The sequence below is a fragment of the Mytilus californianus genome, unplaced genomic scaffold, assembly GCF_021869535.1.
Source record: "Mytilus californianus isolate M0D057914Y unplaced genomic scaffold, xbMytCali1.0.p SCAF_8, whole genome shotgun sequence".
In the NCBI taxonomy this organism is placed as follows: domain Eukaryota; kingdom Metazoa; phylum Mollusca; class Bivalvia; order Mytilida; family Mytilidae; genus Mytilus; species Mytilus californianus.
Genome location: NW_026262734.1, coordinates 79796245 through 79868333, shown reverse-complemented (window position 1 = coordinate 79868333; position 72089 = coordinate 79796245). Strand labels below are relative to the sequence as shown.

General features: G+C 32.0%; 2 protein-coding genes across 2 annotated transcripts; both read right to left on the bottom strand.

The window, feature by feature from the left end:
• Positions 1 to 29693: 29693 nt before the first annotated feature.
• On the bottom strand, positions 29694 to 40536 carry LOC127711823 (uncharacterized). Its single transcript, XM_052217975.1, has 3 exons — positions 40339 to 40536; positions 36197 to 36407; positions 29694 to 32749 (listed from the first exon to the last, which is right to left on the bottom strand). Exons 1-3 carry the CDS (start codon positions 40519 to 40521, stop codon positions 30423 to 30425), a joined length of 2721 nt encoding a protein of 906 aa, XP_052073935.1. The 5' UTR covers positions 40522 to 40536; the 3' UTR covers positions 29694 to 30422.
• Positions 40537 to 55517: 14981 nt separating this feature from the next.
• LOC127711593 (uncharacterized) lies at positions 55518 to 63388 on the bottom strand. The gene is made up of 3 exons (XM_052217681.1): positions 62741 to 63388; positions 62310 to 62394; positions 55518 to 57149 (listed from the first exon to the last, which is right to left on the bottom strand). Exons 1-3 carry the CDS (start codon positions 63089 to 63091, stop codon positions 55609 to 55611), a joined length of 1977 nt encoding a protein of 658 aa, XP_052073641.1. The 5' UTR covers positions 63092 to 63388; the 3' UTR covers positions 55518 to 55608.
• Positions 63389 to 72089: the final 8701 nt, after the last annotated feature.

Sequence of the window (72089 nt, the reverse complement as noted above, 5' to 3'; positions counted from 1 at the left end):
ATCAAAATTCGTTTTTTTAAAATAAATAAATAGTTTTGTACTCGCATGCTTTCTTTGAAATTAAATTGCATTATGGTGTAATGTGTAAGGTGTATGGTGCAAAGGTGTAACGTGTATGGTGTAATGGTACAGGGTGTATGGTGTAATGGTGTATGGTGAATGGTGTCAAGGTGTATAGTGTGACGTTTACACCATCTAAGGACTGTACAATGTAAATTTCAATCAGACAACAAAAGCACAGAAAAAGTAACTAGATTTATTAAACAATTGACATTATCCTAAACTATAACCGTGAAAAAGGTTTGAAGATATAGAGGTGTTTCACCAGAGACTAACAAAAATATACCACCGCCAGCATATAATATTCCACCAGCGGCATATTATTTGAAAGACAATAATATATGTCTAACATACAGTAATCAAACAACATGAAAAAAAAAAACAAACAAACAAAAAACGGCAGCTAAAAGTCTCCAACAATCGTCAAGTGTCTAATTAATGTCGGAGTCCAGGAAGGATGCGAGTTTGTTTACCAGGGACTAACATTTACTTCCATCAGCAATATTATTTGTACGAGAATAATGTGAACATATATATATATAATTCGTCTAAACATCAGCCCAACAATGTTAGATCTGTAAGTTTGCTTTCGCAAATTTTTTGTTATTCCCTTGCCGGGATTCGAACCATGCTATTGACATATTGTGGCACCAAATCGCCTGCATTGTATCCGACGCGCTAGACCACTCGACCACCTAGGCTTCACAATCATAAAGCTTTCGGTGGCCGGGTGTTACCTTTTCTCGTCAGTTTTAATCTAGCGTCGTAATACAGTACCTGATATATAAGGCATGAAGATGGAATTGTTACAGATTAGCAAAGTTATCTTTTGTAAAGGATCCTTCAAATTAATACAAGATGCAGTCATAGAAATACATATATAATTATGTAGTAGGATTGCCAATGATACGATTTTCAAAAACCATCCAAAGGACAAAGATGCGACCAATGACAGGTTTCCGTACGACAAGGATGAAACCATATTCTATATGGTAAATTAGAAAAAACTTCGGGATGACAAAATGAAAAATAATTTGTTCTGTAGTTTTATTTTTCTACTATGACATTGTCAATTTTTCGTTGACGAATGAGTATTTAATGTCCCCTCGGTCTCCCCGGTTCTTTGTTAGCCACTAACTATGAGTTACAATTACAAGCAGAAACAAACAGTTCATATGGAACATGCTTTCACAATTTGGATAATACATGTTTCTTATTTTGCAGAATCAAGAACTTTTGACGCCCATAGGTATATATAAAATATTTTGATATTCAACATGTGGACGTGTTTACTCTTGATGTCAGCGTCGGATGATAAATTGTTGGATACTATCAAAATAGATAGTAATTAAAAGATTTAAAAAAAAAACAATATATAAACACAAATTACTACAAATATACGTACAAAGACTTTCCATTATTAAAGTTTGCTTTCAAGTGAAGTTCATAAAAAAAGTAGGCTAAAACAAAAGAAAGTTGGCAGTTATGGACAACAAAGCAAATCAAAGTATTTGAGCATTTCACTATACGAATAATCTTAGTCAGGAATGCTACACACTTAACGGTTAAAATGCCAAAAAGTATTTTAACGCCTAAAACCATTTGAGAAACACGGTTGGACTATATATTATGGATGTTGTCAGGTAAAGTTAAAAATATCTATACTTTAAAATATATCAGAGGAACATTCAAACTCATAAGTCGAAAGTAAACTGACAACGCCATGGCTAAAAAAGAAAAGATCAACAGACAAACATAAGTAACACATTAAAATTGATACTTAAATTCAAAAGATCATTAGTTAAGGAACAAAATAAATAATTTTTGTCAAATGTTACATATTTTTTATTGATAGTGCAAAGTAATATAAAATTAATTAGACATGTTACAATAAAATTACACATCCTCTCGTCCTCCACTGTTTTTTTTTTATATTAGAGATTGATTTTTTAGATCCTTAATACAAGTTTTATCATGTTTGACAAATTTTGAGGGTTTAGAATACCGTCTAAGCATACAATTGTGTATGACGTATTTCTCAATGTCTGCATTACGAACCTATTTGTTTTTTTCTTTTTAGTTCTATCTTGAATTATTAACAGATTTTTAGATCTACCAGGCAGTCCCCCTTTTTACAATATCTTGAATTTTTATTTTAGCCACTGAACATTACACTTTCTCTGAAATCTAAACTGAGAGGGTTAATTTTTTCACGATATCAGACATATTTTTTTTGTTTGTTTAAGATAGTGTTTCTTGTCATTTTTTCTCTCGTCTATTTGTTTCTATAAATATTGTTACAGTGTACCATATCTTGTCAATAGAACACTAACTGATACAAATGATCACAGTGAAATAGCAACTAATGTAGAACGATACGTAGATATTAGCAAGATGAAAATGGGTGAGTGAGAAATTAAAAGTTCTACTTCTAAGGTAAAATACGGTCTTTATCAATTTGCACATCCCATACCGCATAGCCAGCTATAAGAGGACCCGACATGACAAAAAGTTAAACGAAAAATTAATGCCATGGTTTATAACAAAGTAACAAACAAGTATGACAGACAGCATTCAATGCAACCTCTGAATTGGGATGGTAAAATTTAGAATGAGGCGGGTATAAATAAAGATGTATATGATCAATCACCACTGTGTTGTAACATGCTAAGTACAACTATAGATAGAATGAATGCATAAATATTTATAATGACTATTCCAATATCACATTTTGAAATTCATTTAAAAAGTAATAAAAGAGTAGCCAATTTCTATAATATGAAAAAAAACTCCATGTACTAGCATAGCGGGTTGTGTTTGTAACGTCGACAAAGCAGCCAACAATGTGCTTGTGGTATTACGTAAATACTTAAGTTCATAAGAATAACATTATAAGTTATTTTAAGTTTAGGTCCGTTCATTCACGAAATCAAAATAGTTTCAATCATGTTGTAATCATATTCCAGCTTAAGGCCTCCTCTGAACATTTCATGGTAGCAACTATGTATTTGCTACCTTAATGATATGATGAGCCAAGATCTTTTCTGATGATTTGTATAGTTTTTCTTGCGTTTGACTGTTACATCACTGTCCAATGAAAGAACAGTTGGGCGCCCGTATACATGTTGAACCCCGCCACATCATGTTGGCGTTTGTCCCAAGTCAAAGCCCTGTTATATAGGGGTTGTCGGTTGTTGCTGTATATTTTTCGTTTGTTGTTCAGTTCATAAATTAAGCTGTTGGTTTTTCATTTATATTTTCTATAGATGCCGTACTTTCACTAAGTTACAGTTATTAAAGGACCCGACATGACAAAATTAGAAACAATTCATAAACAGCAATAAACGAAAAACAAATTTGATAGAAAACAGCCGACGGCAACCCCTGAAATACAGGCAGTTTACATAAAGAATATGGCGAGGTTAGATAAGTTTTTCATCACTCAATTATCGCCCTGTCAGTGTTGTAACATGCTTTGTTCAATGATGAATTGTATGATGTATAATAAATGTATGAATTTAACTAATGGTTATTGCAATATCAAAAATTAATATGACGTCTAAATTCTAAGCAAATTTATCTAACAAGACAAACACTTCGGGTACTCGCAAAGCGGTTTGTGATAGAAACAGCCAACAAAGCAGCCACCAATGTAGTGTTGGTATAACTTAATACTAAGTGGAAGTTCTTAAGAACGAAATCAAAAATTCTCCTACATTGAGGTCGGTGATCTCTAGAAAAGTTGACAAAAAATAACAATCATATATTAACATTTGATGATCTCTTCTATGTTTTGGCTATCTAAACTACACAACAAAAATAGAGTTGTCAGTTTTAAAGTTTTGAATGTCGCCTTGGTATCCTCCAGCGCTTTTTAGCAAACGCCTATTGATTCCAAGTGCTAAAAAAAATATAGAACATGCATTTACAATTTGGATAATACACGCTTCTTAATTTGTAGAATCAAAACCTCGTAATGACCACAGTTATTTCTAAAACATAATGATATTTACCATGTGCATGTTATAACTCTTGATGGTAGCGTCGTATCATATATTGTTGCAGACAAGTCAAATAATTAGATTAAATAATTAAATAAATGAATGAATAATTAAATAAATACATAAAATTATGTGTTAGCATGTAATTTCCAATTGACTACAAATCATACGATTTTCTTTGATTTATGTAGGTCGTTTGCGTGCAAGCATAAAGTTAATAAAAAAAAAAAATCAGTAAACAAAATAATGTCGGCAGTTAAAAACAAACGAACAAATGAATGTATAAGAACAATTTGACTAAAATAACAACCTAGGTCATGACTGCAACACCGTAACGTTTAACTTGCCAAAAAGTATTAAAACGGCGATAACCATTTTATTGGGATTTTCAAAGTCCGGAGAGTTTTCATGCAAATAAGGTTTTGGTATTTAATTGTGCTATTTTCATTCTTTGATAACCCATTGCTGCTGATAACTGGATTTATGATCATCTTGCAATAAACACAGTTCATTGCCGAACACTCTTGGTCACAAAACATTTTATAGACTAGTGTTTCTTTATGTTTGTTATATAGATATAAGAAGATGTGGTATGAGTGCCAATGAGACAACTCTCCTTCCAAGTCACAATTTGTAAAGGTAAACCATTATAGGTCAAAGTACGGCCTTCAACACGGAGCCTTGGCTCACACCGAACAGCATGCTATAAAGGGTCTAACAAATGAATAGTGTAAAACCATTTAAATAGGAAAATTAACAGTCTAATCTATATAAAAAAACGAGAAACGAGAAACACTTATAAACCTCATCAACAAACGACAACCATTGAACAAAAGGTTTCTGACTTAGAACAGGTGCAAACAAATGCAGCGGGTTTAAAGGAGTATGGCCACGAAGTGCCGATATTGGCCCTGTGAGGTGACAAGAAATAAAAGAGAAATAAGGTGGATCCTTTAAACTAAAACATATCTACGTATATCGTTATTTGTTATTATAGTATAAAATCATATTTTTGTGACGTCATTAATGTGACGTAATACCCGGAATCAAACCGGAACGCTCAAAATGTCTAAATTCTTAAAGAATTTCACAATTCCTGGTTAAATTTCGCATTGGCCACAGGCCTCGACCAAAGTAATTTTACTCTTATTTTGATTGTTTGACACTTTGACTCAGTTTGCAACAATATTTAGCGTGGTCGAGGCCTGTGGCCACATCGAAAATTTAACTTTTGTTAACAAGCAAATCCTGATTCAACGCCGCCATTTCCGAGGTACGATAGATTCTGTGACGAAATAACTGTACCAAGAACTTGTACAAATGCTATAAATAGAATTAATTCTATAATTTATTATTTTCTTATTGATAACAAACAAAAAAGAAGAAAATGGAATAACAAGTCTTTGTTTTTAGCGAAGCTTCATTAAACGCCGATCCGACGAGGTTTTTAAACACGGATAGATACGTCCTCATAACTGTTTTTATTAGAAAACAAGACAAATTGGTGGAAATAAAAATTGTGAATTTGCAAATTATTTTAAAGTTCATTTCCACGTTATTTTGTAATAATTAGCCCGGTCTGTGCTATGCAAACAAAAATATGACAGTTTTAAATTAGAGCCGTAGTTTTTTTCCGTAAAATTCTACATCCAACAGATCGATATGGGTGTCAACATAAAAAAATTAATACAAATTTCCTTTTAGATACACGCATTTTGTTTTTTAAAGACGAAATCGTTGAAATGTAACCTCCGCGGAATGTAATCTCATGTTGACGCTTTGATGAAGTGCTTTCTTTCACGTCCGCATTTTCTATCATGTATGGCATGCCAAGTTAACATTTTAAATAATTACTACGGATGGTGTAAATACATTACAGAACTATGTACAATAACATACATAGAAAATAGTAGGACATAAGAAAAAACCACGTGAGAATTTTGATATCATATTACACAGTGGTTAAATAAGCTTTACAATATTTCTTTAATTAAAATAGAAATTACGACGCCATGAGAGGGCATGGTGTATACTGTCCGTGACATTCAACCAGAACAAATATTTGTTTTCAATGAAAACTGAAATAAAGATGAAACAAAACTATCCGACACAATCATATAGCTTGGGTACAGTAACTTCAAATAAATATCTGATATTCACGCGGGATAGCGTGCATAATTGGTCAGAATGCATACAAGCAGCAATTGTTTATTTTGTCCCTTTTGGTGGTCTCTATTAAATTTGAGTGAGACTATGTTACAAGCGACCAACAAAAATGGCTGCATACTATGAATAAATTATCTATGAGATATCTTTATATTTCTGATTTTTTCGTTTTTTGTGGTGGCCCGAGGTTCGTGTTAAATCTGTAGTTACCTGTTTTTATATTTTTTTATTGCTGTTTTATTTTTTGTCGCCTCTATATGTTCATGGTGTTGTCATTGTTTTTATGATTCTTTATTGCCCACCCCCCCCCCCCCCTTTTTTGGAGAATTTTCTCTAATGTTCAATGACAACACAATGTCATGCAATTTCTTGTTTCCTGTTTGAAATAGATTCTCTAAATTGCTCTCCGTCATAAATATGCATGAAGTATTTGCCAATGGACGTTCGTCAAACAACTATCAATCATATCTCCTCTACAGTACAATAATGACTTTAAACATAATTAAATAAATGATTAAAGATTTTATTATTTCACTTTTTGGGAAAAAAAAAAAAAAGAATATTGAATATCAAAGAAACACACCATTTTACTACATGAGTTGTTTGTCTCATGATGATGGGTGACTGTTTGACGTCCATCGGCAAGTTAGATGCATATTCCGGACGAGAACATGTTAATTTGCGCACATTGCCTCTAAACTCTGGTATCTAGGATATACAAGACATAATCTGAACATCACACATGGGAATACAGAATTGAAGAGCTTCTCTTGAAGATGTAGCATTTATCCCACATGCCATGGACGAAAGTGACAGTGAGCAGAGTGTAGTTGAAGAAAATAATATTAATTTTATCATTGTTAGGTAGCTGTCACATTGACGTTTATCTCAGTATTCCTCTTGCTCATCTTTTTGAAACCTATTTGTTTATATCGTACTTTTTGCAACTAAGCAAACTTTTGAAAACTCTTAAATCATTTTTACAGGTTAATATAACATATCCATAAGAAATAGTTCACATTTCATTTCACTTTAAAGAAAACAAACATTGTGGAAAGTTGTCTCATTGGCAATCATACCATATCTCCTTTTTATATATAGACGAAAATAATTGATCTTGTATATTAATTATAGTTATAGATAATACATTACTTGAATGAACGCAGCTTACATACACTTATATCGTTACAATCAACGCCAAATTAAAAAAACTGATATTCATGGATTTCTATTAGTTTTAAAATGAATCTATGCACGTCATTCGGTATCTGGTTGAAAGTTGTCTTTTTTTCATACGGATTGAGGCATGAATCTGTTTAATTTGACCAAATGATAATAAAAATAATAACAAAATACACTTGAACTTTTTTCGAGATAAGAATGATAGTTGTATGTGGAATACCGGAACACTTTAACCACGAGCAAGACTAGTTAAGATTACAAGATAAAAGCTAATTAAGAATAAATTGACAATTGTGAAAATCTTAAAAAAGAATTTCAGTTTAAAACTTAAAGGGGCATTAGCTGTCAAATTCATGTTCACCGATTTGACACAAATTCTCATATTCGACTTATAACATATTTAAACGTATATCCAAATTAAAAAAAGTATAAAATTAACAATTTACGATGCATAGACTCGATAGTATGTATCAGCATTTCGTGTGTATTTTAGTCTAGACGTCATCTAATTAACCACCGAGGCGACCTTCTGAAGACTGCCGACGGTCATCTTACCCGATATAAACATAAACAAAGATATAAATAGATAGCAAACACGTGCAATTGGATTTTTCTAGGTCTGTTTAATTTGATATTATAGGTTAAATCAATATGTTAATAATCGTTTTTACCTGTATAAGAATGAGTTTGTGTAGATCGAATCAGTCAACCAAAGGGTTTACCCTTGTTTCACTTCTAATGTTGACATTCTTTTTCTTTTAATACCTGAACACGCCTAGTTCATGCGTAACCAGTCTCTAGCTAAGGGGTTCAATTGAACTTCCCATGAATACGGATTTAATGAGGTCGAATTATCCACTTGCAAGTGAATAATTCATTAGCGATGTTTCTTTGCTTATTTTGACAAAACTGAACCAAACTGGCTGCTAAAAGCGAAATATTATTTCACTATTTCACTTTCATTAATGATTGAAAATCTTTTTTTTTCTATATCTCGTAGCTAATGCCCCTTTAACGAGAACACGAATCACAAAATAATAAAAGTATTTGTTCTTTTAAAACGTAATTGATAGAAACATGCAAAAGTCTGATAGATTTAATTTAATATAGCTAAATCACTAAATGAAATCGTCCACAATGCACAACTGAGAATGAGTATTCTGTCAATTTTTGAGTTTTTTAAACTAGGCAGTGGCTATTTGCCGCCGCCGGCAAAATAGAAAGTTTGCTATTTTGTCGTCTTTGATTAAAATACCTTAATTAAAACAAGCAAAATAGCATATTTCGATAGCAATGACTATTTTGCCGCCGCCGGCAATATAGTGAATTTGTTAGTTTGCCGGTTCTTTGTAAAGAGTGAATTTTATTATTTACTTGTGAACAATACTACGAAAATGTGCATTTTCAACATAAAAGAATCAAATTATTATTCGACATATAGTTGAATTAGATAAATGTCACAATATTTGAGATACATATAATCGTTTAAAAACATTTATGAGTCCAAGTGAAAATATGAATTTGTAAAAGAGCTGGCAAAATAGCATATTTTCAATTTTGGCGGCGCCGGCAAAATAGCCACTGCCTTTAAACTATTACTTTGTCTAGTAAAAAAGTTCTGGGAAATTATAAAAAGGATTCATTGAACCATTTCAAAGAATTATATTTCAATTTTTACAGATGACTACATATTTCATGCGCTTTATGTACAATTAGAGATAGCAGTACTATGTAATGTGGTCAGTGACGTATGAAGGGCAGTATTATATGAAACTATTGTTCATTCAAGTGTTTAATTCTGAATGTTGCTTTGATAGTAAGCATGTAATCCTCCGCAATGAGAATGATGTTTATGAGTGCACGTGTGGTTCTGGTGTCTGATGACATTTGTACAATTATAATGTGTTCTATGAATATTGAAGTACATGTAATGCTACATGTATGTACTGTCTATACACAATGTTTATCTTTATCTGTGTTTTCATCTTTTACTTCTTTACTAGAAAATAAACTTTTTTGTGTTTAAGTGAATCACGGTTTTCTTTCCATATACAAATAAGATGATGTGGTGTGATCAACTATCCTCATACTTTTTTACGACTGTACTTCGCTCGCCAAGATATTTTACAGCTTTCAATCTAAATTCCTTCTTCCCAATAAAAGGCATTCATTGCTTATGTTTTAAAATCCTTTATGACTTTTAATTTAATCTATGCTATAGAATTATGTGTGTTTACATAGTCTCTGCAATTTCAATTTCGTGAATATCATTACAGAAAACGAGTATTCGGGCCACTTATACAAAATTTAATTGAAGCGCTTATGTGCAGCTTAAACCTTAATATTAGTAAGTTTCTGTTAATAGAGTTAAAAAAAAAAGATATATGGACGAGATTCAAGAAATATTTTGTAAAATGATTATAAAGTTACTAGAACGTTAATGAAAACAATTTCAACGTTACGCGCAAATGGCTAAAATACCACTGTACCTAGGTCTTTTCTGACGCCCTGGAAAATTATACAAACACAGTTACAAGTCTAATGGTTATCGTTTTATGAACTACACTAGTTAGTGATCCTTCTGCAGTAATTTCGTCAATTTCCGAGACAGGGCCGTTTTTAACCCTTCGTGGCCCTACTCCTTTTTTAACAGGCGCCAACAGTAGTATAAAATTATGAAAGACACACTATAAAATAGCGAGGAAATGGCTTAACTCGATTAAAAAGAAATATCAACAAAACAAGTAAACATACACTGAACAAATAAATTTGATCTGTGACACAATATAAATACAATATGTAAAACAATGTCAAAAAGACAACTATAACCTTGGACAAAATTGTATTAAATAAAATAACGTACACAAGTAATCTTAAATATAATAATTTCGTTGTTAGGAGTACGGAAATATTTTTTACAAAATAATTTTGTTGTAAATAGTACGAGAACAGAAGTGAAAATTTATCGTAATGCTAAACACTTATCAAAGGTGGTACATATAAAAAAAATAATGGGACGAAATTTAACACAAAAACAAGCAAACATTTAATAACAAATGCACTAAATTGTGTGAACAGGTCAAATCAACACGAAAGTACGATTTTGAGAGTACTCGCAGTTACTGAAAGCTAGGTAAAAGCCAAAAACAATCAATAAGAAAAAAATTCATGCATCAGAGACTAAAATCAACTAAAACACATCCCAGGGAATTAGTATTTTATCGCCAAGGACAGTAAAAGAAGACATGACTTGTGCAATGCAAAAAAAAGTATCGCAGGATAGTAAGGATTTAACCTTATAATAAATATCTTTAATGTAATATATAGATAAAGCTCTCTCTTTATAGAAAATTATCGTGGGTGTGTATTTATACATAATAAAAACAAACTTTGGAAAAGAATACTAATTTAGTTATGTTTTAATTTGTTGATGACAAATCGATATATAGTTCATATTCCCGTTCTTCATAGCTTACGAACGTAATCCATATTATTGTAACCATCACCAGACTATACTTTTAAGGTTCCTTGATGATAGGTTGTGTAATATATATAGGAGAAACATCATAGTCTACACGTTTCCTTTGTCTTCTTCCAAACTTTAAGATTACATTAAGGTGGCTCGGCCCTTTAACAGTGCGCATATTTTAACGCATGTTACTAACGACGAGCGCCTTGGAAACGGTCGCTTTGAGGGGTTTTCTCAAAAATAGTTTTGACGACATTAGAACGCGGGCGTGTATGAAAGCACCCTTTCCCGATGTCAACAAACCATGCAAAACGTTCTACAAAAGCCACAAAACAGGAAATACGTACGGTCAGGACTACAGAGTGGTTTGTTCATTTTTCACATAAAAAGAACAGAATTATTATTATACTACATGATATATTAAAGCATAACATTAAAAAAAAGAAAATATAAATATTGACTTGTAGTTGTACGACGGTATCTGGTGCGTTCGCTCCAAAAACACATTCTCACTCTACACGTTCGCCCCTTGGATCCGTTCGCACCCTATTTTCATTTAAATACTGGTTGAATATATCAAAAGATGTCTTTTAGATGTATTAGTATCTATATGAAAATATTTTGCCAATGACGCAATGTTTAACCGTAAACAAAGGATAGCGATGTAAACAACTGCATGTCACCTTTCGACTTTCAAAAACAAGTAAAACCCATAAAGTATGCTATAGTATAAAGGCATCGGGGTTCATCTGCACGCTATAAATAATAAATAAATAAATAAGCTTTATTTAGAGTCGGCAAAATATACAAACAGAGTCAACATAAGCTCTAATGAGCTTTTAACCGTTTTATCCGTTTTGCGTATTATAACATTTTGTTACTGTCATAAATCTCTTTTTTACTTGAACTATCTTCATTTCCAAGTATTGGTAGGATCTTATTCCGGAGTATGTAAAATATTTTAACACTGCAAAATTTTGATAATAGTTAAGTATTTTTTATTTTCCAAAATTTTTTTGGACATTACAATTTTCAAACAAAGACTAAATACTTGACAGTCACACATGAGATTTATATACTTTATCAAATAATGGGCACGAACATATATAACAAATTTTCTCGTATCATGATTCTATGAAATTTGGAACTCTAGTCCTATAACATGAGACCTCGGGGCCAATGTTTTCTATTTATAATATTTTCCTTTTACTTATTTTGCTATTTGTTAATTTTCTATTTTCTGTTGTATCTATCAATATGCCAACAGAGTTCGCATTAAAAAAAAAAGAGGAAATATCAGCGTAAAAACTAAAATAATTGATTTAGAATGAGTTATTATAATAGAATAACGGAACTCGAGCAACACATTTTTTGTTTTACGCAGAAAAAAACCGGACATTTCAATAATTTGCAGTTTTCAACCTGTGATCATGTAGATGAAAATTGGTCAATAGCAACCGGGACCTTACTAGTATTCCGGTCTTATATATCGGTATATGCTATTATCCCCCAATACCACATGCTTTGCGGCGCAAAATATTTGGCTTGACCAAGTCGGGATTTTGCCTAGGACACACATCCGCAGTCTACCGGGCAGTTCAAAACACTACCAGTTAAAGACATTATATATACACAAAATCTATACTACTTACTAGGTTCAGGAAAAGTTGGAATTGTAATTTTAAAACTCCGCCCAGTACACAGGGACGCTATTAAAGTCGGTGATATTGGCAAACTTTAACTTCTGTCTTACTTTTTTTTCAAAAGGGAAGCTTACAAGGCAAGTTTTTGATTTAAAAAAAATAAAATGGAGTGTGTCATTGCGGCAAGAAATATATAAACTTTTTTAATGATGTGTGAACAGTGGTTTGACCTACCTGCTAGCTGCAAAGAAACGTAATTATCGGGCTATGATTATAATATGGAGATGCATTTTTTTTTAATATTGACTTTTAAACTTGAACTTTGGTGGATAGTTGTCTCATTGGCAATCATACCACATCTCCTTATTTTCATATCGTAGGGTATAGAAATATGACTTCCCTAATCTGACAGATAATCCCTTGCTATGACAGGGTGTTCATACTGCTGGATCACGGTATAAATACCTCCGGGGGGAGGGGGGGGGGGGGTAAGAGGGGGCACTTCAATACTTAATTGATAGGGGGTGCCGCTGTGGCCCACCTTTTTCAAAAATTTATACCTTTTCATATAATGCGTAGGTAAAAATGTAACCTTTTCCCTATAATGCTTGGGTTTCATGTAGTGTAATGTAAGACTAGAATACCAAAGTGTTAAAAGAGAAAATTTGGTTGATAAAATCACAACCGGGAACACCAAGAAAGATGACAGACGAAGAAGTTATGGAAACTTTATTGGCCTTATCATATATTTTTGAGTTTTCCCGACCTATTCACATATTTTCAAGCTTGAAAAGGTGACCTATTCCAGCGGCACGTCCCATCACCTTGAATATAGGAAGTGCCCCCCTCCCCACCCCACCCGAGACAAATACGCAGCCTCGTATGGTAAAAAGGAGGAATTTTGTCCATACCAAGCATGCATTGTCCATTTATTTTCTAGCGGCAGTTCATATAATTTTTGTGTTAACAAGAGTGCACAAGCTAAAATGTCTCACCTGCTTTATGTTGATGTTGATATTCCTAAAGATAAAGTTTCACTACAAGTATCAGAAAAAATTAATATTATCAATGATCATGAAAATGATCAGATAAACCAATCCAAGCCAGCCTTACACAGTGGCGGAGCAAGAATTTTTCATGAAAGGGTGGGGGGGGGGGGGGGGGGGCTGACTGCCTAAGAGAGGCCTGCTCCAGTCATGCTTCAGTGATGCCCTATATAATCAACCAATGGGCCCTCCCCCTAAATCCGCCTCTGTTACAATCACCCCATCAACCAAATATTTTAAACATATATATAGTATGCCAGTAACAGACAAAACCATGAACATAAGGTTAAGTTCAGATAGACCCTGCAAGACAGGCATATTTGTTTTTCATTCATTATTTTGTACATAAATCATGCCGTTAGTTTTCTCATTTGAATTGTTTTAAATTGTACATTTGTCATATGCATTTGGAGGCCTTTTATACCCAACTATGCAGTATAGGTTTTACTCATTGTCGAAGGTCGTATGGTGACATTTAGTTGTTTATTTCTGTGTCATGTGGTCTCTTTTGGAGTGTCTCATTTACAATCATATCACATCTTTTTACTTAATATTTCAATATATACATTTAATAATCATACCATACACCAAATATAATAACCCATTGATTACACAATGTAGCATGTTAAGAGGACTTACCATTGACCAATGAACCATGGAAATGTGGTCAATGACAACTGCCAGACAGACATGTACTCCTTACATTTGTGAATCATTGCATACATATAGTTTATCTACTACATGTACTTTAAGTATTAGAAAAAACAGACAAAAACACAAAAACATGACATTGACAAATGACCTATTGCTAACAGTATCTGATAAACAACCCTAATCAGGTAACTTTCACCTTGATCACTGATCCATGAAATATGCTTGAGATCTTTGTAGCAATCTGTATTAATTTGAGTGCATATCTAAATTTACAAAACAATATTAAACTGGATCATTGTGATACTGTAAATTTAGAAATTATTGTGAGGTTATTATTAATGCAAATAATGCGACAGGGTGAATATTGCAATAATAAGAACTTGCATTCTGATAACTGAATTATAGATGTTTATGCAGATTTTTTTTGTAATCGCAATAATTAAACTCGCAATTTAGTCCATTCGTCAAAAATCGCAATAATAAATGAACGTAATAATTTCTGAATTTACAGTAGGTAAAAATGTTGTCAGTTAATAGTGAGACACAAGTTTTCCCAGACAATATATAATTCTTTTGGTTGTTTTGTTTGGTTGCTGTCTCATTGAACAAAACTGTATTTTATTTCTGCTTTTATCCAGAAAATATAACGTTTGAAATAGAAACTGAATAGCATATGGATGGAAAACAAATGCCAAATGATGTAAAATAATTCAAGTGGCCATTTAGGTCAGGGGTTGGTGAGGTAAAAGATGAGGGAAAGGCATGTGCATTTACCACAACTGCCACTTGGTATTATGATTTCCAAAATTTACAAATCTCATAGCTACCTTCTGTATTATAGACAACTGCATATATTGCAGTTTGCATATCATGAATTGTGTTTGCAGCAAAATTCACTACAGACAGCAAAAAAAAAAATTAATTCAGCTCTATTAAAATTCATTTTTTGAAACATTTTTGATTTTTATTCCTAAAATGTCTATGAGATCAAATTTATAAAACATTTATTAGCATTGTAAATTTCAATATACTAGTTATTGTTGACATGTATACATCATGTACATGTATAATCATTAGCTGATCAGCTCTATATTTTCATTATTTTTATATCAATATTCTTCATCAGTGTTTTTTATAAGACTCAATAATCTGTATTCATCATTGGGACAGGTAGGTAAAGTTGGTCCTTTTGATCTTGTATTTTTTTTTATGGATTTTGACAGCACTAAAGCATATAGTTCAAAATTATAGTTGATCTTGGCTTCTTAAGTGGATTCTGACAACACTTTGCATATAGACACCAAGTGTAGATGATCTTGGGTTCTCTCATATGGATTCTGACAGTACTTTGATTATACATGTAGTTCCAAGTATTGTTGATCTTGGCTTCTAATGTTGTTCTTAAGTTTCTGCACTTTACATATAGTTCCCAATTGCAAGACAAGATGATACTGGCTTCTCATGTAAATTCTGTCAGTTCTTTGCCAATAGTTTCCAAGTAAAGTTGAACATTCCAGGATCTTTCACAACAAATCACTCCTTCCTCTTACATGTACTTGAAGCCTGAAATTAAATGTCAGAGTAATTCTGTCAGAAAATCAACCATGATTGACATTTAAAAGCATAATGTAGTTCATATTTTAAATAAATGGGGAATGTGTCAATGGGACACAGATGATGCCCCACTTGCATATAAAGTTATAAAGGAGCATAACTAAAGAACAGTAAGAGTGACACTACCCAAAGTTTTATTTGATCTGAATTTTGTTGTAATAAGTAATGTGTATAAGTTTCATAACATTTGGATGAGGCAAACTAAAGTTAGAGAACGGAAACAAAAAAATCAGCAATTTTTCCATTTGTTAAGGGGCATAACTCTAGAACAGTAAAAGTGACACCACCAAAAAAAAATTCAAACTTGAGCTGAGTTTGTTGGTAATAAGCATTGTGTATAAGTTTCATAACATTTGGTTGAGGTAAACTGAAGTTAGAGAACGGACACCAATTTTGGGACGTACGTACAGACAGACAAGGGTAAAACTTAATGCCCACTCCACTACGGCGTAAAAAAATGAAGAATTTGTGGCAACAATAATGAGCAAACAAAATAAAATTACATGCACAGCAAGTGTAAATAGTGATTTTGTTTTTATATATATGTTGAATACAGACTTCTCGGGGCATGCTGTTTGATGCCAGGGACAAGTTATTTCTATGCCTAAAAATTCTAAAATGCAGCTGAGCTTCATTTGTACTCCTCGTCAACCAAATTATGCTGAGGTGTCTTGTAACCTGTTTGGAATAGGGGATATACAAATTTTTCTGTTAAAAACACTAAGCACAAAACAATAATGAATTTTTCAACTCAAATGTATGTGTTATTTGGTAAACAAGATAAGCACTACGTGTATTATGTTTAAACCTGATACTTGACGTTATGAAATTTTTTATACAAAAGAGACAGGGGGGGGGGGGGGGGGGGGGGGGGTGTTTAATTGGAAACAAATAGTGTTCAAGACAAATCCATCAATAAAATGTATTGCCGCGTACTCTAGTGGTTATAATTTACAAATCAGGCCATTTATATCGAACCCCTTGAGCGGGTTGACAGGGGTAAGGGAACATGGGAATGAGTGACCTGAAAGCGAGAAAAGGGGGTATCATGTGCAGGTCCGTTACCGTTAGTTAACCTGGTCTGAAGTGAAAATAAAAGTAACCAATTTGGTAGAGGTAAATCTTATGAAGATTATAAATAGAAAAAAAAACCCTTTGATCTCGTGTGAGTCACTTTATTTTTAAACAATAAAAATAAACTTAATATATCTTTATTTTATTGTTATAGAACTATACTAACAAAAGCATGATTTAGATAAAAGGAAGGGTACAAACAGACTCAGGGTGGGAATGTAAAAGGGATGAACGTGAATTGGAGCGAACATGATTTTGGGTTAAAGGACAAGAATTCGAAAAGAGGGGGATGAATAATCTGGGAAAAATATTTTGCAATTTTTTTGTCTGGGAGCAAGGAGGATGGAAGTAGAAGTTAGGGGAGAAAATTTTTAGAGAAAAAGGGAAGAGAAATGGGAGTTGGGGATAGGGAGTGGTAATCATGAACCCCTGTCCGAGGGAAGTTATGGGGTACCCCATTTTACAGGTTGGGAACAAACCCTCTATATGGTGTTCAGGGGCGGATCCAGCCATTTATAAAAGGGGGGTTCCTAACCCAGGATAAAGGGGGGGGGGGGGGTTCCAACTATATGTCCCCATTCAAATGCATTGATCGTCAAAAAAAAGGTGGGGGTTTCAACCCTCGGACCCCCCGATCCGCCACTGGTGTTTAAACCTGTATAGAAGAATAATCCTTCTATAGAGGGATAAAATTATTCCTCTATAGAGGGGTATTTTTGTTTAGACTGGATTTAAAGCAAAATAGGGCAGAATGGCATTTTCTACTTATTATGGCAGTAACCTGCTACATTTGATGCACCAATTGATGTACTTAATTTCATTTCACATGCCCAGTTTACTGCTAAACTGACTGAATATACAATCTATTGTACACCATAATTGAAAGCTGTGATGATCAGGTAAATTCCACTCAGTTATGCCTCAGTGAACAGAATTTCTATTGTTAGATTTTACATAAAATTTAAAGGTCAACTGCATGTCCCTTTTGTTGTTGATCAGGTGTTCAGATAGGTATACAATAGATTGCAAGTTCTGTCACTTTAGCAGAAAACTGGGCATCCCAGGCCATTTTTTAGTAAAGAAATACAGAATACAGTAAAGTGCAATAATTGATGCATATATAGTGCTATAGATTATAGCAAATATAACTAGAAAATGCTATTCTGCCCTATTTTGCTTTAAATCCAGTCTAAACAAAAATACCCCTCTATAGAGAAATAATTTTATCCCTCTATAGAAGGATTATTCCTCTATACAGGTATAAACACCATATAGAGGGTTTGTTCCAAACCTGTTTTACTAGTCATTATAGACGATGACGATAAATATTTAACTTCATTTGACCCTAACGTGGCTACGAAATTAAATTTTACGAATGACGATATAAAATCAAGACTCATTTGACGCTAACGGTAGCGCAGATCATGAGAGGGGTCATGAGATGCTGAAAATGACCATCCCCCTCTTTGACTGTTTGACACGGATATTTTTCAAAACAGGCCATACATGTTCACAACTTTCCAGTTTACAGGTTAAGGGTCAAGTAAACACATAAATAAGATACCAGCCATAAAGAATATACATAGAACAGAAATTTAGCCCATGCAAGGTTTCAGCCGCAGTGATTTTCTACACTACAGTAGCGAGTATTTTGAGATAACCCCCCACTTTGTATTTTTCGTGATACTGATAACATTTGGCTGTCTAATATATTAAAATTTATGTTTTCTTATGTAATGACTCTACCTTCATCGTTGTCTATTCGCCACTATGTCTGTTATTCATGCACATGGTCGTATTTATCAGTGCAGTATGCTGCTCAGCAATGGCGACCCTGAAATTTCTGTTGTCCGATTATGGCGCCAGATTAGAAGGAAGCAACTCGCGCCAGAAAAATTACCGTATTTTACCAAAATAATCAAAATTTCGCTTTTTTATAACAAACAGTAAAATATTCATCACATTTATATTCAGCTTTCGTCCATTGATATAATTAAAAACATTATTTATTTAAAGACATCAATAAAAAAATCACAATAAAGTAATTAATGGAGTGCATTGAAATCAGACCTCATGGGGTAGAGGGGTTAAACAAAAGCTCGTAACTTTTTTAAAAGCCTGGTGACTCCCATTTTATTTTACCTTAAAATGTTCGAAAAGTTCATAGCTTTGACATATCCGTTTTTAAAAAAAATCTACCGGGGAAATTTTACGAAAAATCGATTTAACCAATATTTTTAGCCTTAAACTGAAATTAAAAAATGCCAAATTTAGACATAAATCTGAAAATAAAATGATTTTTAAGTCTAAAACAACCAAGAGGAACGTTTACATTTCAAATTTAATTGTTTTTTCACATAATAATCATACTGACATGGTTCTAAAAGTCTTTGAATTTGATGTAGTCGTTATTGTTGAAAGGGTGTAAAAGTTTGGAAATAGGGTCAAAATCGCACATTTCGCTTCCATTTGAGGGGAAAACGAGCCTGGTGACCCCCTTTTTTCTTTGCATTTTTGGATTCAGCATAAAAAAATCTACAAAATAAGTGAAAATGAAAAAATTCTACCGGGGTCCTTATTGGGGTGAGCCACCTTAACGTCTGATAAATAGCAACATCATGATATCATAAATGAAAATTGCTTTTGCACCACACAACTCTTTATTTTGCATGACTTATACTTACAGAACCTTTTACGAGTCAAACAAATATGACGTCTTACAAAGTTCTTCAATTTTCCTTGCAAATATATAAATGATGTTCTGTCATTCATTAACCAACATTTTAGTGATTGTTTGCATCTTATGTATCTTAGTGAACCTGGATTTAAATATACTTCCTAAACGAGAAGATGGGCTTTATATTTTAATATTTTTGTTAAAGATATTGACACCAATTGACAACTTCAAACTAAAATCTGTAACAAACGTGATGATATGAAGTTTCCCATTGTGAACTTCCCTTCCCCTTTCTCAAATGTACCTTAACGTCTGCACCAATATTATGGCGTTTACATATCTCAATTAACACATTACGCTCATGAATGTTTACACTTTGCGAATGGCATTAAAAGTGGTGTGCTCCTGACACAAAACCTGTTCCAAAAGAGTTATCAAAAAGAAAGACAGAAATCGACATTACTTAAGTTTAACGGTCACAATCACTAACAGGTTGAACAGCACGGTGTGCCCGTATCTTAACAGACGAGCAACAAGTTTTCTAAGATTTGAACATTTGTAAATTACGATTGACTCTAATGTAACATAATGCATTTCATTTTCGTTGGACAGCTAGTTCATGTAGTTTAGAGTCCTGAACAGTTTAACGGGAATTTATTTGTAATTTCCGTAAGAGTAGAGAGACCATTCGTCTATATTTTTTCTTTCAACTATGAAACGATGTAAACATGTCTTTTTAACAGTAAGGTAATTGATACAAATGATCACTCTGAAATAACAACTGGTGTGGATGGATACATAGATATGGGTCAGTTGAAGTGGGGTGAGTGAAAAATTACAAGTCTATCTTACTTTTTTATATTAGAAACGACCTCATTAGCGATATAAATCAAACGTTATGCATGTTTACATATCTAATAAGGATATATGGTATGATTGTCAAGGAGACAACAACTCAAATGATTCAAATGAGTCAAATTTAAGTAACTATAGGTAACTGCACGGCTTTAAATGATGAATACAAACCCTATCGTATAGTCAGATATAAAAGGACTCGATATAACAAACTGCGAAAAAAATTATCAACAAATCAATAAACGAAAAACAAATATGATAGACAGCAGCAAACGACAGACACTGAATAACAGGCTCCCCACTTTTGACAGTTACATTTAGAATGAGGCGGGATTAAAGATGTTTTTAAAGTGCTCAATTATCTCTCTAACAGTTTTGTAACATTCTATGTTCAATGATAAATTATATGATGTATAATAAATGTACAAATATATCTTATGGTTATTCAAATGTAACATTTTGAAAATAATTTAAAATTAATAAAAGGATAACTAATTAGCCCATTTATAGAACAAGACAAAAATCTTACATGACTTACAATATAACAAAGGAGTAAAATGAAAGTTTGGTCTTTTAACTTGAAAACCGCTAGAATGGAGAAAATATGTCGGGGCAAACATGTTTAGAATGATGAGATCTACATATTGTCTGTTACTTCAAACTGTCAGACGGCTACTTATAGGAGTCATTGACCTTAAAATTATTGTTTTCATGTTTGCCTCATATTTGAAAAACTGTAATAGAGAGAAACTTTTTATACCAAAAAAAAAAAAAAAGACAAGCTTTACAAATAATTCTCAATCGTGAAAATCGTCAGACGACTCCTTATTGAAAATACTGCCCGTAAAAGACGATTTTATCATGTTTTTTGCGTTTTTGCCTATTATCTGAAAACTGTTGTAGATAGATAGAAACCTAAAAAAGCAAACGTGATCAGCCAGACAAGACCTTCAAATTAGTTTCGATTCTTGGAATCGTCTGATGAACCTTTGGAGTTATTGCCCTTTGATAATGATTTTTACCATTTTTTGCGTTTTTGCCTAATAGCTGAAAACTTTAATAGATACACAGAAACAAAAAATGGTCAGCAAGACTTGCTCGACAAATAAGTCGGTAGCATTAGTCGATTCCTTGTAGGACATGTAGGAGTACTTCCTCTTTTATGACGATTTTTACAAATATTGTACGTTTTTGGCTTCTATATTGAAAACCATAAAAAGATAGATAGACACTTTAAACAGCAAAATGATCAGCAAGAAATGATCTACAAATCAGATTTATTTTGCCGAGATTGTTGGTTTACTCTGTATAGGAGTGATTGTCTTAATTGATATTTTTTTATCGTTTTTTTTGTGTTATGGGCAAAAACTAAAGAATATAGAGAAAACCGTGAACAGAAAAAAAAAATCAGTAAAACAAGATCAACAAATTAAAATTTTTTGTTATAAGTCGGAAAAAGTCCATTGTTGAGAATGCTCATTGACTTATGTGAGCGACACAAGTTTTTTTGAGCCTCTAGTTTTTTAGAATATTTCACTAATGTTCCCTTTCATCATTCCAGTTTCAAGTATCCCTAGATATATCTCCTAATCCGTTTACACTGTTGGTGAGATTGATTAAAGGAAGCTTTTTTTTTTATTGTGAAAATTCTCTGGTTTGTCGTCCCGTTATTTTAACTGTCTAATTTAAGTAAACTTTCACACATAGTACCATAAAATCATTATGCTTTGCTTGATAACCTGGAAATTTTACACACTTGTTGGAAATGGTCGACGAAGTATACCTTTACTTTTTTCATTTGTCATTCTGGGTTATGGAACTTGATCCTTTAGATTTAAAACAGCTGTGCATATTATGAATTAGCTCTTATATGATCAAATACTACAAAATTGGCAGCGTATTTGTGATTGGTGAATGCAGTATTGAGATTATGGTTTTTGAATTTTTTTTGTTTGTCGTTTGTATAGTTATATGCAAAGTTTATTAACAGAGCCCTTTATAAACTTGTGTTCATATGTCTCCTATGTATTCAGTTTAATTCTGGCAACAATTTGAATATGCAAAAGACGGGCGTATCTTGCGTTCTCAAAGCAGCTGCTAATTTAAGCATAAAAAATAAAACAAAATATCTGGTGGAAATTGACACACTTCTAAACCATTCCAAAACAGCCTTTTAAGACAGTTTCATTTTTTCTATAAATGTCAATTTCCTTTATAAAGATGGTTTGTTTTTTCCAAATTAACAATTGCATATTTCCTCCCTCATGTTCATGAAGGTGATACTAGATATTTTATCTGACTTTGAAATCCTACGATGACTGAAGACATAACAAAAGATATCCACGAAGATCTCATACATTTTTATCATTTTTATGTAATATCTATACCGACTTTAACTTCATTTTCCCAGGCAGGCATCCTCACGTTAACTTGATGAATGAACAGCAGACAGAAAAAAAAAGATACAATATCAAAGATAAAATAATGTTTTCCACTTCATAAATATGTATACATTAGATGTAAGCCATTGTTAACTTTATAAATATTCTATATTAGTCGGACGTAATATTTGAATAAAAATATATTTTCAGGTCCGAAAAAAACAAAGAAGAACCAGAGGAAGTATGAAAATGTGGAGATTTAGCCGCTTGCTAGAATAAGGGGTTTCATATCATAAACATTTCTCTTTCAACTCTTAAACTATGCATCTTTTCTGATATCATGTTTTCATCCTAACTGAATGATTTTATTATACTGTGTTATTTTGAGGTATAAGCCATTGTATTAACAAAATTCAATTTCTGAAAATTGAAACTATTTATTTTGTTGATTTATTTGTACAAAATTTTGTGCATAAAAAAATGTTTCGTAGATATTTGATTTCGTGGGTTTTGACAAATTTTGGACCAAGGCAACAGATTATTACCGATGTCATGAACCCCTCGTAAATTTGTTCAGAGATATCAATCAAGGTATCATACAATCATTGGGGGAAAGGCACATACTTCCAAAGGTACAAGACCGGGTGTATCGACAGGGTTTAGGCCTTCATGAAATTTATACTTATTTGTTTGAATTTAATAGTTCATTTGTATTTTAAAAATCCAAGAAATTATGTACTCAGTGAATAATAAAGAATCCAAGGTTTACGTGTCAAAATTCAGTGAAATATTTGTTTTTACTCGTTGTCTTCAAATTTTATAGTCAAAAAAAATATTATTTGCACAACAAATCGTCTTTTTGGGGAAAAAATATGATTATCTACAGATTTGACTGAATGTATTTAAAATGCAACTATTTAAAAATATAAACTTTTACAGTATGACAAAAATGTCTGCATTGAATTCTTAGTCAAGTTTGTAGCACATAATTCATGATAAATGTCCTCTGTGTCCATCAGATTCACCGTAAATCTACATTATACCGACAAAGTAAAACAGAGTTACTATCTTGTCCATTTAAACAACAACTGCAAGCTTGTCCGAATTCATTGTCACAAAATTAGATATACAAAGACAATGTTCTTGTTGTCGTGTAAATATTAGGGTGATGATTTTCACGTAGAACAATCTGCAAAAATCTATATTTCAAATTAATGAAATGGTACAGAAAATTACCAAAGAAACACTTAAAAATTTGAATTATGCCAGCAAAATACATTTTACAATATGTACGTAGATGCAATGTGTTGCCTATAATATAATGCTTATCGAAAACTCCATGTGTATATTCAAAAGATCGTCATAGGTAAAAAATGACATTCTTAGACAATGAAACTCTGTATACCTAATGCCCTTTGCTGGGGTGAATCGATATCATGTATCTTATAATGCCTGTTGATGTATGTTATCCTTTGAAAGGGTCTTGACATTTTAACTTCAACATAATTTGTACCTTAAATTAGTTTTCGACCAAAAGTCCATTTGAAATAGGCAATGTTTGAAAATTTGTTAAATGCCTTATAAAGAAATACAGCAAAGTAAAAATTAAAAAAACTGAAATAACTGATCAATTCTAAAAGGGGCAAGACCGGGTGTGTCGATTTGGTTTACGGCTCCTGCTATATGTGAATCACCCGTTATGCAAAACAAAATGAATCAACATTCAATCAAAATATCACAAACTGTGATTAGACAAAATCTGTAAAATCATAGACCAGACGACTATTCTGGTATTATCAAGCTGAATCAATTTCCCGTTTAACTAAAAAAAATTATAAACTAACATAACCTGTTTCATTGCTCTTTACAAATGCATTATGTGTATGTCTGATAGTTTCGATACTTACGTAAAGTTTAATGATGAATATCAGCGGGCGTGTTGGATCGATTCAAACATGTGTAAACCTATATTGATTTCAAACAATGATTTTGTTAATTTGTAAATATTATAGTTTCCTTAACACTACATTTTTTCGCTAGTTGTTTTTAATAAAGAAAGCCACTTGTATAATATCGTGATATCATACACGATTAAGGTCAAACTGTTGACTTTGAATTTGGAATTTGGAGATTTTCACCGAGTACGCAACATTAATTAGGAGAAAGAGCAAAAACTCGAAAATTGTCTTGCAACCATATCAGAAGGATTCATTAATGTATTTTCACACCATCGTAATTCAAATAGAGCATGAAAAAACAATGCGCGAGCAAAATGGCGCTGTGCATTAAATAAAAATTATCACGTGGCCTTTTCCATATCGGCCTGGCTATCATCTCAAGACCCCCATATTAGGCCGAGAAATTTATTATATACTTTTTATCATATTAATAAAATTTCATCAAGTTGTTTTCACATGAGATAAATAACATGTATGATTTGTTTTGAGCCGAGTACAAATGGAATTGTTATTTCGAGACAATGTAGGGTTATTCTTTATAGACCACAACTCTGATATCTGTTCAAAATGAAATGTTTGGGTTAAAAACAATCCTTTTTGAATTTGAAGCGGACGACCTAAACATTCCGCGACAATGGATTGTATATTGACGTCATAAATAAAACACTACGGAAACGCAATGTCAATGTCATAAAAAAGGCGATGTACGGTTCGTGACTGTATATCACATATGGATATACGGTCAATGAAATTTGCCTGTTCATATAGCACATTTGCAACATTAATAAACAGACCCCCTGTCATGTCTTTGTGTGTCAGATATTATTCATAAACAGTCGACACCGAAAATACCAGAGTTAACTTGCGTGAGAGGCACGGTAACGGTTTATTTGCAATAGAAACCCTTGATATATGTTTACAGCCTTGGTATGAAGTTGTGGCTATTTCACTTCGCTCGTTACTCATATGCAAAAACTATCATAATAGTCCTAAATATATCATAAATATGAATAAAGTTGTGCACTGCTATATAGGATAATCAAAAGATTAAAAACATCATGACAGATATCATGGGGTATTTACGTTTGTCACAGAAAATCATGATAAAGATGGTACAGTAATATCTGTTCACACTATCTGTCAAAATTATGAATAAAGTTTTTTTTTATAAAACTAATGTTTTTACTTCGGCTTTTCAGGTGATATTACCACATTTTGAAGTTAAATAATGCAAAGATACATGTCTTACATTTAAAAGGTTTATCAGTTGTATAACACTCAGTTTTGACATATCTGAATAATAAAAGATTTTGCTTTCGTTGAGTTAAAGATGATCAAATGAACATATTTGAAGTAACACTTAAGGGTATACTTAGGTGAAATTGAGGAATTTTTGTCAGATGTTCTGACTCCTTGGTTTTTTCGTACGATACAGGGTACAGTATTTTGCCCCATTTCACCCATTTGTCTTTTAATATAAGACTTCAAAAGCTCATAAAACATTGTAAAAGGTCGTCTAACAAAATTTCAGCAGATTCTAGATTTCTTTTCTTTCGATTTGAGACAGAAATAATTCCAATGCAAATATAAAGTAAAAGTCAGCCTTTTCTCGCTATTTATCAAAAGTTAAATATCCCGAAAAAGAGATCAATAACCTATCACTATGTTTAGCTTATTCTGTTCCTTTACTTATGCTCTTCTGATTTATAATATCAATTTTGAATTTTAGATTTTTTTTTATTTCACCGAAGTACACCCTTAAATGGCATGCTTCGATTTTTCTGGATTATGTTAAATGAACCGGATAACAAAGGGACAATCAAGAGTCGTAGAAAAAACCGTATGTGGTATCAGGTGACCCGGAAGGGTAAGCGAATTCATTGCAGGTGCTCATTTGCTGGTATGCCCCCTTTGGTGATCTTACAATGAATTTATAGAGAACGGGATTATCGTTACGACATTAATTAAATTAGGGTTAATTTTCGTAATAGACATCATATTGCGGTCAACCGTTCATTAAACTTTTGATGGGACTATTTTATCTTTACCACTATGAACCCTTATTCAATAGTTTCATATACTTACTAAAAACAATACTCAAGGATATCATGATAGGTAACGTAAACTGTGGCATATTATATCAACTAAAATATATATTCTCCATAAGCAGGCGCTTCCAGAAAGTTGCTCTATCGCAATGTAAAGCTGAAATCAGTTCTTTTGTCTTCATTTATTGTCCCCGATATACCCTCACTGACAATTTCTAGATGGAAGTCGTTATAAGACAGAATTAAGTATATCTGTGGTATCATTTTATTTCAAGTTTTGGGGGATAATGAGATTTGAACATATTCTCGTAATTTGTATTATGTGTATTTTGTTTCAATGGGCATACCATTGTTTTACAGAATGTGGACATATTTAAGTCGTGCATTATAAATCAACAGAAAAAATATTTGAAAAAAGAAGCGTCTATCTACAGCATTATACTGTTATATTTCATAATATTGATTTTTCTCATTCATCGATTGTTTGCTATAGATATAATGTGATATGAGATATACTTCTATTTTAAATGCAACTCAATGAAAACAAAGCTTATAAACATCCCCGAGTCAACATATACATGATATAGTCAGGTTGTGTTAATTGCAGAGCTATATCAACACTTCTTCGATAATTGAGATTATAGCCATAAATGTCATGGTTCTAGTGTATTTTGTTTTTTTGATATTCTTCTACTTATTTTAATCCGTCACATCTTGCAATTGTTATCTGTTTTCTTTCAGAGGTCAATAAGCTTTATTAGCAATAGATGATATTTGATCTGATAAACTGACATAGAAACTTAAAAATTAAAAGCCATTATATTGACTATGAATTAGATAATTAGCCAAATATTGAATGAATTCCAAATTATTTTATTTCATTTTAGTACTGAAGTGCCATTTGTGATGCCAGCATCATGACATCTTTCTCATACGTGCATTAGAAATATAATTGAACTTATTATTTTGTTTAAAGTAAATAGACACAAAGGACTTACAAAACCATCGTTTCCCAAAATAATAAGTAGAAAACATGTTTAAAATAATCAGACAAATATTTTGGTAAAGTCTTAGCAGCCAATTTACAAACTAGGAAATGGACAACAGAGACAAGTAACACGGTAGCCATACAGTCAAGTGTGCTAACGCTTTAAGTTGTCGAATTACTGTTTTGATGACTTCAACTGCATGCATTGACAATTGAACAAACAATGACAAGAATGATAATCATCGTTAGTAGTGGGACCAAACCAACAATTATTCCCGGAGCTTCACTGAAAGTGACATCTCACTAGCAGCATGAAAAAATCGGAGAAACCACATGCTGTTTCATATAGATAAACAAACTCAATTACAAAATCTTCAAACAATTTGGACAACACATAAAAAAATAAGGAAATGTTTAACCAATATTTATATTGCTTTTCACAAAACCTTCTTTAGTCTCTCTTTACATTATTGGTGTGTGGTTAAGAAATGAAATTGTTATACAACACGAGCCATTTCACTTCTTTTTGAACTATAAAGCAATAAAAGAAAATATAGCTGTTCCAAATGCGATTTTATAATCTTCAAGTTGTATTTAAATTGAGAAAATTTGAGTATTTTCCAGATGTTTTCCCCCCTTAATATAGCATAATAGATAAAGGATAGACAAGCTATCACTTGACAGACAGATAGAAAAGAAGACAAACATTAAAGTATATATATAATCAGCTGGAGAAACCCCGATAATCAAAGCAAAAAATACCCTTTTTAAATAGAGGTAAAAACAAATGCTTGAGAGGTGCAATCAATTCGTTGTTGAATGAGATTCAATTATTTATCTTTTACCCATATCAGACGGTTTATATTAACGCCAAAGATATTTCATTTTTGTTGTGGAAATTGAAAATTAAGAATAACATTGATAAAAAATTTTGAATACTCAAATTTGGCAATGTTGGGTAGAATGAAAAGAAAAAAGCATCAACCTTAGACTTCACGTTCCGCTATATAGATAACGTTTTCTCACTGAATGAGGCTGTTGCTAAATGAGTTTGTTAACAATATTTAACACACCTATGTACTTGAAATAGAAAACAAAATGACAGATACAATTGAAACTGCCTCATATTTTGATTTACAGCTATACATTGACAACGAGGGTCGTGTGAGTACAAATCATTACGACGAAATAGATTTGTTTTCAATCAAATTGTGATCGTTTCATTTTTATGAAGCAATACTACAGCATCGCCTGTATATGGAGTTTTCATTTAATACTCGTCCGTTCTGTAATCGACGTCCTTCTCGACATATAAGTCCCTTTAGTATCTTCCTCTTTTTTTGTACAGTTAACAAATGTGCATAAATATACAGCTTGTATCTTTTTTTTGATATATTAATTGAATGCTGACAATGAGAGACAGCTACAATCTGTTATGATAATAGAGTAGCATCTAATAGAAATCGATTTTATACATTTTTTTTTCAATACATCTGTTAACCTTTTTCTGTTTGAAAAAATCTCTACGAAAAGTCTGTAACTGTATGAAAATAAGAACTATACACAACAGACAAAACATCATCTTTTATTTCGTATTCAATGTTCAAAAATCAATTAAAGTCTTATAAATGTCCATGTATACGTGCCCTTTCATAAGGTCGATTTTTCTCAGGCGCAGCCCATATATGATACCATATTACTTTAAATGCTAACAATGTTTGAAGTGAGGCTCCATTTGCTTTATCGTTTTCTTTCCTGATTAATCGTGTCAATTTTTTGTCCCAATGTCTTTGCTAGCTCTTAAGCGAATTTCATTTTTTTTAAATCTTTCAATCTCCCAATTATTGAGTCATAATGCATTGATAGGAAAGCAGACATGTAACGGAACGATCAGACTTCTTTATTTCTCATATAAATGTTTATTTGTATGCTAAATCTTCCTAAATTTTTTTTTTTTATTGAAAAACAAATATTGTTTCTAAAACCATTGCAATAAAATATATTTTTCTTTTTTACTTTGTAGCCTTATGTAAAGAATTTCAACCATAGAGCTAAATTTCTATTTACAAATTCCAAAGATAATACGTCCAGTAGTGCCTCTGATACTGTGTCACAATTCTTATCAATAAATGAATAAAACTCATTGCCACAGAGAATACGCATTGGTGACCTGTGAGATTTATTTACTTTATCATCTTTACAAAATTAAAACTCTCCACCGTGGCCTGCTTTCAAGAGCATTCTGGCCTCTTTTATTCTTTACATTAACATCACAGTTATACTTCGTTAGTATATCTATAACCTCTATATCTCTTTGTCTAAAAGCTCCAAAATAAGGTGTTTCGCCTTCATTGTCAACATGGTCAATGTCACATCCTCTCTTTAGGAAATATTCTATAATATGCACATTCCCTCCTCTACATGCCGCATGTAGAACACTTTTTCCAAACACATCTACAGCATTTATATTGCAATCATGGGCATGCAAGAATTCAACAACCTCTAAAATACTATGTTCACTAGCATAATGCAATGCATTTCGACCGTTAGCATCTTTAATATTTATGTTGTAGTTATGTTGTAGAAACACATGCACAACACTCCTACTACCTGAGACAAAAATTGGTGGAATTGGTGATTTGTTCATGCAGACAAATTGGACTCTCTGCACTTAATGATGACTTTTGATTCGTTTCAATCATTTCGTTCAACAAAATATCAACTATAGTTGGATAACCACTTTCAGCTGCCCTGTGTAGTGCAGTAAAACCTTCCCAATCAGCAATAGCTATGTTTACATTATTTTGTAACAAAAGTTCAACAATTCCTTTCCGAATCAGTTCATTGCAATCTGAACATTCATCCTTTGTTGTATCTATGTAATGTTTGACTACATTATTATTCGACAGTATGTCATCTTTTTCATCTTCATCAGACCAAGGTTCATCCTCGTCATCTACAACTTCTTTAAAGCAGGCTTCATGCAGTGCTGTTCTGCCATTGTTATCAGTGATATTTACGTCACATTTTGCTGTGATCGTTACTTTCATTATATCTTTATGACCAGTTTTAACAGCTTCATTCAGACGAATTACACTAAACTTATCACATGCATTAATTTCACAATCATATTTCAGAAGAATTTTTACAACATCAAGATTAGCATATTTGCAAGCAAGTATTAAAGGAGTTTGTTTAAGTAAGTCTAATTTGTTAATCTTACACCCTCTTTCCAATAATAATGAAACAATTTCTATGTTTCCCTCGCTACAAGCAACATGTAGGGCAGTCTGCCCTCCATTATCCTCTAAATCAACTTTACAGTTACAGTCAAGTAAATATTTAACGATATCTGTATGCTCGTAGTAACATGCAGTCATTAAGGGAGATTTGAGATTCGCATTGACAAAATCAATATCATATCCATATTTGACAAGAGTTTGAACTATCTCAAAATAACCTTCTTCACAAGCTGCTACTAAGGGGGCATTGTTTTGTTTGATCCGACAATCATTCCATACACGGTAGTCAAAGTCAATGAACATGTCTTCCGTTGATATTTCAAAACTGCTTTCATCGCAAAAATTAGTCGTGTTTGTAGTTGTAACTCCTGTATTTGGATGTAAATCTGATGCTTTTCGTTCCAGCAAAAACTGTATAAGAATACAACATCCATATAATGATGAGAGATAAAGAGGCCATTTGTTTTGTAGCATTATTTTCATGATGTCTTCCTTTCTAGAGAAAAAAATTATGAATTTCTCTTGATATGATTTAAAATGAGATTGTTTGTTCCCAAATACGTAGTGAAAATTCTTTCTGTTTATCTCCATTATCATACGACTGAAGTACAAGTGATCCGAGCTCAGGGGTATCATAATGGTAAAATCATCGTGTTCTTCATGTATTGATTCAAACTGTATCCTACTTGCAATAAACCCTGGAGACGCATATTTCATAACAACATTCGTCATTTTCTTCCCAAAATATAGGGCAAGTAACTCAAAAATTTTGCCATGCTTGCTCGTTATAATTGTTGAGTCATAAAAAGAACGTATTGTATAAGTGTCAATCAGGGTGTTTAAACTGGCAAGGACATGTAATTTGGAAGGACGATTTGATAGGCCTAAACATTCAAAGACTTCTTCAAATATCTTGTTGAATTCGGTGTCAGTATTTTCATCTTGAAAAACATTTGTGTTGATTCTGTCATTATATATAACTAACAACGCTAGTCCCAAGAAACATCCCTCATTTTGATACTGCATCTGATCAAACTGTTCTTTGAAATATTGAATTGGACATTCGAACATTCTAAAGTCTTTGTTTTCAGACTTACCAAACATACCACAAAGAAATGGAAACATGTCTAGACCATTTATGATACCCCTGCTTAGTTTATCAATATGCTCTTGGTTCATATGGAACGTGGCAATTTTTTGTGATTCAACATAAGTGCTAGCAAAATCTTTCGATAGTAAACTGCATTCTTTCAATATCAATTTTGTTGATAATCTTTCAAACTGTGGATTTTTGGTAATCTGCAATCTACATGTAACCAAGATTCGAAAGTGCTCATTGTCCTTTATAAATATTCTTATCTTATTGGAAACTCTGTCCCAGAGATTTATCAAATATTGGTCTACAGAATATATTCCGCAAAGATCATCAATGACTAAAATTTGAATATTCTCTTTTGAATAATACTTGTCAATATCATTTGGATCCGAGATCGGCAAGATCTGGTAACCTTCATGCTCTTGCAAATGTAATGCAACATGATGTGCAATAGCTGTTTTGCCCATTCCAGAGTTACCTGATATAATTGTGAAAGTGTTTTTTTTAACAACATCTAATATTTTCCTGGAAGCTGTCGTTTCAAAGAATTTTTCGTCATCCTTCTTCCAATTTTCTATTTCCTTCTCAAACAAATCTGTAATGAATTATGCTTTCATAAATAAACGTTTTGAACAGCTTTGAATTTATCATATAGATATCTTTCTATACCCCCCCCCCCCTCCCCCCATGAAGTTTATTGAATTATAATATGAATCATAATATTCAAAAAGAGTGCACACGATTAAATACTCGCCTTCTGTACTGACCATTGATTTTATGTTGATAGTCATAAATTCAAATTCCAATGGGGACTAACTGTGCACCACTTATTGCGGACCTGATTTTGTATTGTTATGAGTTACAATTAATGACTAAAATCAGCAAAGACCCATCAAAACAACATCTGATACAAAAATTAAACAATACTTTTAGATATTTGGATGATATATTGGCTCTCAATAATGACGACTTCAGTATGTATACTAAATAAATTTATCCTGTTGAACTTACTTTAAATAAAGCTAATACTAACAATGACCACTGTCTTTTTCTCGATCTTGATATCTATATCATTAACGGGAAGCTTAATACAAAAATTTATGATAAAAGAGATGATTTTTCATTTCCTATCGTTAATTATCCATTTTTAGATGGTGACGATCCCTTGTCACCATCTCATGGTGTTTATATATCTCAACTTGTACGATTCGCTCGTGTATGTAACAACGTATTAGATTTTAGCGAGAGAAATTTATGTATTACTGAAAAATTATTACACCAGGGTTTTCGATATCATAAACTAGTCAAAACATTTACTAAATTTTATCATCGGTATAAGGACATCATTCGTAAATATAACTCAACATGCAGACATCTTATATGTTCGGGTATTTCACATCCAATCTTTTATGGTAATATTCTTTACAAAGCACAAAAATGTCAGTATTCACCTCAAAAGCTAACAAAACCTTTAAAAAGACTTATTAAGAAGGGATATAGTTACGATACAGTTGTCAGGTCATTAAAGATTGCATATTTTGGCTTTAATATTGATTCACTTAGAGGGTCTTTGCATTGGAATTAAACATATTTATTCTAAAACCAGTTGTTGGCATGACACAGGTTATGTTCTTCTCATATATTTTATGATGGTATAATACTAAACCCCTAACAGGAGGGATTGTGCCTGATATTCATATGATGAAGAAATAATCTTTCAATCAGTTTAATTGAGGTCTGGAGCTGGCATGTCAGTAACTGCTAGTAGTCTGTTGTTATTTATGTATTATTGTCATTTTGTTTATTTTCTTTTGTTTCCTATTCTGATATCGGACTCGGACTTCTCTTAAACTGAGTTTTACTGTGCGTACTGTTGTGCGTTTGTTTTTTCTACATTGGCTAGAGGTATAGGGGGAGGGTTGAGATCTCAAAAAACAGGTTTAACCCCGCCGCATGGTTGCGCCTGTCCCAAGTCAGGAGCCTCTGGCCTTTGTTAGTCTTGTATCATTTTTAATTTTAGTTTCTTGTGTATAATTTGGAGTTTAGTATGACGTCCATTATCACTGAACTAGTATACATATTTGTTTAGGGGTCAGCTGAAGGACGCCTCCGGGTGCGGGAGTTTCTCGCTGCATTGAAGACCCATTGGTGGCCTTCAGCTGTTGTCTGCTCTATGGTCGGGTTGTTGTCTCTTTGACACATTCCCCATTTCCATTCTCAATTTTATAAATAGAAAGTTTCACTACAAGTATCACATTAACGTACCCTGATTCAAGAAAATAAGGTCAATACCAGATCACCAAGACAAGAAAACATGTACACCCAACAACTATTCCTTACACCGAATAAAGTTAACCTTTTGATTATAGAATACAAGAAACAGACCAAACCATAAAAAAAATTTATAAAGACCATTGAACATTAACAATGAGGAAAAGGTCAGAAGAAACTTGATAGACTCTTTTAGCTTACAATTATTCCATGCATCAACTATAGTTGACTAATTGCTTATAGTATCTAAGAAACAAACTTAACCAGGAAAACTTGTTATTGACCAATGAACCATGAAAATTTGTTATTGAATAATGAACCATGAAATTTTATCATTGACCAATGAACAATGAAAATGAGGTCAAGGTCAGAAGTAACATACCAGACTGACATATCATTTTACAATAATTCCTTACACCAAATACAGTTTACTTATTACATTAAATATTAGAAAAAAACAAACCAAAACACAAAACCTATCGTTTATCACTGTACAATGAAAATGAAGTCAAGGGAATATGACACCTGCAAGTATGACATGGACATAAACATTCCATACACAAAATTTAGTAGACCTATTGATTGTAGAATCTGAGATATGGACTAAAATCACGAAAACTTGTTCACTGATATATGAAATGAGGTCGAGGTCAAGTTAAACTGTCGTGTCGAACAGACATGAGGATACACATACTAAAAATAGTTATTCTATTACTTATAACAAGAGAAATATTTACATTACAAAAATTCCAAAAATCTTAACTTGAAAGAGTCACAAAACTATTGAAATGAGGCAAATGACAATGAACATATTACTTAAGACAAACGGAAATGTCATAACATAAGGCATCTATACATGTATATACAAAATAAGAAGCCTTTTGTACCTTCTGCAGTATTAAGCTTTAAAGTAATTAATTAACACCGGAAACGGTACGGGTTCACTATCCTTATGCTCGACAAAACAGTAATCATTGTACAATAAAACATTTTGCATCTATCGTCCCAAATGAAAGCAATATTGTATGCAGGAATGATCGACAAATCCTTGAACTTCTATGTCATTTAAGCAACACGATTTGAATTTAAAGATCTTACTCGGTAGCAATCTGTCTTCTTTTTCTATCTATCTGATAATATTTTGTTATTTCGTCGTTTTTTGTCGTTTTTGTTGCTATTGTATTATCGATAGATCTTATGAGATGTTATTTTTCCTTTGGTACTTTCCGCTTCTTTTCCGCAGCCTGTGATCCAAATTGACTGAATTCAAAACTGATATAACCACAAGGACGAAATGTCAGTCACATGTTAAGTTGACCAATATTTTGCAAAACCTCATCAATAATGTAGTACACATGGAGCATGTTTCGTCTTTCGTAATTTTGGGATTCTGATAGGACACTGAACAATGCTGAATAAAAGATGAGGGAAGGCAACATAGATCTAGTGCTTGTAAAAGTCTCGTCTTGTATCAAGCTTAAAAGGTGTGTTGGCTTTTTGTGTACTTTTCCAATCTAAAAAATTATTTCAACATGGTGTTTGACATTGGCCTTCTAACTTATTATTTCGAGTGACACTTATATTTCTTATATATACTTCACGCGCATCTGGAATGAAAAATTATAAACGTTGTATCTCCGATTAGTTCTTCATATTTATTTACTTCTTCTTACCTTTCGATATCACGTTAATCTGAGGAGAGTTATTTCAGAAACACATCTGTTTTTTACACGTAAATAAAATATATGCAATTTGTTGAAATACTACTTACCCCTAATATGTTTTGGTAAAGGGTCATTCTGTTGTGCTTCAATTAAGCTCAATTTGTCTGTTACCTCTACTAGCTTTTCTTCTACATCTGTAAGTCTATTTTGTATACGAATAAATTGGAGATATTCTGCTTTTTCTGATTCAGAAATCGGCATTTCTTTCAATGCAATAATTTCCCCACTGAATGAGCTACCACCAAGTCGTTGCACAGCCTAAAAATAGTTATCATATTTTTTGTAAAAGAGGGACGAAAGATACCAGAGGGACAGTCAAACTCATAGATCGAATACAAACTGACAACGCCATGGCCAAAAATAAAAAGACAAACAGACAAATAATAGTACAGATGACACAACATAGACTTCAACTTCACCATTTGGAACTCTTGGTTTAATAGCTTCCTTGTGAGCAGCAATCCTCTATCAAGGAAATCATGATAGGAAACACAAGCCCGGGAATATCGTATCAATTGGGAGATATATACTCCGTATGCAGGCGCTGCTGGAATGTTGCTACATAAAAATGGAAAGTTCACAATTGGGAAGCTGAAATCATCTCTTTTGTCGTAAAGTTTTGTTTTCAACCGACCCTCATTGTCAATTTCTAGATGTAAGTCAAGATATGAGGCAGACTTAACTGTATCTGTAGTTTCCTTTATCTCTAGTTCGATGGGATAGATTCGTTCAACATAGTCACCAAATTTTGTATTATTTAGTTAGAAAACATCATCTTTATAGCGGAATATTGTAAGGAATACATAACAAATATGTTTGAAATTGAGTGATACGGAAAAATATCGTATAATGGTTTAACAAAATGTATTTTACACACTAAGTCTATTGTTTAAGAAAGTATCAATAATAACGGAAATGAATACAACTTTCCATACTCTTCATTTCAATATAATATAACATATTTGAATGTAGATTTCATTTTGAGAAACATAAATATCTAAATATTAAGCACAATATTCTAATACAAATTATTATTCTTTCATAATGACATCTACTATTAGGGTCTGGAGGTAAGGAAGAGGTTGAGGCTATTTTTCACTATGCTTTTAATAGTTTGCCTATTATTCTTCATCCTGTATCTTTCAGCACATTGTTTTTATTTGTTTTATTTTTAGGCCTTCATTTTACATTGTTTGTTTTAATTTGTCATCCACAGGCATACCCTTTATTATTGAACATTTGCTCTGCTTTTCGTTTTATGGAGCACAAAAGTATCCTAAAAATGTATTTGCCTTCACTTATCAAATTAGACTAAACTGTAATTCTTATTGAAGAGAAATAAAGGGTCCATTAGAAACATTTGAAGGTGCTATAAAAGTTATTCAGTCACATCAAATTAATTCCTTGTGCATTATCTGAGCATACTTTTATGTGTCGATGTCAGAAATTATCCGTTTGTGTTATTTCATTAACAATTAACATTATGTTTTTGGGGCTTTCTTTCCTTGATCAACATGCAGTTTCTCTAAAATTGTGTTCATTCTACCAAGCATTTTTCCTGTTTGTGTTTTTGGACGTTTAGTTGCATTTCTCTGTTTAGTTCGAATTCCTTGTTTGTTAGATTTCGTCTCTTTTGTTTAACAGCAAATTACATGAGCTGTGCATTTATAACTTTTTTGTTTATCAATTGTTGTGTTTAATACAGTTAAGGTAAGGAACAGTATATGGGCTGTATCGCAGTTTTTGAATACAACTTTGCGTCGTTGAACTACAACTGAAAATCGAAAAAATAATTCGTTTATCTTTTATTATGGGTGCATATTTTTATAGAAAGCACATAAAATTGTCTCAAAATCCCGTGAATCTCTTCATAGATTTTTCTTAAAAACTATATGATGTTGACACTTAAATTTCTCATTTATTGATATAAAATAATCATATGGTTTTCGTTTTTTGTCTAACAATCAATTTGTTACCTTTTTGGTAGTGAAACACGTCAAAAATCAACGTTTCACGACCTGCAACGCGGTGACGTTACGATTATTTCGACGTTTTGTTGGATTTTTTCACAAAGAACACAACTTTGAATTCTGTATACCGTTAAAAAATAAGCCGGTGACACTACCTTTATTCTGCATCATTAAAACGGAAATTTATGAATCAAGAACATATAACTTTTTAAAGAAAATCTCTGGAGTAGAAATCCGAAATGTGATGATTTTAAGACAAATTGTAGAAGGTTTTTCGCCAATTTTAAGTGCCTCCTGTACAAATGTTCACCCATTTCGTAAGAATTCAATCAATAAAATATAAATGATAAATGAGATAAATGCATTATTTCTTTCGATTTTCAGTTGAAGTTCATAGAGTTGTATGCGAAATTTTACTGAAATATATGACACAGCCGTTTTAATGTAGCTTGACCTTCAATAAAATATCATCAGAACAGCTGTTCACATGAAAAGATTTTGATAAATGGAGATGGAATAAAAACTGTCTAGTTAAACCATAAAGAGGTTCTTCATATGCTTTTTTGTCTGTTTTTGATTAATTTTTACCAAACAGATAATCTTCGTATTTAATTTATTGATAATCTCTAAAACATTCCAGGGAGTTGATAAAATAACTGCTAAAATCGTCAGTGATTATGTAGAATAAAAAATGTGTAATACATATGCCGTAAGATAACAGAAAATAAACTTTTTTTTTCTTGATATGTAATTGGAGAAGTTTTGCGTCAACCCATGTTCAGCATAACAATATTTTGTGAAATTACCATGTTAGCTGGTAAAGCTAGATAGACCATTAATTATTATTATATAATGTATGTCATTGTTACAGAAAAAAGATATAGGAAGATGTGGTATGAGTGCCAATGCGACAACTCTCCATCCAAGTAACAATTTATAAAAGTAAACAATTATAGGTAATGGTACGCCATTAATATAGGTCTTGGATTGATTTAATCGTTCTGCTTTATATATTAGCTAACAGCTGCTTTGAGGCTTTTTATTATAAGATGATTTAAACATTTTTGCTAATTAGCCACCAGAAATAATTTTCTTAAGCATGAAATTAAATATGATTGTCTTTACTCATGCAATTGGGTCCTAATTAATCAGTCTATTGCAATTCGTTTGTAACGACAATTTTCATTGGACGTTGACAAATATTTTGCAGGGGTAAATTCCACGTTCTACCAGTCTGTAACCAAAAAAGCCGCCATTTTGAATTCCGATTTTTTTTTGTATGTAATTTCTCACAAAATAAACATGTAAGTTACATATAGAGCGTCAAAATCTACTTTTTTCAACGTTGAAACCATTCTAAAGCGAACGAAAGTTATAAATACGTTCAGTGTTTATATTTGACATCGTAAGTATACATATGACTTCACATTATTTAGTTGCTAAAGACAATGCAACAGTTTCGCGGACTTTTTCATTTATGTCATTTTACGTCAAAATATTTATCAAATGGTATTTTTTTATATGTTGCATTAGAATGGAGATAACTGTATTGTATTTTAAGCCTTCGTAAAACTTGATTTACTGTCGCAAATATTCGTTTACCTAGCTCCGCTACGCGTCGCTAGGTAACTCAATTTGCGACAGTAAAATCTACGTTTTACGAAGGCCAAGCTTAAAATACAATACAGTTATCTCCTAATTTTATTCTTTTTAACAGAAACGGGTTCTAAACTTGGCAAATACTTTAAAACTTAAATAACATTAATCAACTTACAAATGATCGTGTTTCCTTCATCGAAACATTTCATTATGCGAGTATAACTTATAGTTCGGTAACATATTAACCCGAATAATTCAGTCGTTATATTCCGCTGATCTATGATTACTCCATTAACGCCTGAATCCATAGACAATGAAAAATCTTCAATCAATCGTTCGGAATTAGCTATTGATTTACATATCTCGATAAAATTGAGCTGATTGCTGATTGGTCACCTCTTCTACAGGGTACCAATCAAAATCTAGGATTCGTGAAGAGTTTTTATCGTGTAAGGAATTCAGGCCCTCGCAAGTAGGAGAGATCGATTACGGGGAGGGACTGAATTATTCGGGTTAGTAACATATATGGCATAACAAAATCATTTTCTGGCCGCCATTTTGTGTACGGTAAAATAAAACCTTATAACATAGGCGTTCAGCTAATTGAATCCTGACATTACCTGTGCTATATCTTCCCAGTAATTATTGAAATCATTATCTTCAATGATAAAACTGTTCGTGTGGGCAATTTCATTTCTATAATGATGTATTCTGGATAAATCGTCACCAACATTGATTTGTGTACTAAAGGGAAGTTTATTGCTGATCTGTAAGTCTGTAAAATTTCGGATCAGGCATATCATCAGAGTAATGTCAAACTCTTCTGAATTACTTGAACATTGGTGTATAGATATTTCAATAGAAAATAGACTTTAAAAATAAACATGAATGAGTCTATGCACATTCATGAATATTTCAAAATAACTGTCCTACCTCAATGTAAATCCCGTCGCACTTAGTGCTTAAAAAAATCAATTGCTGATATACTAGTAGATAGAGGAAAATGTGATATGAGTGCTAATGTGACAACTCTCCATCCAAGTCACAATTTGTAAAAGTAAACCATTATAGGTTAAAGACCGGCCTTCAACACAGAGACTGGGATCACACCGAACAGCCAGCTATAAAGGATATCCATAATATCAGTGTTAAACCATTCAAACAGGAAACGTACGCACTAATCTGTATGAAAATTCACTAATGAAATCCACGTATACTCCCATGACATGCACTCGAAAGGACATCATAGTCTGCTCTATTTCTTATTTAAGTGACGAAGAACTGAACCATTCTTTTTTCTGGATGCCACCAATTGCAAAAACAAATGTTTATTTCACAGGGTTGTCAAGTGATGAACCTTTTTTCAAATTGTCAACGTAAATTGTATTAGCGGTCAAAGATGCTTCACACAAGTATCCCTCATTTAAAACTTAAAAGACGAGCTAAAATCATTGGTACTAACACCTCTTTTATCCCGGTGAAATTGAAAATAGAAAGTAATAAATCCTATGATAAATATATATAAGGACGTTAATCAAAAGGGAAGTAATGCATATAGTTAACTGATTAATTATAGATAGTCACATCACAATCATAAATGTTCAATAGATCAAAAGTTGGCACAATAACAACGCTTTTAAAGATTTTCCTCGTCTCAGAGTCATTATAAGGTTTTCAGCAAAATTCAAAGGCAAACATTTCATATCGATAAAAATGGAATCCCCTTCATGTTGTACGAAATATATATTTATTTTAATTCAAATCTTCACAAACCTTGAGATGGAAACAATAATGTCCACTGATGATGATCTATTCTGTTTGTCCTTTGTAGTTCTCGAAGCTTACCAATTTCACTGTTGATAGTTGCTTGTAAACAATCAGGATGGAACTCTACATCAAACGTGAGTCGAACTGCACGTTGTGATATTTTGTATATTAGAAGACCTAATTTAATGTAATTGGATTCTCGACTTGATATTCCTGCTCCCATTAAATCACCTGAACGATTTGTCTATAAATCTAAAAAATCAACATATACTAATATAATTTGTATTCTATACAAGTTCTATATGAATGTGTCAGACACATTAAAATCAGCACCAAACTGTCTTTATAGTTGGTATGAGCACTTCGTATCAGTTTCTGATTGAAAATACAAAGGCTTCACTTTAGAAATCTACACTGCCATGCTATAGCAAGTGTGCTAAAAGTGGCGTCAAATATCAGCAATTTACAAATGAATCCTCTCAAAGATTAAAATCCATACTCACTTCTTAGGTTTTTTTTAAATTAGAAAAAAAACGTGCTCGCAGTAAAATAAGAAAGTATTTTTACGTAGGAAATAAAATTGTGTTTTTGTTCACTCTAATCTATATTATTTAATTGAAGTCTACACATATACAGATTCTAAATAAATTTATTACACTTATTCCTATCCTCCCATCGTCAATTTGAAAATACAAATAAAGTGTCATCTCCTAGTATCCTACTTCTATTATGAGAACAAAGTGGTCAAGTAACAGTTTTTTTGGGAATGTGACCATATGCAAGGTTGATTTGTTAAAAAAAAATAAAAGCCGAAGACGGGAATTGAAGTACTACAAGATTTAAGTATGAATGTAAGGTTAGAGGATACAGTCATGTAATTTAAAACAGCACACTTTTTCCTTTTAATCCTTTTCCGATATGAGTTTTGTTGAAATATGTTTTAAATGCAGAACAGTATTTGCTAACACATTCAAATGCATCGTCTATACCTTTTTGAATAAACAGAACGTTACAGTCGTTCCTTTTAAGCGATATAAAATATAGTGTATGAAAGCATATCAATTGTTGCGAAGTCTTATGCGCTTAATTGTGTACCGTCTTCGGGTTTTCTCAGAGCCAAAAATTTGGACAGATTAAGAGAGAAAAATACAGGTTGGGGTAAACATGAAAAAATGGATTCAAAATAAATAACCAAACTGTCTACGAGCAAAATACAAATGTTAAAAATTTTAAGGCATATTCTGACTTTTTTTTTATATCAAGTATCGAGCTCTGGAAAAAGTACTCTTCGCAAGGTCTTCGTGGAAAAAACTGGCGAAAACGCGTCAGGTTGGTCAAATAAATAAAGTGAATTGATTCCAGTTGTACAGCGCGCGAAACATCACACTTTTATGGCAATCTTGTCATGTTTGTTATCAAGTATACATGTTTCAAGGAGTCAATGTCTCAGTGTTGTGCATATGTTTTTCTTACATCTAAACCTACGCACTGGTGTATTTATTCACACGCACAGCCAAACGTCCGTAATTAGACAAGAGAACTGAAGGGCGTTTGTATTGGCATCGGCCAGCAAAAGTGTTATTTAGCTTAAAATATATAGATTTTTTATTGATAATTTCTTATTATTTGAATGATCGACTGATAATGTATGTGTAGTAGCAATTAAAGCGCATCATTTAGGAGAATTTTTAGTTAAGGCTCAAGTTTAATCTATTTTGTCCATAAAACTGTGTGGTAAAAGGCCACATTAGATCAAACTTGTCAATTTCGACATGATAATGATAGCATAGTGACTCATTCATGTTCTTTAAAATCAAAGATTTTATCGACATAATTTGAAGACTTGAAAAAAGTATAACAAAAATACCAAACTCCAAGGTAAATTCAAAAACGGGAAGTCCATAAAAAGTGACAAAACCCTATCAATCAACGAGACAAAAGAAAAACAACTGTCATATTCCTGACTTGGTACAGGCATGATCAGGAGAAAATGATGGGTTAAAAGAGAGGCGAAAGATACCAGATGGATATTCAAGCTCATCAGTCGAAAACAAACTGACAACGCCATGGCAACGAAAAAGAGAAAAGACCATAAAACAACCAACAGTATATCAAATACAACATAGACAACTGAATTATGAGCAACACGAACTCAACCATAACCCGGGGGTGATCTCAGGTGTTCCGGAGGGTAAGCAGATTCTTCTGCACAGGTTTTATATCTAGCTTAACCTTTCACGTGTATGACAATTGTTTATAGTTCCGTTATAATGAAATAATATTTACTAATATCGCAATTTAAGGGGCCAAACCATTACTCTTATAGTATTTCCTCGTTTGTTTGAATAAATAAGTTGAAAAGTTGGAAAAAACTTAACGAAAAGTTTTCGAGGTTCCTAAATAACTTTGTTGCATTAAAATTTTATAATATTAGCTCGTTAATTCAATCATTGTATCTAAAATAATAGTAACCTACCTTTTCGGTGTTTATCGAGCTCCTTTAAAAGTAATCAAATGCACTACTATATAAAAATATTTATGTATTTCATCAAAATTGATAGACAGTTATTTGTCATTTTAAAACGTTTGATTTACCATTTTAATGGTTTAAATGTTACCGTATCAAATTGATTTTTGTGTTTCTGATCACTCTAATCTTAATATTTTTATTTGAAGTGTACACATATACTCACTATATATAAAAGTATGTCATTTTTTCTAATCCTCCTATCGTCAATTTGACAATACAAATAAAGTGTCATCTCTTAGTATCTTACTTCTATTATGAGCAAACATTGTTTAAGTAACAATTCATTTGTGTATGTGATTATACACAATATTGATTTCTATAACAAAAAAAAATCAAGTCAATGACGGAAATTGAAATACTAAAAGATTTAAGTGTCAATATAATGTTAGAGGATAGAACAAAAATAATTCAAAACTTCATACTGGCATATTCAACAGTTGCATATATACCTGTTCAAATCAACAGAACGTCAAGGTCATTCCTATTATCGATGTCGTTTACAAACTTTGGAAGGCTATTAATATTTACTATTATTGAAATTTAAATCGTCTAACACATTACTCTCATCGCATTTCCTCCTTTGTCTGAATAAATAATTTGAAAAAGTGAAAAGAATCTAAATTAAAGTGTTTGAGATTCCTAAGTTCCTTTCTTATATTTATAATAGTAGCTTGTTTATTCGGTCATTACATCGTTACTATCCTACCTGTTCGGTGTTACTTGAGCTCCTTATAAAGTACAGTAAATAAAATCACCAAGCCTACAACTATATATAGAAATTTATGTATCGTATCAAAGTTGATCAACATTAACTTCTCTTATCAGAATGTTTGATTAATCGTTCAAGTGTTTTAAATGTTACCGTATTATATATATATTGAGCATCAATGGAAACGCAGCACCTTCGTGAATTTTTAATTCACTGACTATCCAAACAAACCGATATTCTTTGTCATGGATTTTAATAGATGTCTGTGATTGTGCATACATTACTAATCTGGAAACTTTAAAGTGACCATTTCCGAAAAAGGTTAAATGAACTTATACCACTTCTTCTTATATCTTTTAGAAATTTAAATGGCATAGTTAACCCATATTGAATCCCTACATCAAATGATATAAATTTTAGAAATTATCCTTTGCAAATGGCCCATGGAGATAATATTTGTATTATAAATTGTAAAATTAAATTATATGTATTCCACGTATTACGTTTTCTTCAACACAAACAAACACTTTTTTCATTTATGTATCGGAGATGAAGTTCTATCATTTTTTATATCATTATTATTCATGGAAAAAATAAGAAGGTACCAAAGGAAGAGAGAAATAAAAATCATTCATTGAAAATAGACTGACAAAATAATGACTCAGTGTCTCAATTCACTGTCAACATGTTTTTGTTGTCGAACATCTTTTTAAATAGTCACCCAGTATTTAAATTTACCGATTGTGTCATATTCCCAATTGTGACATTTTGGATTAGTGTGCGTTTATCTGAATGAAGTTGCATGCTTAGAAGGAGACACGTATCTGTCATCTTACTCGATCACGCCCCGGTGCATTCAGTTTTTGGTTTTTATCTTGTTTTTTTATAACTGGGGTTATGATTTTACGTATTGGTAAATTACGGTTGTCTCGTATTTAAATGAACTCAACAACGTAAAAAAAAGTGAAATAAGTGAAGATATATACATTACAAATTGTATATTTACTTATGAATTATCGAATATTCTATAAAAAAATTTGGATTACGTGACAGATAAATGAAATGGTCACAGAACAACAACTAGGTCGACATTTATCTTCGTTGGCTTTATTTCAAAAATACGTTTATCAGAGTAAATGCACCGATTTAAGGGCGTTTAATGTGCATTTAAATGATGGTGAAAATAGCGAATATGTCGTTAAAAATCAACGTCGGATCCCAACTGTATCGGATTCCACGAAAACAGTTACGCTCAGAGACAAATGTTATGGCAAACATAGTTGCTTTAATACATTTGAAATACTTTCGTGTTAAAGAGGGAGAAGATCTAAAAGGACAATCTAAGAGATTAAGCCCAATATAATGGACAACATTATTCCGAAAATTTAAATGATTATCAACTGTTACAAAACTTTGCATTGAACCAAAGAGCTAAAGACTAAGCAACACGAACACCAACAACAAAAAACGGGCGTTACATGTAGCTCTGGTGTTCTGGAAGGTCCACAGTTACTGCGCCAATAGTGTCAACCGTCATATTACTCTTTTTAAATGTAACTATGAGCCACATCCACTAATTAGACATGTATAGCTTTAGCAGGGTGATTGATGTCTCTGATATCACCATAATTTAAGACTTTGCAAAGTGCAAAAACAGCGGTGCATTTCTGTAACCCATAAACTAGACTAAATGTGAAATTATAAGCGAAAAAAACATTGTGCATGACTAAGGATAAACAAGCCTTTTACTGTAAGATACAACACAGACAGTGATACATATAAGAGCACAAAACACGAAACTGAATACTAAAAAAACGAAAAACACATACTCCTTTTCAACAGACTAGGAGTAAATATCGAAAGGGTAAGCAGTTCCTGCTCCAAATATGACATCCGTCGAATTAAAAGGCGCTTTAAAAGGCATATCCTTCAATACAATTATTTATCAGTTAATAATTGGCCTGTGATTCGATATTTCAGAGTAACCGTTTTATTACCAGCAACAGAAAAATGTGCCCGGTATATTGGCCCAATTTATACAACATTAAACACTATTTCTAGTTAGAAATATTGTTCTGAAAAGATGACTTCCAGTCTATAAAAATATAAATTGATCTACTGACAACAAAAAAATACCGGAAATATTTACTGAAATTATATAGATAAAGTTAACTTAAAAGGGAACTTGTTATGATAATCATAATAAGGAATACATGAAACGGAAAATCCAGGTATAAAAGACATGGCATCAAATGCTACTTTGTACAAAAAGCATCAATATATTACACAAGACAACCTATTACCACTTTTTGATTTGGGACAGTGGCAATATAAATCAAGATTCTGATGTGATTAACATTTAAAAGAAAATGTTTTTTTTTAAAGAATAGTAAAACAATTAAAGTTAAGTAAATCTAAACTTGATATAGAATGAAAAAACTGTAGTTTTCCTTCTCTTGACAAAATATAAGAAACATATGACTGTAAGAAGTATAACAATGTACAAAAGAAACTCAATGATAAACGTAACTAAATAGAATGTTCTGATTGAAATAAACAAATTGAATATCACACTAAAATTGCATCTATATAAATATGACACCACTGAAATATCATTAGCTCCAAGGACTTGACGATTGAGTCAACTTTCTCAAGTCCTCAAATTGATAATTGACTTGTCCGTAGACCTTAAAGTATGTGAAAACCATCTAAAATGGAATAAAAAATGAAATGCAGTGAAAGTAAATGCAGAATCCGTCAATGTATACAACTGCCATTACTTGTTTTACCTTCAGCAACATATTTAAGATTCGACATCACATATAACTAAATGCTCTAATGAGCATCTGTAGCTCACCTGCATCTTCAACAATGACAACGTTTTAATATAACTCATCGGTAAAGGGGAACAACTCAATTAAGAGTTAACTTTAATTTTACTTATGTCGACGTATTTGTAGATCATATCCTACTGATCATTTTTTCCTTTTTTAAAGTTTTTATTTATCTATGATCGTTTATACATGTAATATAATGGCCAAGAAATGAAACATATAAATGGTAAAAACTATTATGAATAAGCAATAAGGAATCGATTTAAGATTTCAGCCCTGACAGCTTAGTTTTAAATCTTGTCTTGCTGATCATTTTTGGTTTTTAAAGTTTCTATCTATCTACTACAGATTTCAAGATAAGAGGAAACATGCAAAGGTTGAGGAAAATTGTCATTGTCATTAAAGGGCAATACGTCCAATAGGGAGAACCTAAACGATTTTGGTCATTTTCGCTTATTTGTAGATCTTGTCTTGCGAATACATATATATTTTTATTTCAAAGTCTCTATCTATCATTAAAGAGCAATTTCAATAAAGAGTGATACATATTGATATTGATATAGTTAGAAATGAACTATTGACATGGAGATATGTCTCGCCTGTCGGCAGAAAAATTAAAAAAGGGCAATCTGCTAATAAAAAACTTTGAAGATTTCTTATTAATTGAAAGTCGCGGGACCACGACCTAGGCATGCTAGGGACAGGGCCTCAAAAAAGTCGTCAACCTGATATGTAATACTTAAGCAGAAAACTTTGTAATGATTGACTCATATTTCCCAACGCTGCCAGTAGAGCAACACTTATGTCATGCTTTCCGCGACTTTTATCACAGAGGAGACAGTAAAACGGAATAATTTGCCTTTTCGACAAGGTATAAAGTACATATGTTTATTAAGAATAATGACAATGTAAAAAAAAAACTCGAGGATTAACGTAACTTGACTAAAATTAATTTTCATTTCAAAATAAGATTTGTAATAAGATTTGTAAATTTTGTATCGAACTGAAGTAGTATCTATGAATATGAAATCACTGAAATGTCATCAGCTTCGAGGACCGGACGATTGAGGCTTATACTTACAATTCATTTTTCATATATGAATGACTGAAGAGCTACCTCTTCATTATATTACGTACTCGAAAGATACACATTGTTATTTTTGGTCAGTTGTGTATGTGCTTTCGTGTTTCTAAAGTTATGGATATTTCGCATGAAAGTGGCAACACAACAATTCAAAATCCGTATTTATTATATTCATCAAAATGTTTCAATTTTCACAACTGTTTTAAAATAGTTTACTTAAGTTTTTAACTCCATGTGGACCTGGTTTTACCCTAATTTATACATGTGCCTCCCTACAATATGCACGGCATTAAAAGGTCCTGCCATCACTAATGTATAACAATTCAAACTAGACCACTGACGATCTGGTTTAAGTACAAAACATTAAAAAAAACAACAACAAAACAATTATGAAAAACAGTAACAAACGACAACCACCGAGTTGTGATTTGGAACAAACAGAATGTGGCATAGTTAAACATGTTTCTGGACATCAAACCTCTAATTAATCTGTTAATAATCATTCCATTACAAAATATAGGTAACACATTTGATAATAGTATCTGCGAAAGGGAATTTATCACGAAGACTAATGAACCTCGAAAACAATAACACTGCCAGATGGACATGCAGTAAGACCTTGCTTTGATTCTATATACTGAATAAAGTTATCCTATATTACATAATACATGAGAAAATCACGTGATAAAACATTCTACAGTTTTTGAGTAGTCTTTGACCTATACAAATGAGGTCAAGGATAACAAACAGATTCTAGACGAAAATTAAAGAACATAAAGCATCAGTATACAAATATGAAGTATCCAGGTCTTTTACCTTTATAAATTCAAAACTTTATACAGACAGTTTTCGCCGCGGCTAGATAAGTATAACGTCTGTGTCACGCATTATCTTTCATTCATAGCTGGCGAGACAAAAGGGCTAAAACAATCTGTAAAAAAGTCTTAAGTTTACTGTTCCTGAGGATGATGTATTTTCGATTTTTGTTCAATGATAGATTGTGTATATTTTGTAAACATAATGTTCTTTTTATCATTTGAATCATGCATGGTCAGCACCAACAATGTCTTCTGTGTGGATATACTCTTTAAACTTACTTTTAAAAAATCGACTTTTAAAAAACGTTTGATAATGAAATCACGGAGAACATCTCAGAATACATTGTTTTGAAACAACTTATTTTTTAGAGAAGTGAAATGAAAATAAGAAAGAACTGTGTACATTAATTTGCAACAATTGTCTAATAAGTGACGTCAAATAAGTAAACTTTGCCATCTTCAGTCGATACCAACAGTTGCTGCTTATTGTAATTATAGCTTATTGCCCTAGGACGAGATAGATTTCTGTTACAGTACACTTCTTTTAATTCGTTTCCAGTACTCGTTAGTGCATATATATTGGTTGATTTAAATCTTGTTATAAACAAAACGTGTTTATCACTGCATGCTACTCCCAATGGCGCTTTTAGATTTGTATCCTTATATTCATGAATGTTAATCCCATTCAAATCACAACAGTTAACTCTATCTTCTTTCCATTGTGAATAATATATTTTGTCGTTAAGAAGCACTGCATATATCAAATCACTAACACTATAAGGTATCTTATCAAGTATGTTTCCTTCAGTATCGGTAATATAACACCCCTTACCATTATCCATAATAATGAAACGTCCTTTCGTAAAGGACAAAGAACATATGATCCCATCCACTTCAAAGGAATTATCAATTAAAGAGCTCTCGGTGCTTATCATACTGCTCTTGTTGCAGTTGCAATCGCTTACTGCAATTCTGTTATCTTTAATATAAGCAACAGCATTTGGCATAAATGATAATGATATGCCCTTTTCATAAAGACCATTGTCCTTAAAAACAATTAAACGTTTGTTCCATTTATCTGAAAAAACAAGTCTCCCGTTTTCCAGAAAGCAATTATCACAAATAATAAACTTTTTATCCTTTCCACTTTGTAACTGTACACTTTCAAACACAGGTGTAAGTTGTATTTTGTCAATACAAGGGATTTTGTCAATGCAAGGCATTTCAGTTGCCAGAAGTTGTGCCTGTTTTCCCTGTGGCTGACAAGTTTTATGTCTGATTCTTTGGTGATCACATTCACATTGCCTAGGGATGGCAACAATGTTTCGATTGCAAGCTCGACATTGGGAGAAAACGATATTGAAATTTGCCTTGCTGAATCTCTTTTAATCAAAGACTGGACATCTGTCTCTAAACTCTTCACTGTGGTCTCAAATTCTCTAAATGCTATAAACAATTGGAAATCTGACGCATATTCTTTAATAACATCAGCTTCTTCCTGCATTTTTGCAACATTTGTTTTTAATACTTCGAACTCTGTAATCGTTTCTTCAATAGCCTGGAAATGTTCTTGGTGTAAAACTTCTATTTTGGTTTTAAGTTTTGTTTCAAGTTGATCAAGATGAACAATGACGTTCCTTTTGGTATCTGCAATTTCTTTCAAACATTTCTCTTTCTCGTCGGCAAGTAACGATATATTATCAAATCGACCTTTCATTGAAGAATTTAAGTTGTTGAGCAAATCTGATAATGTTCGCTCAAAGTCCGAAAGAGCATTTGAGGTTTTGAAATATTCAACGACTTTATGCATTGCAGTTAAATGTCGGCATTCTGAATGGGTTGTTTTCATGCATTCAACACAGCAGGGTAATTCATGCTGACTACAATAATATTCAAATCTTGCGTCATGATCAGGACAGTCATTCTTTATCTCTTTCACAACTGCAGGTAATTTATCAAAACATTCGAAAGGAATTGTTTCGTGAGTTTTTCTCAGTTTTGAAGCAGATTGATATAATTTGCATGGCTCACAAAGACTTTGCTCACATTCTGGGCACCAATCAGTGGCAAATACTGTTATGTCCCTTATTTGACAAATATCACACAACCTTCCACCTGTCGCCATGCTGAAATAAAATGAAAATTTAGGTTTTAGAAACCTCCATACGGTTGAAAATTAGGCAAATTCGCTTCACGTATCAAAATTCAGACTAATTATTTTACATTTTATACCACTCTTCACACAATACAAGCTGTAGAGATTGTGTAACATTTCAAAAAATTGTGATACCTTTTAAATAAAATAAAAATCATTATGAAATATTCAATTTTATTCGTGCTTAGCAATTATATTTTTATATCGAATCAAAATCTGTAAATATAATTTGTTAATGCACATTCAACTTGGACTATTTAGTAAACTCCTAAAAGGATACATAAATCCCTGCAATACTACAAGTAATCTGATTAATCTACAGATCATGTGTCCACGTTTCGCTTACAAGGTTATGATAACGCGGAATTTTACTTTCAGTTGAATGATCGTTTGGGATCCTTTGGTTTTGTAGTTATGATACATATCCTTCAAAAATGTCATTGATTGATGTAATAACAATAAAAACAGAACGTAGAACGTTGGCAGATCCTTGTAAGCGAAGCGTGGACACATGGCATATGATCTGCATTCAACCAGATTGTACTTTAAAGATGTTCGTTCCTTTTGTTTTTGAATTTTTGTTTGATATTCGGAATCCTCTGGTTCTATCCATGTAGTGTAAAGAAAATTTTTGTCCGCTTACCACCACTTTTCTTTTCATAATTTTTTAACGCATGGTTTGAAAAGCCATTTTTTTTTTAAATCTTATAAAATCCTTTTTCATAGTTTTTGAAAGAAAAAAAGAAGCCAATATTAAATGTATGAACAATCTAGAGAGAATCATTTAACGAAAATTTAAAATTGAATACATATATCTATTTGCACTCTACTGTGGTTTATTTTGTACCAAGACTACGATTCCGCCTCATTGCATGAGCTAGGAATAATCGTTTAATAGTTTAGAAAAGAAAGATTACACTAACGAATTTGATGGTTTAAATGTACAATTTCGGAAAAGAAACATACAAATTCAAGAAAAAATCAACATTTCTTTTGTATGAAGTTCTCAAAATTTATATTTTCAAAATCAACCATGCAACCTTTTTCATAAACAGACAAATGTATAGATTAGTCCTATATACCAAACAAACAAATGATTGCATGGTATAACATTTTGTTAAAATAAACAAAAATCAATAGTTCGTACGCTGAAATGTATATAAATAGTCTTTCTTATCATGACTAAATCTAATAATTTTGTAAACCAACTTATTTTTGAGAGCGATTTATTTTTCGCGACTTCCGAGGGTACAAAAATAACGCGAACATAAATCGTCGCGAATATGTAAAAGTCAGAACATCGGTACAAGCCTTTCTAAAATAACCCGTTTATTAATTTTGAAATTATAAAGAAACTAAGGTTCAACTCCCTCAGGCAAAGTTGACCTTAGATGAATTAGGCTAATTCTTAAGGTCCAATTGAATATATAGCTCTTCAATTGTTTCGGTTCTTATACATCCTTGGCTCTTTTAAATATACGGCTTTGAGCGTTCCAGATGAAAGTAAATCCAGAAAAGCGCTTCAGATACATGAAATTTATCACGTGGTGTTTTATTTTTTTTTTCATAATAATTGAGAATTTTACATGACAAAAACACTTTTTTTTTCATGCATTCACTGAAAAATGAAGACTTCATAAGTTTGATTAACTTGTGTCGCATCCTTTTTGCATATTTCAGCAAATAAAATATGTTTAAACTAATAATGAAAATGAGGACAATGGACAGATTGAAACTTTGTCACATAAGGTATCTGCATACAAGGTATGAAACATCCAGGTTTTCTACTTCTGAAATTGAAAGCTTTATACAAGTAGTTAACGTCGTCACCCTCGCCACCGCCACCGGATGGTAATCCCTACAATATATGTCTCGTATTCTACGACTTTCGTTGCACGCGAAACAAAAATTAATAAATACATAGAAATGAGAGCGAATTATTTCTTTTTCAATTTTATTTTTATCCTTAACGGGCTACATGTACCGTATACACAAGACTATACAATAAATAAAATATGTAATCGTCCACTTTAGTATAAATCATGATTACAAGTTAATAGTATCTTAGCAAGTTTACGATCCAGGTGTATTTCTTGTATATACATTGCAATAATTGTCATTATATTAATAATTCAACCGTTAGAAAGAGTCACACACAATGGATAAAAGTATCAAACGGAAAGAAGACCAAAAACAATAGATGATTGAAAATCATAAGTGAATATGTTAATAATAATCGATTCTTAAGTCAGAAAATAATACCCTTTAAACACTCCTGAGTCCCGATGTCTTACCTTGTGCATCAATTTCTGGTTAAGTTACGTATCTGTTCAGACTGTGAACTATCAACAAATCGTCGTGTGAATCCTATAGCGTTATATATCCACTTTTGATAAAAAGGAGATAGCTGTATATTTGATATCCAAGTGTAATGGTTTATCTCCATATACACCTTTGGTACAGAGAAAAATATTTTAATAGTGTTGTATCTCCACTATGTTCCTGTGTACTTTTGCTGTAAAATAATTTTTATCAAAATAATCTTAGGAGTACTATGCTTAAATTGTTTGCATGGTTTGAACTCAATATATGAGCAGTTCTAAGGAAATCCAGCAGTCCAGTGAACAATCCATGGTCTATTTCCAAAATAAATATAGGAATATATTTCTAAATCAACAAGGGGATGCTTTATTTATTTAAGTTGCTGGTCTATTAAAAAACAATCGAACAAAGATCAACTTTTTATGTACGTAAATTCGGATGTTTGAATGTTATTGAAAATCATTCCTAATTTAAAAGATATGAAAAAGGCTAAAGGGGATGAAGTTTTAGTTATGTATAGTTTTACGGACGACATCGTGAGTTGTATGGTATATCTGTCACTGATGTCCACGTAAATGTTTCAATTGAAGTAACGCCAATTCCTTTTTTCCTCGATTTTGGAATCATCGAATTTGTAATTACCACAAACAACATGGTGGGTGCCATTTGTGATGAAGGATATGCCTACCTTCCAAAGACACATGAGATCACCTCCAGTATTTGACAAGGTTTGTGTTTTTCATTTTTAGTAGGGTTTATTTTTCTCATTTTTTATTTGGATTTGTGATCCTCATTGTTAGGTGGGTTTGATAATATTTCTAAGTCTTTAGTTATTGTGTCATGTTTTGTGAACTGTTGGTTGTCGGTTAGTTGTTTTCTTGACAATGGCTTTGTAAGCTTTTCGATTGATGAATTTTGAATGTAGTTTTGGTATCTTATACATGTTTGTTAAATAAAATATTATTTTATGATTTAATATTTTTGATATCGATGTACTTTATTGACAATGCGCTAATTGGTGATCTTGGATGCTTAAGAAATTTTATGCTGATTAAAAAGTTTATATCAACTGAACTGTCCATGATAATCATATTTATTTTGTACTTAAGAATACTATTTTTGTAAACTCAATCATTTGTGCCAATGTATTTAAAACATTTCTTTAGTGAAAAAGTAATTTCACATAAAGTCAAATTACAAGTATATGATGGTAAGTATAAATATAGCTGGTCAACAAATCTTTTGGGTTTATCTATCAAGCACATGGAAGGTTGGCTACATGATTTTTTCCCTAGATAAACTGCAATGCTTAGGCAGCAGTCAAACGAGGCTACACGTGTGATTTGTCACTAATCATTACATAATCATAAAATACATCTCTGCTATATTTTATCGTAAGGCAAAACTGAAAATGGAGCAGTTAATATTCAAAATTTAAGATCAATTGCTCAACTAAAACAAACTCTAATCTATGATGTTTAACTATAAATGTCACCGTGATTATTTCACGACATAAAAAACCCAACATTTTAACATAAAGCAATACAAAATTATATTATATAGATAAAATACCAAAAAAAAATCTGCTTTTGAGAGATAATAAAAGACCAAATATTTGATATTAAGAACGTTTAGTCTAACAAAAAAAAAAAAATACAAAATAAAGTATAATCACCGCTTTTCGAAAAGATTTGTTTCGTAAAAGGGGACAATTGTTCCGGCACTATTTGGAATTTTCAGTTTACATGCACCATAAATTGCCATGTTGTCTGCTAATGTTTCTGATAATGTTTCCCAATGTCCAGAATCAGTACAAAAAACGTGAATGTCTTTGCACTTTCTATCCCTAAAATATCCCCCTGCAAGAACAATTGATCTCTCCTTTGTAAACATGCCGAAGTCTGAACATTCCTGCATCTGATCCGGTAATGATAAGTACGATCCCTGACTTGGGGAGAATCTTATAAAACGTTTCTCGTCAGATGCAATGTAAATGAAAGAGCCGACAACGCAGGTTTTTATTTGATTGAAAGACAAAGGGATTTCCGCTAGTTTCTTTACTATTTTCGTGCTAGGATGAAAGACATAGACAGCGGTTGCATTTGGTTTGATTTCATCTTCTATATCCAAAATTGCAGAAAAGACATAAATCAATTCATTATAAGCAACACTCGATGGATTTATTGGATAAGCATCTCCAGGAAGGTATGCCACTTTTTTCCATGAATCTTTTTTCGTGTTGTATTCTTCGATTTCCAAGACTTTACGACTCATGTAGACACCTCCTATCACATAACACTGCTTTCCATGCAATATCATGTTGAACTTTGCACGTTTGTAGTTGAGAGATGCTCTTTTCTTGCATTTGTTCATAAGTGGGTCGTACTGATACACCGAACTTCCAAACGACCAATAAACAATTGGTGGAACGTTTTCGTCATCTTGAATGCAGCAACATTGAAAAAGTTTGCTGATTTTATTTCCCTTTTTAATGTCTCTATAACACCGATTTCGCATGTTTGAATCGTAAACAATGGTTGTAATAGTCCGTTTTGACCCAAAATTACAGATTGTAAAAAGGGAATAGTATTCTTTATAGTTTTCCGTTCTCGAATTTTCAAAAGACTCTCGAGTTGAATTGTTACATCGTTTAATGCACAATTCACCTTCCTTAATTAAGCAGTTATTATTTTTAGTACATGCGAGTGCCTCCGATTGTAAATGGCTTAACTCATACTTTTTAGCAAGATTATAATATGCAACACAATTTACTGCGCTCAAATTGGAAATTAATTTATTTTCACACCATTTCAGTGTGTTGCGTAAATTTGATCTTTTAGCGACAAGGAGATAATGATCCATGTTCTCAATGTCTAAGCTGTCATTTGGCTCATCCGTGCTGAGAGCTTTTGCAAGTTGTTTTCTAACTCTTTTATCTGACAGGTTCTGAACGTACTCAGCAATGTTAATTTGGTGATCTCCATTATCTTTAGGAATTGTTTCGCTGGAGTAAGAATACGAACATGTGCTCCTGTCTTTTAAGTTCTCGTTTCCTGAGCAAATAATTTGTAACTGATGACCCCCGTTAATAATATTTGACGGAACATCATCAAGTGCATCGGGAACCATAGGCGCAGATGCTTCTTGTTCCTTATAATGACCATTTGGCCCCTTCGGTGACATTGGCAACTCTCCTTCCGTCATGTTTGCGTCTAAAATATATCAAATGATTATAATACATCAACTGCACTAAAGATGCCAAATGTAGATCAACATCTTTTAAAAAATAATATTTGTATTCCGTAAATTTTAAATAATCATTATATAAAAACCCCAGTGATGTCGTCCACACGACGTAAAAGTTGCTTTAAAAAAAGAAGTTAAAGATGAATCTTAGTACTGGCTTGAGCGTAGTTCTTTGCTAGATGTAAATGAATGTGATTATTGCACAAACTCGTTATCTGTAAGGAAAATCAATAATGCTTTATGCATTGATATTACTCAAAATACTGACATCTTTCGGGTGGTGAAATTAACATGTCAAAATGTGTTGTATGATATTGAATCAGGATGCTTATTCGAAGTTGTTATAAGATGAAAAGTAAGATCATAGCTCACACATAGATATTCCCGATCCCCATACCTCGAATGAAACGTTTAAGTCCACGTTCTGGTATGGAAATAAAATTGAGAATGGAAATGGGGAATGTGTCAAAGAGACAACAACCCGACCACAGAACAGACAACAGCAGAAGGCCACCAACAGGTCTTCAATGCAGCGAGAAATTCCCGCACCCGGAGGCGTCCTTCAGCTGGCCCCTAAACAAATATATATACTAGTTCAGTGATAATGAACGCCATACTAAACTCCAAATTGTACACAAGAAACTAAAATTAAAAATAATACAAGACTAACAAAGGCTAGAGGCTCCTGACTTGGGACAGGCGCAAAAATGCGGCGGGGTTAAACATGTTTATGAGATCTCAACCCTCCCCCTATACCTCTAGCCAATGTAGAAAAGTAAACGCATAACAATACGCACATTAAAATTCAGTTCAAGAGAAGTCCGAGTCTGATGTCAGAAGATGTAACCAAAGAAAATAAACAAAATGACAATAATACATAAATAACAACAGACTACTAGCAGTTAACTGACATGCCAGCTCCAGACTTCAATTAAACTGATTGAAAGATTATGTCTTCATCATATGAATATCAGGCACAATCCTTCCCGTTAGGGGTTTAGTATCATACCATCATAACATATATGAGAAGAACATAACCCGTGTCATGCCAACAACTGGTTTTTAAATAAATGTGTTTAGTGCAGATGCAAAGACCCTATAAGTGAATCAATATCAACGCCAAAATATGCAATCTTTAATGACCTGACAACAGTATCGTAACTATATCCCTTCTTAATAAGTCTATTTAAAGGTTTTGTTAGTTTCAGAGGTGAATACTGACATTTTTGTGCTTTATAAAGAATATTTCCATAAAAAATTGGATGTGAAATACCTGAACGTATAAGAAGTCTGCATGTTGAGCTATATTTACGAATGATGTCCTTATACCGATGATAAAATTTAGTAAATGTTTTGACTAGTTTGTGATATCGAAAACCCTGGTGTAATAATTTTTCAGTAATACATACATTTCTCTCGTTAAAATCTAAAACATTGTTACATACACGAGCGAATCGTACAAGTTGAGATATATAAACACCGTAAGATGGTGACAAGGGAACGTCACCATCTAAAAATGGATAATTAACGATAGGAAATGAAAAATCATCTCTTTTATCATATATTTTAGTATTAAGCTTTCCGTTAATGATATAGATATCAAGATCGAGGAAAGGGCAGTGGTCATTGTTAGTATTAGCTTTATTTAAAGTAAGTTCAACAGGATAAATTTCTTTAGTATACATACTGAAGTCGTCATTATTGAGAGCCAAAATATCATCCAAATATCTAAAAGTATTATTAAATTTGTGTATCAGATGTTGTTTCGATGGGTCTTTACTGATTTTTGTCATAAATTGTAACTCATAGCAATACAAAAAAAGGTCCGCAATAAGTGGTGCACAGTTAGTCCCCATTGGAATTCCGATAACCTGACGATATACGGAATCTCCAAAGCGAACAAAAATGTTATCTAGTAAAAATTCAAGGGCATATATAGTATCAAAGCATGTCCAATTGACATAGTTTTTTTGTTTATTGCTACTAAAAAATGACCTAAAAGAGTTTGAACATATATATTCACATTCTGACTTTTTAAATGCCCATTTAATTAGGTGTGTGAATTTTTTCTTAATGAGAATGTGAGGCAATGTGGTATATAGGGTAGAAAAATCAAAACTTTGAACAGATTCAAAATCACCAATATATGCATGCAATTTATCAAGTACTTCCAACGAGTTCTTGACACTCCAAAAGTAATTAATTCCACTATTTTCGAAGGCCTTATTTGAACAATTTATTATCAGGTTTTTGATTGTACCAAGTGTACTGGTAAGAAGAATAGACAATTTAGTAGTGGAACAATGGCTTGAAGACGAAATGAATCTATATTTGTAAGGTGTTTTGTGTAGCTTCGGAAGCCAATACATAGTTGGGACTTTCATTGTATTTGGTTCTGCTTGTAAAGCGGTAGCTAAAAGTTTATGTTTGTTACAGATGTCGTTTTCTGAAAATGGAGTCAGTTGGAATGTTGGTGAATTGGTGATTTCTTTTTTCAGAACCTCAATGTAAAATTTACGTCAAACAATAATAATATTATTAGCAGCTTTATCGGCCGGGACAAAAACAAATTCCTTGGCTAGTTCTTTTAGTTTATGTTTGATACGAGAAATAGGTTTATTGTGGTTATTGTTAAGAGTAAAATGTTCTTTAAAATGTTGAATACGTATATCAACTATGTTCATTACTGATTTAAAAAAAGAGTCCAAAGATTTTTTGTCAGCTTTTTCCCGTTTTATCCATTTCAAACAGTAAGTATGGAGTGAGTCGTGGATGATATTACGACACTCATTCCAATTAATAATTGACGGGGGACGATATTTAGGTCCTTTACTGAGGAATGATTTTAACTCTCGGTCTTGAACGATGTTAAGATCTCCTGTTATAACATGGGAAATGGGTCCATAAATGTATTCGGAATTACTGCAATTACATGAAGTAGGTGTATTTTCACTGATATTAACATCTTTACACAATTGGCTATAATTAAACACAAATTTCCGGGTAGATTTCTTGTAAATATAACAAATAAGAGGGAGCTCAGTATTATCAAAATATCCCGGAATTTGTTCTTTAACAGAATGGTCGTTAAAAATACCGGCAATATTTACAAAATCAAAACCTTTATTGACATACTTTATTTTAATAAACTGTTTTTTATGATCTTCAGGGCGATCAATTTTGGGAAACAGTTTAGAATAACAATATGCCATTATAATTTGAACGATTTCATACTTAGGACTGCTATATGAAATTGTGTTGCAATCCTCTAAAATTTTATTTAACTTATTAACCGGTAATGAACAGAGCTTTGTTAACAGATAATGTCTGCCGTTGTTTTTTGAAATAGAAATTAGGTCCGAAATATTGGTATGATTGGTCCGAAATTTTCTTTGATTGCGATTTTTTCTACGACCATGAGAACGGTTTTTACGAACAGTTTTAGAAACTATATCCAAAATGTTAACAGAATCGGTTCTTGATATATTACCAATTCCCATGATATTATCATTAAGACCGAGAGGGTAGACAGTCTGTAATTTTTTAATCCAATTTAATTCAATTATTTTCCGCGATCGTACAAACTTTGAATGAGATTCAATTTAATGACTATCATTGTGTTGATTGGTCAAATTTTCATGGGCATGCCCACCTTATTATAGAACCATTTCCTTGACGAAATTCTTATGAAATAAATTCAAAACCACATTGTTTCACTGTTTCATTGAATCAAAGAACATAAAAACAATTTAGATCAGCGAAACGATCGAATATATCAAATAAAAATAAAAATTATTTTAAATCATCCGCCTTTACATTTGACCTTTCAGGGTCATTTATAACATACTATTCGATATGGGGACTACTCAATATGTAAGGCCTTGTGGTGCCATATAGTTGTTATTTTCAACATTTTTCATTAAGTGTATCATACTTTATTGATAATTTTAACATTTGATAGTTTGATACAGAAAATACCGGTACCTTATCCCGGCCTCGTTAATAGTTAGTAGCATATAATAATTTTGTAAGTACTTAAAGTATACTTTTTTTCTGAAATATATCCATTTCTAAATTATAATATAACCAAACATACATATATCAATATAGAATAAATTCCAGAAAAAAATGAGAAAAAAAATAAATGAAAATAAATGAAAATCACAAAAGTTTTTGAAACAGCAAAACCAACAGAAAAAAAAAAATCAAAGAAAAACCATCTGTTTCACTTACAGTATTCGTTACAACTCACAAGGTTTTTTTCCCCCTTTTTTAATCTAATTTGTATAAACGACTATGCGGAACATCAACTAAGATATAAACATAGACAAAACAACAAACATACATATAAACCAACATATAACAATATTAAATCATAACAAAGTGGTGATGTGGATAAGGTCAAGAAATGTGAAGATAGACTATTTTAGGTATACAAAGTACCTATTATATAATAGAAATTATTCTAGTATTGGAACTCAGGGGTCCCAGTAGATATTGGCAATGTTAAAAGTGTTACTTTAAAAAATATATTCTTTTCTAGTGTAAACAATTCAGTTATACCAATGGTGTAAATGAACAATTTAAAGTTTTGTAGTTGTTCATGAGTCGGAATTTCAATTTTACAGTAAACTATATGAAAAGAATGTCGCCGATAGTTTGGAAAAGTTCAAAAAGAGATCTAACTGGGTTTTAAAAATTGAGTGTTGTTTCTTATTTTATGTTTTATATTGATATAATTCAATTTTGGATGTAACGCGTCTTCTGATTGGCTGACGTTGTTTTGTTTATCAGCTCATAGACATAATTTTGTCATGTGACAGTGACGTCATCAACGGTTTTTCATGGTTTACTCCGGTTTAAAATGGAATTTAGAATTAAATTATAAGAAATAACTGTAATATTTTTTCTGTCTATTCGAAATAACATAAAAAATGTGGTGCACACTTTAAAATAACCCACTACGCGGGTAATTCAGTGTGCACCACATTTTTGATGTTATTTCTTCATAGACAGAAAAAATATTACAGTCATTCCTTAAATATACCACGGAAAGATATATGAAAAATAAGACAATCCCAAAACTTCTGAGTTAAATTATGATATATCGAGAAATGATGTTTTACCAGTTTGGTGTCGTTCAAAGCAGGAATTTAGTTCTTGGATAATGGTATCTACACCCCTATTGATACTGGCATGGACGGCGTTTATCTGTAATATAAAGAAGTGAGAACTATTTGTTACTCGATTACTACATATGGTAAAGGAACATGTATTTTCTTAGAATGTAAATTTTGTCTAAAAAATTTAAATGGTAAACAATTGTCAATACTTAAATCATAAAGGTTAAATAGGAAAATAGTGTGTTCGATATTTCTACTGATTAGAAGTGGTTATCTAAACTTGCTTATGTAGGCATGGTTCATGACTCAATGCAATTGGATACTACACATCTATGTTCAAAAATTCAAATATGGATAATTGTAGCAATCTGTAAAATGCTGAAGGCGGAGTTAAAGTGAAGACTATTAAGAAAATTTAAACGTCTACATCTCACCTCAGATTCCAACTGTTCTATTTTCGTATATTCTGCGCAATACGTAAAATACTGTTTCATTAATGTTTCATCCAATGTTCTGTTTAGAATATTTTCATATCTACTCGAATATATATTTGTACTATCAAGATGTTTAATAGAATACCCTAAAGTATTCATTAAACTCTCGAAATCCAAATTCGACAAACTACAATTCGGGTTATGACTGATATAATCGTTCTTCATCTCCCGAATTTTTTGAACGGCTTCTTTTTCATTAGGCATCAAATTGCAGCAATTAATCAGAATTAAGCTAAGAAGAGAAAGATCAAGATCACTTTCGTCAACACTTTTTGAAGTTACACAACACATGCAAGTTTTATTTGGGTCTTTTTGATTAGGTTTGCAGCAACGAGCCAAATCGGAGTCATACAAAATGTCCCACTGTTTCTTAGAAAACACTTTTCCCAGCTGTGTTCTACAGCCTTTCCAGCAACATGAGTGGGCTGGCCAAAACAGATGAAAAATAATATGCAGCACATCAGTATCTTTCAGGAATGTTTGCAAATTTGAATTTCTGTAAGACTGTTTAAGTCGGCATCGCAGTACGTCAGCAACTACTTCAGTTATTAGACAAAGGAATCGGAAAAAATTCTCCTTCTCGCTTCCCATTCTGGAAGTAGATCATATGTGATATTAATATAACAATGTATGAGATCAAATTGAGAAACTGAACAAAAATTAATGGTTTATGATAAATGTTATATTTAAAACATGTACAAGTCATGCAATATTTTATTAAAAAGACCATCGATAATGGGCTGCTTCAATGAAAACATAGAAAATTGTCTGACAGAATTAAATTGAATTACATCTTTTAAAAGCAACTCAAACTGAAATGGTCGGGAAGAGTTCAGAAATTTTAATATTCAATAAAACGAAATAGGGATCACTCGAACGGAAAATGTTTTTTTTTTGTCTTAAAAAATCTACCTCGATACCTTATGCAACTCAAATTCATTTGCATGCAGAAACGTAGAATGAAAATTGCTTGGAATAACTTCCTTCACAATGTGACTAGTTTTGATTGTGTCATAAAAAAATAGCTTTGCAAAACGGCTGACCTCCAGCAAAGATATCATTACATGACAAAGGCATGATTATATGACAACCTTTTTTTCAACGATTTTTATTATGTGCAATGCATAATTATCATTATATATTAAGACTGACCTGGTTGCAATACATGAAATATACACGTTTGGGTTTGATTTCACCTTTGAAGTGTAGTTTGAAAATATGACTGATGAGTCATGAATGAAAATATTGAAGAGTGGAGATATAATTTATATCCTGACCAATATAATCCGTGAAAGTGCCTCTGCTTTATTCCTTATATACTAGAATCTGTTTTAAATGTTTAAAGAACTCAGGAAAGAGGGATAAGCGTATGCATTGAGTTATAATACCAGGAAATTAAAATACTCAATAGATATTAGAAAAAAAACTATTGCTAAGGGCTACTCGTTAATTGTTTCCGGTCTATAAGAAAAGCATTCCAGTTCTTTACTGCATTGAGGGTGTTGTAGCACAAGATGCTTATTAAATATACATATACAGACGAATGTTATATGTTCGCCACATGTATGTTTATTATTGAAACTAATATTGAAATTGCAAGAATAGACAAAACCTTCGAACATACAGATTGTGGGTGCCCAACTCTCTCCTTACCTAGGAATGTGATATAACAACACCACATATGAACAAACTGCAAAAGTCAGTTGAAAAGGGTTAACTCGTCATATCAATTATGCAGAAAAAACTAGTTATACATCCGTATATATGTATGTACTCTAATATTATCTTTGGAGATTTTAAGTATCCACTTCTGATTCACGCCATCCATAGAGTAGTTAGTTTCACAATAATGTAGAAGCCCGGCTTCGACTACTGACAAATTGGGTGTTAAATTAAAAACAAATATTCGAGGAGCACTTGGAAGACCAAGCAAAATAACTCCGTGTGTAATGACAGGATAATTATATACACCAATTATTGATTTAAGCGAAAACCTGATAAGTAATGTAAGTTAACCATGAATTAGATTTATCTTACTGTTGTTCATTTGTACATGTATTCTCGATATTTTCTTTGACTCTCATTTTAAAACCTTATACCACTTACTTTCGATCTATTTACCTGTATAGTATTTTGTCTTGTTCTAATTATGTATTCTGGTAAACAAATATGTATTTTAAGAAAAAAAAATGGTTTTCACGCTATAACTTTTTTTTAACTTCAATGAAATACTACCTACAGAGATAAGTGACATATTCTTATTAATAAACATTTAAATTTAAGTATGTACCAACACGCTCGTACGTAGCCATATCAACAAGCACATGACTTTAAATGGAATGACAAACAGTTATTTTTTTTTAATAAATAGCTGATAAATTGTTGTACATTCTAACATTCATTCTATGTTTTCTATATATTTTCCCTTACTATCGAGCTATTTTTAGTATTGATTATTTTTCCTAATCTTATATTCAGGTAAACACTTATATATTTTAAGAAATAAAAAATGGTTTTCCTGATATAACTAAGATAGCTTCGAGGAAACATACCTACAGTTCAGCGACGAATGACCTATTTTTAAACATTTAAATGTAAGGATTAACCCCAACGCACTTTCGTAACTACATAAGCAAATTATGAAAATGGTATATGTTTTCGTATGCATTTATTCCTACATTGTCCTAGGCAAGTGTCATTTTTTATATTTTAAATATATCTATACCGTAACCTCTGACCCCTCTGATCAAAACCTTTACCACAAAAAAAAAAAAAAAAAGAATTTGACCATCATAATGATATCTTAATATGATGAAGACACCCAAATTTAAATTCAAATATGTTTTAATTAACAACATATAGCTGGGAATATACATGCATCGCAAAATACATAGGATAACAGGAATCAAATAATGTTTTGTACGGTACTGCTACGCTATCCAATTTAAAACAAGTTACTGCTCCGAAAAAAAACCCACCACATTAAATATCCTGATTTAGTAAATTCAAAATATGTGTCGGGATTTAGCAAATTTAATTTTAATCAAGACCTGCCCCTTTGCATATCCAAATCGTATATTGCAAAGGTAAAATACTTCACAAAAATATGTCGGCAGAATGAAGTAAGTGCAAAATCTTTGTTTTCATATGTTATTCCTTGAACAAATTGTCCAATCTGTATTTTTCGTGATAATTCCCTCTGGTATGAAGACCATCTCTACTGATTGTGAATATACTAAGTTCAAAGTTATGACAGCTATTGGTAGATTAAATCAGGGCCTGCAAAAATGTGATATATTTTTCGAAATTTAATACAAAAATTCACAGAAAAATAACTAGAGAATTTTTAAAGGACAGTCTGCTGTTGTTTATAAATATCCCAAAATATAATGTGGATGCACAAACACATGTATGTTTTGCCCATGATAACTTGGCACTTGTCAGATAAAACTATGTGAATTGTACAGGAAACCCTTTTATGTAATATGTACATTTTAAATCAAGTTAATATTCTCATGGTTGATCAACTTCTGCAAACATGAATTAGGAACTTTTCATAAATAGTGAACCAGTGATATAATTCCAGCCATAGGAAAAAGACAGATGTTATGTCACTTCATGAAAATAAAAAGTAATATAAGAAACAAATTACGTTATTTATAATTGCAATTTATTTAGAACTAAATATCTGCATCACCGTGTCCTGAAAAATTTGATCCATATTCTTTTCATGTGACTTCGATGTACAGGAATAAAAGATAAATGGAATGATTTGATTATACACAATTGTATTTTAATCTAATCAGGTTGGAATCGTTTTTAGGTAATTCAATCGAAATCAGGGAGATCACAGGAGGAGGTTTAATTGTGACAAAATTGAACCTGATCTTATGTATATTTCAACCCGTCCCTAATTTGAAAAAAAATTGTGATGATTATATTTATATCAAATAAAACATTACAGTTTCAGTTTAATATCTAATCTTTCATGGATATTTTTCCCTAAATGAGACTAAAATAAATACAGTGAATATATAACAGAAATTGTGTAGAAATAATCATTGAAAAAATAAGAAAAATCAATTAAATGCATTCATAGAATATACGATAAGTAGATATAGGTTCAGATTGACGCATAATTCATTGTGCGTGTGAAAGTGATATGAACTATAAAGTAATATATGTATATCAACAGTGACATAAGTGAAGATCACATGCAAGTACTTCTTACTAGACGAAATGATGCTATTGACCAAATGTAGATGTACTATTACTCAAATAATCTAACGTTAGGTTTACCATTGTTTTATGAAATGAAATAGAAAATGACATTAGAGTTAAGAGTAACAAAAAAAATCAAAATATTCTTAAACACGAACTTCTAAAACATCTAAATTCAATAGTCTTGAAATATACTTTGTAGTCATTTTGAAAAATTAAAGTCTCTGTTATATCTGTGAAAATATTTCATTAAATTACACATACGTTATAAACATTTCACATGTACTGTTAAAACATAATGTAAATAGCTGAAAACGTTTTTAAAATTTCATTTGAAGTTTTCCTGTCATCTATTTTCGATCTATTTAAATAAGATCTGTCTTCTTGTCTAAAAGATGTTGTCCGTTTCTCCTGAAATAAATCTAATTTCAAAACATCAATCGTAATTTAAAAGAAAAAAAACTATGTTTTTGAAATGTACACACAATCAAAATTCAATGAATGAAAGTAAAAGAAAACAAAAATATCGAACTCCAAGGAAAATTCCAAGTAGAAATCAAAATTCCCTGAACAAATGTTGAAATCAAAAGCTTCAATACATCACAATAATGCAAAACAACTGTCATATTTCTGACTTGGTATACGGATTTCTTTATGTAGAAAATAGTGGATTAATCCTGAAATTAAAGCTGCCAAACATCTTACTTGTAAGACAGTCACAGAGAATTTATAATTGTAAATAATAAGACGTAATGAGGTTTTTATGACGTTAAAAGAGAGCATATATTGTCCATTTCTACTAATTGAAATTCAGATTTTTAATTAAGAATCTAATACATACCGTAACTGTCAGATTTTTTATGGTGACCCCCAAAGTTTCATATAATTATCGGTTTTAATAAGAAAGAAGCTTGACAAAGTTAAAGTAGTTTATATAATTAAATACTGCAACTATTGATCTTTAGCTATTTCCTAAAAATAAAATAACTGATTTTTACCTTGATTTTTCTGTATCTTCATAAATTTTACACGATCCTTAATTAATAACTTATTGTTCACATTTGTGACTATTCCAACTGTTTTTCCATGTTTGGTTTTACGTTAATTTTAAACCTTGTCACAATCTATATATATAGCTACTTATAGAATTTCGCAATTAAACTTCCTGTTCTAACTTTAAATTCATATTTTACCTACAAAAATTTTCCTTTTAAGCTATAAAAAAAATGATTAAAACAGATTTTTTTTAAACTCATAAGAAATCCCTCACGTCATTTCCTTAGACTATCATAGTTATACACATTAAATCTGAAACCTTTTCCATTGACTCTCGAACATATAGTTCTTTATTTTAAAAGCGTAGACAAAATTGAAGATAGATAAAAAATGTGTGGTACAAAGGTGTTTCTCTTTTTTCGTTTTATATATAAAATAGACCGTTGATTTTCTTGTTTTAATTGTTTCATGCTAGACATTTTGGGGCCCTTTGTAACTTGCTGTTTGATGCGAACCAAGGCTCCGTATTGTAGGCCATACTTTGACCTTTCATTATTAACTTTTTATACATTGCGACATAGATGGAAAGTGTTCTAATTGGCACTCATACCACAAAATCTTATTTATCATACTTATATATATTCTTCCATTTCAATTCGAAATATTCGATACAAATCACAATAACTTCATTTAAAATATAATTTCTTCCTTTGTAAAACGGTTGAATCAGGTCTTTTTGTTACGTTTTAAATTACACCAAAACAAATGTCTTTAACATATCACCCGGGATGAAATACTCTGACATTATGTCTAGAATTCACAATAAGATTCTGTAATTATACAATGTAATTTTTTTGAACTCTTTTCTTTTTCCATACTGTCCTTATAATCGCTACATGATGCTTACGGTAACCAACACAATACAATAAAAACTGTCGTCTAAATTCGCTTGTTTTCATTTAACTGTTAAACGGTTTTTGAGTTAATAGATGATTGACAACAAGCTATACAGATTCCTCACCCTGGCCCTATTGGTATTAGGTAAAACGGATAAAAATTCGTACTTTTTCGTATTTTCTCATGACTACTAGTTCATTCAGATACGACAAATTTTCAAACCCCATAACCAAGAACAATAGAAAAATCACTGTACGGGGACAACCAATAGTAAGATAATGTCGGTGAAGATATTGATCAAAATTTATTTCTAAACAATAATTCGAATTCTAATGGCAAAGGGGTTTCCTCATTTTCCTTAATTTATTTCAACGCAATACAATCAAAATTCAATTAAAGTAGACTTAACGATTGTTTTCTGACGTCAAGCAAGACCATATATTGTCCTTGTTTAACGAAGTGTTATTCACATTTCAAATATAAGAGCTTATACATACCCCGACGTTAGATACAACAGCTTCAATCTTTAGCTATTTCTTAAAAAAACTGAATTCATGCCTTCAATTTTCTGTACTTTCAAAAATGGAACACGACCTTTAATGAATAAATTGTTGTTTTCATATATTTACCATTGAAACGGAACTCGCCTTGTTTGGTTATACGTTAATTCAAAACCGTATCATACTCTCGATCTACATACAGATTTTCTTAATTAAGCTTCGTTTTCTATATTTAAATTCTAATTTTACCTACGACTGCAGGTTTTCCATTTATATTAAAAAGTATTTGAAAAAAAAAAACATATTTCATTAAACAGTCTTAATAATAGATTTAAGGTGATCCTAACGGATAACATTGGTTTAGATGAATGAGAGTGATCTCCCTTTATTGCTAAGGCTTAGCGAGATACCACTCCAGAAAAAAAATAATTTTCATAAGGTAAAATTACATGATGGAACCTGAGATTGAAGCATTATGTAAACAAATGTCAAAAGATCGTTTTAAACGTCTTCTAGAAGATATGCAAGGTATGCAGGAAGAGTGGTTAGACCCCGAGGTGGACATTTCAAATCAAAACAAAACAAATATGGCGTCATATTCCGAGATAGTGTCAAATACAAACACCAACACAAACCAAAACAAAACAGTTGGGGCTGATAATGTTACAGGTGAATCAAGTGATCCCAGTAACTATATAAAACCTATATTTCTGACAGATACCGATGTATTTGGTTCTGTTAAACCACCGGGACCCCTATGGCTTACGAACGTAGAAATATACAACGCCATTGATACAAAAATCCCAGCTGAACGGATAAAAGGTATTCAGAGAATCCGTGATATGTGGCGCATTTACATGGATAACGAGGAAGACAAACTGTCTCTGTTAGTGACAGGAATGAACTTGCGTGGCAGGCAAGTTCCCCTGCACTCTCAAAATCGCCGAAATCCAGGCAATTTACAACCAGATACCATCAGAATTACAGTGAAAAATGTGCCGATTTCTGCTGATGATGGGCAAATACATAGAGCCCTTACATTACGGGGCTGTGACATACAGGGTCTCTATAGAAAACGCTTACGGGTTAAAGGCAAAGTCACTAACTGCCAAACAGGAGACACAATAATAGTGAGTAGGCTGTTAAACAAACCCATAGCCATAAATTTACAAATAGGCAAATACATGGCCATAGTTATGCATAGTGGGCAACCTGTATTTGAAAACAAAAGCTCTAACAGTGATGGCAATATAAAACCTTGCTATAAATGCTTCGGGTTAGTCATTTCGTGTATGACTGTCCAAATGATTGGGTGTGCAGAAAATGAAAATTAACAGGCCACAAGATGATGGATTGTCCAAATGCATTTCAAGTAGTTGGCAATAATGAAGTACAACTAGTGACGACTGATGAATCTGTAAATGATTCTCAGTCAACTGAACAGGCTGAGAAACTGAAATCAAAGACAAATGTGGCAAATAGACTACAAGACAGAAAACCGAAAACAACAGATGTCAATTCAAGTAATGCAAATAAACCAAATCCTACAAAACCAGGAAAGGGAAAGGCTAGTGTGAATGAGACAAATTCAAGCAATTCTGACAAAGCACAATCATAAATAGACAAATTTACGAGCACACCACAAAGTCAACGCAGGAATCTGTCTTAACAGCATACCCTACCTACACCCCCAAAGAACTTACATGATAGGACTACTGGTAATAATGGCCCCAAGAAGGCCAAAGCTTAATTGTAGTCATATAGACAATGTAAAATACTTTAATGTAAATATTACAGTACAATGATCTTTTATATATAAACAGTGTATATTAAGTGCGAATCCAGTTAGTTTATTTTCACTGTTGTATGCGAGTATGTCTATTGTAGAATAAAGGATGGTGGAAAATACAAAATAATAGATTTGAATGTATGTTTTAACAGAATTTCATTAGAATGTAAATTTTTTAATGTATAATGACATGATTATAGTCCAAAAAATTGTTATTTAAGCAGCAGAATCCATAATTGATTACTGAATGCGATTCATTTTAACTATAGATGCGATGAATTATCACCGTAAGTGCAATCATTTCTGATGTGGAATTTTTGAAAGTGCGATGAATGTTCATTGTCGTTTTATATGATTATTCGACTTACAACAACTGAAAATAGTTTTTAAATGACTTTAATGTTGATGATATTTACAACTTGAAATGCAAGCTAGTCGTAGATGCTTACTTGAATATAAACGGGTATAACCACGTTCATATCATGAATATTCAAATATTGTTGGTGAGTTTGCTATTAGCTTGTCATGGATCCGAAAATTTACTGGAACAGAACATCCATGAATATAACGTTTTTCTACGAAGAATTTTCTTTGAAAAGTTTTATAACTCGCTTAAAAAAGCTTTGAACATTTGTCACGCCGTGTCATACATATTTCTACCGTATTGATAGGCTTTTGCACAACGAACAGTACAATAATGTACAACGAACGGTACTAAAGAAAGAAAACAAACTACAAAGAGAATGAATCATACAGTGTCAAAATTCTGAGGTCAGTTTTTCAAGTAAATATCTTCAAATAAAATTAAAACAACGGGTTTCTCATTCGTATTATGTATTTTAACAACAACAAAGCACAAAATACACGGTCACATTTAGTGAAAGAG

Excerpts from the sequence above, each read along its gene's own strand:
- LOC127711823 (XM_052217975.1), bottom strand. The coding sequence starts at position 40,521 with ATGATATGCCTGATCCGAAATTTTACAGACTTACAGATCAGCAATAAA. Across the intron at positions 36,408-40,338 it reads ACTGGGAAGATATAGCACAG|GCTGTGCAACGACTTGGTGG; the intron begins GTAATGTCAGGA and ends AACTATTTTTAG. Across the intron at positions 32,750-36,196 it reads TTTACCAAAACATATTAGGG|ATTTGTTTGAGAAGGAAATA; the intron begins GTAAGTAGTATT and ends AATTCATTACAG.
- LOC127711593 (XM_052217681.1), bottom strand. The coding sequence starts at position 63,091 with ATGTGTTGTGTAACTTCAAAAAGTGTTGACGAAAGTGATCTTGATCTT. Across the intron at positions 62,395-62,740 it reads TAGAACAGTTGGAATCTGAG|ATAAACGCCGTCCATGCCAG; the intron begins GTGAGATGTAGA and ends TTTATATTACAG. Across the intron at positions 57,150-62,309 it reads CTTTGAACGACACCAAACTG|ACGCAAACATGACGGAAGGA; the intron begins GTAAAACATCAT and ends GATATATTTTAG.